Genomic DNA, 72089 nt, shown 5'->3' with positions numbered 1-72089 from the left:
GGGTGACGAATGAAATTATGTTACGTTTTGCTTTAATAGCTTAGGCATCAGTTTGGTACTGTACTAATAGTAAGTAATATAGTCAATATGCAATCGAGAGCTTATATACATGAAGAAGTTAAACGTCAGTGGTAACGAAAAGAGACGGCAAGGGACACAAAATCGCTTAATTCAACGATATTTAGTTGAAATTACATTGATACACCGATTTCGTTAAAATTCAATACATTACAATGTGCTTTACGATGAATTATCTTCATGTGACATGCACTTTTGATTAGAGCAAATACGCGGTAAGGGTGACGAAATCACATACGGCAGTTGAAAATAAAGGGTGACGAAGTCAAGTTATAATACGTTTTGCTTAGCTTTAGGCATCACTTTTGAGAAATAGTAATATAAAAAGAAATCAAACTCAATTAATGCCACTCTCTTGCCTTTAAATGCATCAATATCAACAACTTTCATTCCTTGAGAAGTGTGCTTTGTGTTTGAGGGCTCAAATACTTGAAGCATAAAGGGTGATAAAAAAAAGTCGGAAAGGGTGATGAAATTGATGGAGTCGACAATATGCTTATATCCCCAGTTATCCAACTTTCGTTTTGAGTTGAAGGTTTATCACTCCTCCGGTAAGGGTGACGAAATCGCTTTATTCCACAAAATGCATATCTTATAAAGTACAATGATACAGAAATTTCTTTATAATTGAAAACAGCTCAATGTTGTTTATGATGAATTATCCTCAAGTGACTTGCACTTTTGATAAGATAGCTCAAATCTATTAGACAGTTGTAAATAAAAGTTGACGCAAAAGCGCGGCAAGGGTTAAGAAATCACATACGTGTTTTGAATATAAAGGGTGATGAATTCAAATGTGATACGTTTTGCTTGCTTAGGCATCACTTTGGTGAAATAGTGAAAGTAAATAGTATATGAAACGCTGTTACCACTTCGCTATGCTTTCTAGCTCCCATACCTTTCAATGTGTCCATACCAAAGTCTTTCTCAACTTGAGACATATTCTTTGCATAAAAGGTGATGAAAAAAGACGGGAAGGGTGACGAAATTGATGCAGTCAACAATATGCTAATATCCCGAAAACACTTATCCAACTTTGGTCTGGAGTTGAATGCTTGTCAATGCTCCATAACGCACGCGTTCTCTCTTCCGGAGAGATGAAATATGCAATCGAGAGGGTTACATACATAAAGAGTTAAACGTCAGTGGTAACGAAAAGAGGCGCTAAGGGTGACGAAATCGCTTAATTCCATGATGTGCCTTTTTTTTAATAAATTAAACAGATACACGAATTTCTTTACAATTTAATGCATGTCAATATGGTTTACTATGAATTATCTTCAAGTGACTTGCACTTTTGATTAGGGACCTCAAATATATTAAACAGTTGTAAATGAAGATTAACACAAAAGTGCGGCAAGGGTGAGGAAATCACAAACGGCAGTTGAAGATAACAAGTCAAATTATGATATGTTTTGATTTGCTTAGGTATCACTTTAAAAAAAAAATAATAGTAACTATACAATTCGCTGTTGATACCACTTTGCTGTACTTTCAAGTTCCATGCCTTTCAATGTGTCCAAACCAAAGACTTTCTCAACTTGAGACATGTGAGGGCTCAAATACCAAAGACAGAAAGGGTGATGAAAAAAGTTTGGAAGGGTAACGAAATTGAGGCAGTCAACGATATGATAATATCCTAAGAACAGCTATCCAACTTTTATCTGGAGTTAAATACTTATCAATGCTCCATAACACAGGCGTTCGCTCCCGGAGAGAATCAAAATGCAATCGAGAGCTTACATACATAAAGGAGTTAGACGTCAATGGTGACAAAAAGAGGCGGTAAGGGTGACGAACTCGCTTAATTCCACGATATGCTTTCCTTAAAGATTACATTGATGCACCAATTTCTTTACAATTGAAAGCATCTCAATGTTATTTATCTTGAAGTGACTTCTACTTTTGATTAGAGAGCTGAAATCTTTTAGACATTTGAAAATAAACGTTGACTCAAAGCGCAGCAAGCGTGACCGAAATCACATACGGCAGTTGAACATTAAAGGTGACGAGTGAAATTATGTTACGTTTTGCTTTAATAGCTTAGGCATCAGTTTGGTACTGTACTGTAATATAGTCAATATGCAATCGAGAGCTTATATACATGAAGAAGTTAAACGTCAGTGGTAACGAAAAGAGACGGCAAGGGAGACAAAATCGCTTAATTCAACGATATGATTTCCTTAGAAATTACATTGATACACCGATTTCGTTAAAATTCAATACATTACAATGTGCTTTACGATGAATTATCTTCATGTGACATGCACTTTTGATTAGAGCAAAAACGCGGTAAGGGTGACGAAATCACATACGGCAGTTGAAAATAAAGGGTGACGAAGTCAAGTTATAATACGTTTTGCTTAGCTTTAGGCATCACTTTTGAGAAATAGTAATATAAAAAGAAATCAAACTCAATTAATGCCACTCTCTTGCCTTTAAATGCATCAATATCAACAACTTTCATTCCTTGAGAAGTGTGCTTTGTGTTTGAGGGCTCAAATACTTGAAGCATAAAGGGTGATGAAAAAAAGTCGGAAAGGGTGATGAAATTGATGGAGTCGACAATATGCTTATATCCCCAGTTATCCAACTTTCGTTTTGAGTTGAAGGTTTATCACTCCTCCGGTAAGGGTGACGATATCGCTTTATTCCACAAAATGTATATCTTATAAATTACATTGATACAGAAATTTCTTTATAATTGAAAACAGCTCAATGTTGTTTATGATGAATTATAATCAAGTGACTTGCACTTTTGATAAGATAGCTCAAATCTATTAGACAGTTGTAAATAAAAGTTGACGCAAAAGCGCGGCAAGGGTTAAGAAATCACATACTTGTTTTGAATATAAAGGGTGATGAATTCAAATGTGATACGTTTTGCTTGCTTAGGCATCACTTTGGTGAAATAGTGAAAGTAAATAGTATAAGAAACGCTGTTACCACTTCGCTATGCTTTCTAGCTCCCATACCTTTCAATGTGTCCATACCAAAGTCTTTCTCAACTTGAGACATATTCTTTGCATAAAAGGTGATGAAAAAAGACGGGAAGGGTGACGAAATTGATGCAGTCAACAATATTCTAATATCCCGAAAACACTTATCCAACTTTGGTCTGGAGTTGAATGCTTTTCAATGTTCCATAACGCACGCGTTCTCTCTTCCGGAGAGATGAAATATGCAATCGAGAGGGTTACATACATAAAGAGTTAAACGTCAGTGGTGACGAAAAGAGGCGCTAAGGGTGACGAAATCGCTTAATTCCATGACGTGCCTTTTTTTTATAAATTAAACAGATACACGAATTTCTTTACAATTTAATGCATGTCAACATGGTTTACGATGAATTATCTTCAAGTGACTTGCACTTTTGATTAGGGACCTCAAATATATTAAACAGTTGTAAATGAAGATTAACACAAAAGTGCGGCAAGGGTGAGGAAATCACAAACGGCAGTTGAACATAACAGGTCAAATTATGATATGTTTTGATTTGCTTAGGTATCACTTAAAAAAAAAATAATAGTAACTATACAATTCGCTGTTGATACCACTTTGCTGTACTTTCAAGTTCCATGCCTTTCAATGTGTCCAAACCAAAGACTTTCTCAACTTGAAACATGTGAGGGCTCAAATACCAAAGACAGAAAGGGTGATGAAAAGAGTTTGGAAGGGTAACGAAATTGAGGCAGTCAACGATATGATAATATCCCAAAAACAGCTATCCAACTTTCATCTGGAGTTAAATACTTATCAAAGCTCCATAACACAGGCGTTCGCTCCCGGAGAGAATCAATATGCAATCGAGCGCTTAACTTGAGAGTTAGACGTCAATGGTGACAAAAAGAGTCGGTAAGGGTGACGAACTCGCTTAATTCCACGATATGCTTTCCTTATAAATTACATTGATACACCAATTTCTTTACAATTGAAAGTATCTCAATGTTATTTATCTTGAAGTGACTTCTACTTTTGACTAGAGAGCTGAAATCTTTTAGACATTTGAAAATAAACGTTGACGCAAAGCGCAGCAAGCGTGACCGAAATCAAATACGGCAGTTGGACATAAAGGGTTAAGAGTGAAATTATGTTACGTTTTGCTTTAATAGCTTAGGCATCAGTTTGGTACTGTACTAATAGTAAGTGATATAGTCAATATGCAATCGAGAGCTTATATACATGAAGAAGTTAAACGTCAGTGGTAACGAAAAGAGACGGCAAGGGAGACAAAATCGCTTAATTCAACGATATGATTTACTTAGAAATACACCGATTTCGTTAAAATTTAATACATTACAATATGCTTTACGATGAATTATCTTCATGTGACTTGCACTTTTGATTAGAGCAAAAACGCAGTAAGGGTGACGAAGTCATAATACGTTTTGCTTAGCTTTAGCCATCACTTTCGAGAAATAGTAATACAAAAAGAAATTAAACTGAATTAATGCCACTTTCTTGTGCTTTGAAGTTCCATGCCTTTCAACGCATCGATATCAACAACTTTCATTCCTTGAGAAGTGTGCTTTGTGTTTGAGGGCTCAAATACTTGAAGCATAAAGGGTGATGAAAAAAAGTCGGAAAGGGTGACGAAATTGATGGAGTCGACAATATGCTTATATCCCCAGTTATCCAACTTTCGTTTTGAGTTGAAGGTTTATCACTCCTCCGGTAAGGGTGACGAAATCGCTTTATTCCACAAAATGTATATCTTATAAATTACATTGATACAGAAATTTCTTTATAATTGAAAACAGCTCAATGTTGTTTATGATGAATTATAATCAAGTGACTTGCACTTTTGATAAGATAGCTCAAATCTATTAGACAGTTGTAAATAAAAGTTGACGCAAAAGCGCGGAAAGGGTTAAGAAATCACATACGTGTTTTGAATATAAAGGGTGATGAATTCAAATGTGATACGTTTTGCTTGCTTAGGCATCACTTTGGTGAAATAGTGAAAGTAAATAGTATAAGAAACGCTGTTACCACTTCGCTATGCTTTCTAGCTCCCATACCTTTCAATGTGTCCATACCAAAGTCTTTCTCAACTTGAGACATATTCTTTGCATAAAAGGTGATGAAAAAAGACGGGAAGGGTGATGAAATTGATGCAGTCAACAATATTCTAATATCCCGAAAACACTTATCCAACTTTGGTCTGGAGTTGAATGCTTTTCAATGTTCCATAACGCACGCGTTCTCTCTTCCGGAGAGATGAAATATGCAATCGAGAGGGTTACATACATAAAGAGTTAAACGTCAGTGGTGACGAAAAGAGGCGCTAAGGGTGACGAAATCGCTTAATTCCATGATGTGCCTTTTTTTTATAAATTAAACAGATACACGAATTTCTTTACAATTTAATGCATGTCAACATGGTTTACGATGAATTATCTTCAAGTGACTTGCACTTTTGATTAGGGACCTCAAATATATTAAACAGTTGTAAATGAAGATTAACACAAAAGTGCTACAAGGGTGAGGAAATCACAAACGGCAGTTGAACATAACAGGTCAAATTATGATATGTTTTGATTTGCTTAGGTATCACTTAAAAAAAAAAATAATAGTAACTATACAATTCGCTGTTGATACCACTTTGCTGTACTTTCAAGTTCCATGCCTTTCAATGTGTCCAAACCAAAGACTTTTTCAACTTGAGACATGTGAGGGCTCAAATACCAAAGACAGAAAGGGTGATGAAAAAAGTTTGGAAGAGTAACGAAATTGAGGCAGTCAATGATATGATAATATCCTAAGAACAGCTATCCAACTTTTATCTGGAGTTAAATACTTATCAATGCTCCATAGCACAGGCGTTCGCTCCCGGAGAGAATCAAAATGCAATCGAGAGCTTACATACATAAAGGAGTTAGACGTCAATGGTGACAAAAAGATGCGGTAAGGGTGACGAACTCGCTTAATTCCACGATATGCTTTCCTTAAAGATTACATTGATGCACCAATTTCTTTACAATCGAAAGCATCTCAATGTTATTTATCTTGAAGTGACTTTCTACTCTTGATTTAGAGAGCTGAAATCTTTTAGACATTTGAAAATAAACGTTGACGCAAAGCGCAGCAAGCGTGACCGAAATCAAATACGGCAGTTGGACATAAAGGGTTAAGAGTGAAATTATGTTACGTTTTGCTTTAATAGCTTAGGCATCAGTTTGGTACTGTACTAATAGTAAGTGATATAGTCAATATGCAATCGAGAGCTTATATACATGAAGAAGTTAAACGTCAGTGGTAACGAAAAGAGACGGCAAGGGAGACAAAATCGCTTAATTCAACGATATGATTTACTTAGAAATACACCGATTTCGTTAAAATTTAATACATTACAATATGCTTTACGATGAATTATCTTCATGTGACTTGCACTTTTGATTAGAGCAAAAACGCAGTAAGGGTGACGAAATCACATACGGCAGTATGGGTGACGAAGGGTGACGAAGGGTGACGAAGTCAAGTCATAATACGTTTTGCTTAGCTTTAGGCATCACTTTCGAGAAATAGTACAACCTTGTAATACAAAAAGAAATTAAACTGAATTAATGCCACTTTCTTGTGCTTTGAAGTTCCATGCCTTTCAACGCATCGATATCAACAACTTTCATTCCTTGAGAAGTGTGCTTTGTGTTTGAGGGCTCAAATACTTGAAGCATAAAGGGTGATGAAAAAAAGTCGGAAAGGGTGACGAAATTGATGGAGTCGACAATATGCTCATATCCCCAGTTATCCAACTTTCGTCTTGAGTTGAAGGTTGATCACTCCTCCGGAAAGGGTGACGAAATCGCTTTATTCTACAAAATGCATATCTTATAAATTACATTGATACAGAAATTTCTTTATAATTGAAAACAGCTCAATGTTGTTTATGATGTATTATAATGAAGTGACTTGCACTTTTGATAAGATAGCTCAAATCTATTAGACAGTTGTAAATAAAAGTTGACGCAAAAGCGCGGAAAGGGTTAAGAAATCACATACGTGTTTTGAATATAAAGGGTGATGACTTCAAATGTGATACGTTTTGCTTGCTTAGGCATCACTTTGGTGAAATAGTGAAAGTAAATAGTATATGAAACGCTGTTACCACTTCGCTATGCTTTCTAGCTAACATACCTTTCAATGTGTCCATACCAAAGTCTTTCTCAACTTGAGACATATTCTTTGCATAAAAGGTGATGAAAAAAGACGGGAAGGGTGACGAAATTGATGCAGTCAACAATATGCTAATATCCCGAAAACACTTATCCAACTTTGGTCTGGAGTTGAATGCTTGTCAATGCTCCATAACGCACGCGTTCTCTCTTCCGGAGAGATGAAATATGCAATCGAGAGGGTTACATACATAAAGAGTTAAACGTCAGTGGTGACGAAAAGAGGCGCTAAGCGTGACGAAATCGCTTAATTCCATGATGTGCCTTTTTTTAAATAAATTAAACAGATACACGAATTTCTTTACAATTTAATGCATGTCAATATAGTTTACGATGAATTATCTTCAAGTGGCTTGCACTTTTGATTAGAGACCTCAAATATATTAAACAGTTGTAAATGAAGATTAACACAAAAGTGCGGCAAGGGTGAGGAAATCACAAACGGCAGTTGAACATAACAAGTCAAATTATGATATGTTTTGCTTTGCTTAGGCATCACTTAAAAAAAAAAAAAGTAATAGTAACTATACAATTCGCTGTGGATACCACTTTGCTGTACTTTCAAGTTCCATGCCTTTCAATGTGTCCAAACCAAAGACTTTCTCAACTTGAAACATGTGAGGGCTCAAATACCAAAGACAGAAAGGGTGATGAAAAGAGTTTGGAAGGGTAACGAAATTGAGGCAGTCAACGATATGATAATATCGCAAAAACAGCTATCCAACTTTCATCTGGAGTTAAATACTTATCAATGCTCCATAACACAGGCGTTCGCTCCCGGAGAGAATCAATATGCAATCGAGCGCTTAACTTGAGAGTTAGACGTCAATGGTGACAAAAAGAGTCGGTAAGGGTGACGAACTCGCTTAATTCCACGATATGCTTTCCTTATAAATTACATTGATACACGAATTTCTTTACAATTGAAAGTATCTCAATGTTATTTATCTCGAAATGACTTCTACTTCTAGAGAGCTGAAATCTTTTAGACATTTGAAAATAAACGTTGACGCAAAGCGCAGCAAGCGTGACCGAAATCAAATACGGCAGTTGGACATAAAGGGTGAAGAGTGAAATTATGTCACGTTTTGCTTTAATAGCTTAGGCATCAGTTTGGTACTGTACTAATAGCAAGTGATATAGTCAATATGCAATCGAGAGCTTATATACATGAAGAAGTTAAACGCCAGTGGTAACGAAAAGAGACGGCAAGGGAGACAAAATCGCTTAATTCAACGATATGATTTACTTAGAAATACACCGATTTCGTTAAAATTTAATACATTACAATATGCTTTACGATGAATTATCTTCATGTGACTTGCACTTTTGATTAGAGCAAAAACGCAGTAAGGGTGACGAAATCACATACGGCAGTTGAAAATAAAGGGTGACGAAGTCAAGTCATAATACATTTTGCTTAGCTTTAGGCATCACTTTCGAGAAATAGTAATATAAAAAGAAATTAAACTGAATTAATGCCACTTTCTTGTGCTTTGAAGTTCCATGCCTTTCAACGCATCGATATCAACAACTTTCATTCCTTGAGAAGTGTGCTTTGTGTTTGAGGGCTCAAATACTTGAAGCATAAAGGGTGATGAAAAAAAGTCGGAAAGGGTGACGAAATTGATGGAGTCGACAATATGCTTATATCCCCAGTTATCCAACTTTCGTTTTGAGTTGAAGGTTTATCACTCCTCCGGTAAGGGTGACGAAATCGCTTTATTCCACAAAATGTATATCTTATAAATTACATTGATACAGAAATTTCTTTATAATTGAAAACAGCTCAATGTTGTTTATGATTAATTATAATCAAGTGACTTGCACTTTTGATAAGATAGCTCAAATCTATTAGACAGTTGTAAATAAAAGTTGACGCAAAAGCGTGGAAAGGGTTAAGAAATCACATACGTGTTTTGAATATAAAGGGTGATGACTTCAAATGTGATACGTTTTGCTTCCTTAGGCATCACTTTGGTGAAATAGTGAAAGTAAATAGTATATGAAACGCTGTTACCACTTCGCTATGCTTTCTAGCTAACATACCTTTCAATGTGTCCATACCAAAGTCTTTGCATAAAAGGTGATGAAAAAAGACGGGAAGGGTGAAGAAATTGATGCAGTCAACAATATGCTAATATCCCGAAAACACTTATCCAACTTTTGTCTGGAGTTGAATGCTTGTCAATGCTCCATACCGCACGCGTTCTCTCTTCCGGAGAGATGAAATATGCAATCGAGAGGGTTACATACATAAAGAGTTAAACGTCAGTGGTGACGAAAGGAGGCGCTAAGGGTGACGAAATCGCTTAATTCCATGACGTGCCTTTTTTTATAAATTAAACAGATACACGAATTTCTTTACAATTTAATGCATGTCAACATGGTTTACGATGAATTATCTTCAAGTGACTTGCACTTTTGATTAGGGACCTCAAATATATTAAACAGTTGTAAATGAAGATTAACACAAAAGTGCGGCAAGGGTGAAGAAATCACAAACGGCAATTGAACATAACAAGTCAAATTATGATATGTTTTGATTTGCTTAGGTATCACTTTAAAAAAAAAATAATAGTAACTATACATTTCGCTGTTGATACCACTTTGCTGTACTTTCAAGTTCCATGCCTTTCAATCTGTCCAAACCAAAGACCAACTTGAGACATGTGAGGGCTCAAATACCAAAGACAGAAAGGGTGATGAAAAAAGTTTGGAAGGGTAACGAGATTGAGGCAGTCAACGATATGATAATATCCTAAGAACAGCTCTGCAACTTTCATCTGGAGTTAAATACTTATCAATGCTCCATAACACAGGCGTTCGCTCCCGGAGAGAATCAAAATGCAATCGAGAGCTTATATACGTGAAGAAGTTAAACGTCAGTGGTAACGAAAAGAGACGGCAAGGGAGACAAAATCGCTTAATTCAACGATATGATTTCCTTAGAAATTACATTGATACACGGATTTCGTTAAAATTCAATACATTACAATGTGCTTTACGATGAATTATCTTCATGTGACATGCACTTTTGATTAGAGCAAATACGCGGTAAGGGTGACGAAATCACATACGGCAGTTGAAAATAAAGGGTGACGAAGTCAAGTTATAATACGTTTTGCTTAGCTTTAGGCATCACTTTTGAGAAATAGTAATATAAAAAGAAATCAAACTCAATTAATGCCACTCTCTTGCCTTTAAATGCATCAATGTCAACAACTTTCATTCCTTGAGAAGTGTGCTTTGTGTTTAGGGCTCAAATACTTGAAGCATAAAGGGTGATGAAAAAAAGTCGGAAAGGGTGACGAAATTGATGGAGTCGACAATATGCTTATATCCCCAGTTATCCAACTTTCGTTTTGAGTTGAAGGTTTATCACTCCTCCGGTAAGGGTGACGAAATCGCTTTATTCCACAAAATGTATATCTTATAAATTACATTGATACAGAAATTTCTTTATAATTGAAAACAGCTCAATGTTGTTTATGATTAATTATAATCAAGTGACTTGCACTTTTGATAAGATAGCTCAAATCTATTAGACAGTTGTAAATAAAAGTTGACGCAAAAGCGCGGAAAGGGTTAAGAAATCACATACGTGTTTTGAATATAAAGGGTGATGACTTCAAATGTGATACGTTTTGCTTCCTTAGGCATCACTTTGGTGAAATAGTGAAAGTAAATAGTATATGAAACGCTGTTACCACTTCGCTATGCTTTCTAGCTAACATACCTTTCAATGTGTCCATACCAAAGTCTTTGCATAAAAGGTGATGAAAAAAGACGGGAAGGGTGAAGAAATTGATGCAGTCAACAATATGCTAATATCCCGAAAACACTTATCCAACTTTGGTCTGGAGTTGAATGCTTGTCAATGCTCCATAACGCACGCGTTCTCCCTTCTTCCGGAGAGATGAAATATGCAATCGAGAGGGTTACATACATAAAGAGTTAAACGTCAGCGGTGACGAAAAGAGGCGCTAGGGGTGACGAAATCGCTTAATTCCATGATGTGCCTTTTTTTTAATAAATTAAACAGATACACGAATTTCTTTACAATTTAATGCATGTCAATATGGTTTACTATGAATTATCTTCAAGTGACTTGCACTTTTGATTAGGGACCTCAAATATATTAAACAGTTGTAAATGAAGATTAACACAAAAGTGCGGCAAGGGTGAGGAAATCACAAACGGCAGTTGAACATAACAAGTCAAATTATGATATGTTTTGATTTGCTTAGGTATCACTTTAAAAAAAAAATAATAGTAACTATACAATTCGCTGTTGATACCACTTTTCTGTACTTTCAAGTTCCATGCCTTTCAATGTGTCCAAACCAAAGACTTTCTCAACTTGAGACATGTGAGGGCTCAAATACCAAAGACAGAAATTGTGATGAAAAAAGTTTGGAAGGGTAACGAAATTGAGGCAGTCAACGATATGATAATATCCTAAGAACAGCTATCCAACTTTTATCTGGAGTTAAATACTTATCAATGCTCCATAACACAGGCGTTCGCTCCCGGAGAGAATCAAAATGCAATCGAGAGCTTACATACATAAAGGAGTTAGACGTCAATGGTGACAAAAAGAGGCGGTAAGTTTGACGAACTCGCTTAATTCCACGATATGCTTTCCTTAAAGATTACATTGATGCACCAATTTCTTTACAATTGAAAGCATCTCAATGTTATTTATCTTGAAGTGACTTCTACTTTTGATTAGAGAGCTGAAATCTTTTAGACATTTGAAAATAAACGTTGACGCAAAGCGCAGCAAGCGTGATCGAAATCACATACGGCAGTTGGACATTAAGGGTGACGAGTGAAATTATGTTACGTTTTGCTTTAATAGCTTAGGCATCAGTTTGGTACTGTACTAATAGTAAGTAATATAGTCAATATGCAATCGAGAGCTTATATACATGAAGAAGTTAAACGTCAGTGGTAACGAAAAGAGACGGCAAGGGAGACAAAATCGCTTAATTCAACGATATTTAGTTGAAATTACATTGATACACCGATTTCGTTAAAATTCAATACATTACAATGTGCTTTACGATGAATTATCTTCATGTGACATGCACTTTTGATTAGAGCAAATACGCGGTAAGGGTGACGAAATCACATACGGCAGTTGAAAATAAAGGGTGACGAAGTCAAGTTATAATACGTTTTGCTTAGCTTTAGGCATCACTTTTGAGAAATAGTAATATAAAAAGAAATCAAACTCAATTAATGCCACTCTCTTGCCTTTAAATGCATCAATGTCAACAACTTTCATTCCTTGAGAAGTGTGCTTTGTGTTTAGGGCTCAAATACTTGAAGCATAAAGGGTGATAAAAAAATGTCGGAAAGGGTGATGAAATTGGTGGAGTCGACAATATGCTTATATCCCCAGTTATCCAACTTTCGTTTTGAGTTGAAGGTTTATCACTCCTCCGGTAAGGGTGACGAAATCGCTTTATTCCACAAAATGCATATCTTATAAAGTACATTGATACAGAAATTTCTTTATAATTGAAAACAGCTCAATGTTGTTTATGATGAATTATCCTCAAGTGACTTGCACTTTTGATAAGATAGCTCAAATCTCTTAGACAGTTGTAAATAAAAGTTGACGCAAAAGCGCGGCAAGGGTTAAGAAATCACATACGTGTTTTGAATATAAAGGGTGATGAATTCAAATGTGATACGTTTTGCTTGCTTAGGCATCACTTTGGTGAAATAGTGAAAGTAAATAGTATATGAAACGCTGTTACCACTTCGCTATGCTTTCTAGCTCCCATACCTTTCAATGTGTCCATACCAAAGTCTTTCTCAACTTGAGACATATTCTTTGCATAAAAGGTGATGAAAAAAGACGGGAAGGGTGACGAAATTGATGCAGTCAACAATATGCTAATATCCCGAAAACACTTATCCAACTTTGGTCTGGAGTTGAATGCTTGTCAATGCTCCATAACGCACGCGTTCTCCCTTCTTCCGGAGAGATGAAATATGCAATCGAGAGGGTTACATACATAAAGAGTTTAAACGTCAGCGGTGACGAAAAGAGGCGCTAAGGGTGACGAAATCGCTTAATTCCATGATGTGCCTTTTTTTTAATAAATTAAACAGATACACGAATTTCTTTACAATTTAATGCATGTCAATATGGTTTACTATGAATTATCTTCAAGTGACTTGCACTTTTGATTAGGGACCTCAAATATATTAAACAGTTGTAAATGAAGATTAACACAAAAGTGCGGCAAGGGTGAGGAAATCACAAACGGCAGTTGAACATAACAAGTCAAATTATGATATGTTTTGATTTGCTTAGGTATCACTTTAAAAAAAAAATAATAGTAACTATACAATTCGCTGTTGATACCACTTTGCTGTACTTTCAAGTTCCATGCCTTTCAATGTGTCCAAACCAAAGACTTTCTCAACTTGAGACATGTGAGGGCTCAAATACCAAAGACAGAAATTGTGATGAAAAAAGTTTGGAAGGGTAACGAAATTGAGGCAGTCAACGATATGATAATATCCTAAGAACAGCTATCCAACTTTTATCTGGAGTTAAATACTTATCAATGCTCCATAACACAGGCGTTCGCTCCCGGAGAGAATCAAAATGCAATCGAGAGCTTACATACATAAAGGGGTTAGACGTCAATGGTGACAAAAAGAGGCGGTAAGGGTGACGAACTCGCTTAATTCCACGATATGCTTTCCTTAAAGATTACATTGATGCACCAATTTCTTTACAATTGAAAGCATCTCAATGTTATTTATCTTGAAGTGACTTCTACTTTTGATTAGAGAGCTGAAATCTTTTAGACATTTGAAAATAAACGTTGACGTAAAGCGCAGCAAGCGTGACCGAAATCACATACGGCAGTTGGACATTAAAGGTGACGAGTGAAATTATGTTACGTTTTGCTTTAATAGCTTAGGCATCAGTTTGGTACTGTACTAATAGTAAGTAATATAGTCAATATGCAATCGAGAGCTTATATACATGAAGAAGTTAAACGTCAGTGGTAATGAAAAGAGACGGCAAGGGAGACAAAATCGCTTAATTCAACGATATGATTTCCTTAAAAATTACATTGATACACCGATTTCGTTAAAGTTCAGTACATTATAATGTGCTTTACAATGAATTATCTTCATGTGACATGCACTTTTGATTAGAGCAAAAACGCGGTAAGGGTGACGAAATCACATACGGCAGTTGAAAATAAAGGGTGACGAAGTCAAGTTATAATACGTTTTGCTTAGCTTTAGGCATCACTTTTGAGAAATAGTAATATAAAAAGAAATCAAACTCAATTAATGCCACTCTCTTGTGCTTTGAAGTTCCATGCCTTTAAATGCATCGATATCAACAACTTTCATTCCTTGAGAAGTGTGCTTTGTGTTTGAGGGCTCGAATACTTGAAGCATAAAGGGTGATGAAAAAATGTCGGAAAGGGTGATGAAATTGATGGAGTCGACAATATGCTTATATCCCCAGTTATCCAACTTTCGTTTTGAGTTGAAGGTTTATCACTCCTCCGCTAAGGGTGACGAAATCGCTTTATTCCACAAAATGCATATCTTATAAAGTACATTGATACAGAAATTTCTTTATAATTGAAAACAGCTCAATGTTGTTTATGATGAATTATCCTCAAGTGACTTGCACTTTTGATAAGATAGCTCAAATCTCTTAGACAGTTGTAAATAAAAGTTGACGCAAAAGCGCGGCAAGGGTTAAGAAATCACATACGTGTTTTGAATATAAAGGGTGATGAATTCAAATGTGATACGTTTTGCTTGCTTAGGCATCACTTTGGTGAAATAGTGAAAGTAAATAGTATATGAAACGCTGTTACCACTTCGCTATGCTTTCTAGCTCCCATACCTTTCAATGTGTCCATACCAAAGTCTTTCTCAACTTGAGACATATTCTTTGCATAAAAGGTGATGAAAAAAGACGGGAAGGGTGACGAAATTGATGCAGTCAACAATATGCTAATATCCCGAAAACACTTATCCAACTTTGGTCTGGAGTTGAATGCTTGTCAATGCTCCATAACGCACGCGTTCTCCCTTCCGGAGAGATGAAATATGTAATCGAGAGGGTTACATACATAAAGAGTTAAACGTCAGTGGTGACGAAAAGAGGCGCTAAGGGTGACGAAATCGCTTAATTCCATAATGTGCCTTTTTTTTAATAAATTAAACAGATACACGAATTTCTTTACAATTTAATGCATGTCAATATGGTTTACTATGAATTATCTTCAAGTGACTTGCACTTTTGATTAGGGACCTCAAATATATTAAACAGTTGTAAATGAAGATTAACACAAAAGTGCGGCAAGGGTGAGGAAATCACAAACGGCAGTTGAACATAACAAGTCAAATTATGATATGTTTTGATTTGCTTAGGTATCACTTTAAAAAAAAAATAATAGTAACTATACAGTTCGCTGTTGATACCACTTTGCTGTACTTTCAAGTTCCATGCCTTTCAATGTGTCCAAACCGAAGACTTTCTCAACTTGAGACATGTGAGGGCTCAAATACCAAAGACAGAAATTGTGATGAAAAAAGTTTGGAAGGGTAACGAAATTGAGGCAGTCAACGATATGATAATATCCTAAGAACAGCTATCCAACTTTTATCTGGAGTTAAATACTTATCAATGCTCCATAACACAGGCGTTCGCTCCCGGAGAGAATCAAAATGCAATCGAGAGCTTACATACATAAAGGAGTTAGACGTCAATGGTGACAAAAAGAGGCGGTAAGTTTGACGAACTCGCTTAATTCCACGATATGCTTTCCTTAAAGATTACATTGATGCACCAATTTCTTTACAATTGAAAGCATCTCAATGTTATTTATCTTGAAGTGACTTCTACTTTTGATTAGAGAGCTGAAATCTTTTAGACATTTGAAAATAAACGTTGACGCAAAGCGCAGCAAGCGTGATCGAAATCACATACGGCAGTTGGACATTAAGGGTGACGAGTGAAATTATGTTACGTTTTGCTTTAATAGCTTAGGCATCAGTTTGGTACTGTACTAATAGTAAGTAATATAGTCAATATGCAATCGAGAGCTTATATACATGAAGAAGTTAAACGTCAGTGGTAACGAAAAGAGACGGCAAGGGAGACAAAATCGCTTAATTCAACGATATTTAGTTGAAATTACATTGATACACCGATTTCGTTAAAATTCAATACATTACAATGTGCTTTACGATGAATTATCTTCATGTGACATGCACTTTTGATTAGAGCAAATACGCGGTAAGGGTGACGAAATCACATACGGCAGTTGAAAATAAAGGGTGACGAAGTCAAGTTATAATACGTTTTGCTTAGCTTTAGGCATCACTTTTGAGAAATAGTAATATAAAAAGAAATCAAACTCAATTAATGCCACTCTCTTGCCTTTAAATGCATCAATATCAACAAGTTTCATTCCTTGAGAAGTGTGCTTTGTGTTTAGGGCTCAAATACTTGAAGCATAAAGGGTGATAAAAAAATGTCGGAAAGGGTGATGAAATTGATGGAGTCGACAATATGCTTATATCCCCAGTTATCCAACTTTCGTTTTGAGTTGAAGGTTTATCACTCCTCCGGTAAGGGTGACGAAATCGCTTTATTCCACAAAATGCATATCTTATAAAGTACATTGATACAGAAATTTCTTTATAATTGAAAACAGCTCAATGTTGTTTATGATGAATTATCCTCAAGTGACTTGCACTTTTGATAAGATAGCTCAAATCTCTTAGACAGTTGTAAATAAAAGTTGACGCAAAAGCGCGGCAAGGGTTAAGAAATCACATACGTGTTTTGAATATAAAGGGTGATGAATTCAAATGTGATACGTTTTGCTTGCTTAGGCATCACTTTGGTGAAATAGTGAAAGTAAATAGTATATGAAACGCTGTTACCACTTCGCTATGCTTTCTAGCTCCCATACCTTTCAATGTGTCCATACCAAAGTCTTTCTCAACTTGAGACATATTCTTTGCATAAAAGGTGATGAAAAAAGACGGGAAGGGTGACGAAATTGATGCAGTCAACAATATGCTAATATCCCGAAAACACTTATCCAACTTTGGTCTGGAGTTGAATGCTTGTCAATGCTCCATAACGCACGCGTTCTCCCTTCCGGAGAGATGAAATATGTAATCGAGAGGGTTACATACATAAAGAGTTAAACGTCAGTGGTGACGAAAAGAGGCGCTAAGGGTGACGAAATCGCTTAATTCCATAATGTGCCTTTTTTTTAATAAATTAAACAGATACACGAATTTCTTTACAATTTAATGCATGTCAATATGGTTTACTATGAATTATCTTCAAGTGACTTGCACTTTTGATTAGGGACCTCAAATATATTAAACAGTTGTAAATGAAGATTAACACAAAAGTGCGGCAAGGGTGAGGAAATCACAAACGGCAGTTGAACATAACAAGTCAAATTATGATATGTTTTGATTTGCTTAGGTATCACTTTAAAAAAAAAATAATAGTAACTATACAATTCGCTGTTGATACCACTTTGCTGTACTTCCATGCCTTTCAATGTGTCCAAACCGAAGACTTTCTCAACTTGAGACATGTGAGGGCTCAAATACCAAAGACAGAAATTGTGATGACAAAAGTTTGGAAGGGTAACGAAATTGAGGCAGTCAACGATATGATAATATCCTAAGAACAGCTATCCAACTTTTATCTGGAGTTAAATACTTATCAATGCTCCATAACACAGGCGTTCGCTCCCGGAGAGAATCAAAATGCAATCGAGAGCTTACATACATAAAGGAGTTAGACGTCAATGGTGACAAAAAGAGGCGGTAAGTTTGACGAACTCGCTTAATTCCACGATATGCTTTCCTTAAAGATTACATTGATGCACCAATTTCTTTACAATTGAAAGCATCTCAATGTTATTTATCTTGAAGTGACTTCTACTTTTGATTAGAGAGCTGAAATCTTTTAGACATTTGAAAATAAACGTTGACGCAAAGCGCAGCAAGCGTGATCGAAATCACATACGGCAGTTGGACATTAAGGGTGACGAGTGAAATTATGTTACGTTTTGCTTTAATAGCTTAGGCATCAGTTTGGTACTGTACTAATAGTAAGTAATATAGTCAATATGCAATCGAGAGCTTATATACATGAAGAAGTTAAACGTCAGTGGTAACGAAAAGAGACGGCAAGGGAGACAAAATCGCTTAATTCAACGATATTTAGTTGAAATTACATTGATACACCGATTTCGTTAAAATTCAATACATTACAATGTGCTTTACGATGAATTATCTTCATGTGACATGCACTTTTGATTAGAGCAAATACGCGGTAAGGGTGACGAAATCACATACGGCAGTTGAAAATAAAGGGTGACGAAGTCAAGTTATAATACGTTTTGCTTAGCTTTAGGCATCACTTTTGAGAAATAGTAATATAAAAAGAAATCAAACTCAATTAATGCCACTCTCTTGCCTTTAAATGCATCAATATCAACAACTTTCATTCCTTGAGAAGTGTGCTTTGTGTTTAGGGCTCAAATACTTGAAGCATAAAGGGTGATAAAAAAATGTCGGAAAGGGTGATGAAATTGATGGAGTCGACAATATGCTTATATCCCCAGTTATCCAACTTTCGTTTTGAGTTGAAGGTTTATCACTCCTCCGGTAAGGGTGACGAAATCGCTTTATTCCACAAAATGCATATCTTATAAAGTACATTGATACAGAAATTTCTTTATAATTGAAAACAGCTCAATGTTGTTTATGATGAATTATCCTCAAGTGACTTGCACTTTTGATAAGATAGCTCAAATCTCTTAGACAGTTGTAAATAAAAGTTGACGCAAAAGCGCGGCAAGGGTTAAGAAATCACATACGTGTTTTGAATATAAAGGGTGATGAATTCAAATGTGATACGTTTTGCTTGCTTAGGCATCACTTTGGTGAAATAGTGAAAGTAAATAGTATATGAAACGCTGTTACCACTTCGCTATGCTTTCTAGCTCCCATACCTTTCAATGTGTCCATACCAAAGTCTTTCTCAACTTGAGACATATTCTTTGCATAAAAGGTGATGAAAAAAGACGGGAAGGGTGACGAAATTGATGCAGTCAACAATATGCTAATATCCCGAAAACACTTATCCAACTTTGGTCTGGAGTTGAATGCTTGTCAATGCTCCATAACGCACGCGTTCTCCCTTCTTCCGGAGAGATGAAATATGCAATCGAGAGGGTTACATACATAAAGAGTTAAACGTCAGCGGTGACGAAAAGAGGCGCTAAGGGTGACGAAATCGCTTAATTCCATGATGTGCCTTTTTTTTAATAAATTAAACAGATACACGAATTTCTTTACAATTTAATGCATGTCAATATGGTTTACTATGAATTATCTTCAAGTGACTTGCACTTTTGATTAGGGACCTCAAATATATTAAACAGTTGTAAATGAAGATTAACACAAAAGTGCGGCAAGGGTGAGGAAATCACAAACGGCAGTTGAACATAACAAGTCAAATTATGATATGTTTTGATTTGCTTAGGTATCACTTAAAAAAAAAAATAATAGTAACTATACAATTCGCTGTTGATACCACTTTGCTGTACTTTCAAGTTCCATGCCTTTCAATGTGTCCAAACCAAAGACTTTCTCAACTTGAGACATGTGAGGGCTCAAATACCAAAGACAGAAATTGTGATGAAAAAAGTTTGGAAGGGTAACGAAATTGAGGCAGTCAACGATATGATAATATCCTAAGAACAGCTATCCAACTTTTATCTGGAGTTAAATACTTATCAATGCTCCATAACACAGGCGTTCGCTCCCGGAGAGAATCAAAATGCAATCGAGAGCTTACATACATAAAGGGGTTAGACGTCAATGGTGACAAAAAGAGGCGGTAAGGGTGACGAACTCGCTTAATTCCACGATATGCTTTCCTTAAAGATTACATTGATGCACCAATTTCTTTACAATTGAAAGCATCTCAATGTTATTTATCTTGAAGTGACTTCTACTTTTGATTAGAGAGCTGAAATCTTTTAGACATTTGAAAATAAACGTTGACGTAAAGCGCAGCAAGCGTGACCGAAATCACATACGGCAGTTGGACATTAAAGGTGACGAGTGAAATTATGTTACGTTTTGCTTTAATAGCTTAGGCATCAGTTTGGTACTGTACTAATAGTAAGTAATATAGTCAATATGCAATCGAGAGCTTATATACATGAAGAAGTTAAACGTCAGTGGTAATGAAAAGAGACGGCAAGGGAGACAAAATCGCTTAATTCAACGATATGATTTCCTTAAAAATTACATTGATACACCGATTTCGTTAAAGTTCAATACATTATAATGTGCTTTACAATGAATTATCTTCATGTGACATGCACTTTTGATTAGAGCAAAAACGCGGTAAGGGTGACGAAATCACATACGGCAGTTGAAAATAAAGGGTGACGAAGTCAAGTTATAATACGTTTTGCTTAGCTTTAGGCATCACTTTTGAGAAATAGTAATATAAAAAGAAATCAAACTCAATTAATGCCACTCTCTTGTGCTTTGAAGTTCCATGCCTTTAAATGCATCGATATCAACAACTTTCATTCCTTGAGAAGTGTGCTTTGTGTTTGAGGGCTCGAATACTTGAAGCATAAAGGGTGATGAAAAAAAGTCGGAAAGGGTGATGAAATTGATGGAGTCGACAATATGCTTATATCCCCAGTTATCCAACTTTCGTTTTGAGTTGAAGGTTTATCACTCCTCCGCTAAGGGTGACGAAATCGCTTTATTCCACAAAATGCATATCTTATAAAGTACATTGATACAGAAATTTCTTTATAATTGAAAACAGCTCAATGTTGTTTATGATGAATTATCCTCAAGTGACTTGCACTTTTGATAAGATAGCTCAAATCTCTTAGACAGTTGTAAATAAAAGTTGACGCAAAAGCGCGGCAAGGGTTAAGAAATCACATACGTGTTTTGAATATAAAGGGTGATGAATTCAAATGTGATACGTTTTGCTTGCTTAGGCATCACTTTGGTGAAATAGTGAAAGTAAATAGTATATGAAACGCTGTTACCACTTCGCTATGCTTTCTAGCTCCCATACCTTTCAATGTGTCCATACCAAAGTCTTTCTCAACTTGAGACATATTCTTTGCATAAAAGGTGATGAAAAAAGACGGGAAGGGTGACGAAATTGATGCAGTCAACAATATGCTAATATCCCGAAAACACTTATCCAACTTTGGTCTGGAGTTGAATGCTTGTCAATGCTCCATAACGCACGCGTTCTCCCTTCCGGAGAGATGAAATATGTAATCGAGAGGGTTACATACATAAAGAGTTAAACGTCAGTGGTGACGAAAAGAGGCGCTAAGGGTGACGAAATCGCTTAATTCCATAATGTGCCTTTTTTTTAATAAATTAAACAGATACACGAATTTCTTTACAATTTAATGCATGTCAATATGGTTTACTATGAATTATCTTCAAGTGACTTGCACTTTTGATTAGGGACCTCAAATATATTAAACAGTTGTAAATGAAGATTAACACAAAAGTGCGGCAAGGGTGAGGAAATCACAAACGGCAGTTGAACATAACAAGTCAAATTATGATATGTTTTGATTTGCTTAGGTATCACTTTAAAAAAAAAATAATAGTAACTATACAATTCGCTGTTGATACCACTTTGCTGTACTTTCAAGTTCCATGCCTTTCAATGTGTCCAAACCGAAGACTTTCTCAACTTGAGACATGTGAGGGCTCAAATACCAAAGACAGAAATTGTGATGACAAAAGTTTGGAAGGGTAACGAAATTGAGGCAGTCAACGATATGATAATATCCTAAGAACAGCTATCCAACTTTTATCTGGAGTTAAATACTTATCAATGCTCCATAACACAGGCGTTCGCTCCCGGAGAGAATCAAAATGCAATCGAGAGCTTACATACATAAAGGAGTTAGACGTCAATGGTGACAAAAAGAGGCGGTAAGTTTGACGAACTCGCTTAATTCCACGATATGCTTTCCTTAAAGATTACATTGATGCACCAATTTCTTTACAATTGAAAGCATCTCAATGTTATTTATCTTGAAGTGACTTCTACTTTTGATTAGAGAGCTGAAATCTTTTAGACATTTGAAAATAAACGTTGACGCAAAGCGCAGCAAGCGTGATCGAAATCACATACGGCAGTTGGACATTAAGGGTGACGAGTGAAATTATGTTACGTTTTGCTTTAATAGCTTAGGCATCAGTTTGGTACTGTACTAATAGTAAGTAATATAGTCAATATGCAATCGAGAGCTTATATACATGAAGAAGTTAAACGTCAGTGGTAACGAAAAGAGACGGCAAGGGAGACAAAATCGCTTAATTCAACGATATTTAGTTGAAATTACATTGATACACCGATTTCGTTAAAATTCAATACATTACAATGTGCTTTACGATGAATTATCTTCATGTGACATGCACTTTTGATTAGAGCAAATACGCGGTAAGGGTGACGAAATCACATACGGCAGTTGAAAATAAAGGGTGACGAAGTCAAGTTATAATACGTTTTGCTTAGCTTTAGGCATCACTTTTGAGAAATAGTAATATAAAAAGAAATCAAACTCAATTAATGCCACTCTCTTGCCTTTAAATGCATCAATATCAACAACTTTCATTCCTTGAGAAGTGTGCTTTGTGTTTAGGGCTCAAATACTTGAAGCATAAAGGGTGATAAAAAAATGTCGGAAAGGGTGATGAAATTGATGGAGTCGACAATATGCTTATATCCCCAGTTATCCAACTTTCGTTTTGAGTTGAAGGTTTATCACTCCTCCGGTAAGGGTGACGAAATCGCTTTATTCCACAAAATGCATATCTTATAAAGTACATTGATACAGAAATTTCTTTATAATTGAAAACAGCTCAATGTTGTTTATGATGAATTATCCTCAAGTGACTTGCACTTTTGATAAGATAGCTCAAATCTCTTAGACAGTTGTAAATAAAAGTTGACGCAAAAGCGCGGCAAGGGTTAAGAAATCACATACGTGTTTTGAATATAAAGGGTGATGAATTCAAATGTGATACGTTTTGCTTGCTTAGGCATCACTTTGGTGAAATAGTGAAAGTAAATAGTATATGAAACGCTGTTACCACTTCGCTATGCTTTCTAGCTCCCATACCTTTCAATGTGTCCATACCAAAGTCTTTCTCAACTTGAGACATATTCTTTGCATAAAAGGTGATGAAAAAAGACGGGAAGGGTGACGAAATTGATGCAGTCAACAATATGCTAATATCCCGAAAACACTTATCCAACTTTGGTCTGGAGTTGAATGCTTGTCAATGCTCCATAACGCACGCGTTCTCCCTTCCGGAGAGATGAAATATGCAATCGAGAGGGTTACATACATAAAGAGTTAAACGTCAGTGGTGACGAAAAGAGGCGCTAAGGGTGACGAAATCGCTTAATTCCATGATGTGCCTTTTTTTTAATAAATTAAACAGATACACGAATTTCTTTACAATTTAATGCATGTCAATATGGTTTACTATGAATTATCTTCAAGTGACTTGCACTTTTGATTAGGGACCTCAAATATATTAAACAGTTGTAAATGAAGATTAACACAAAAGTGCGGCAAGGGTGAGGAAATCACAAACGGCAGTTGAACATAACAAGTCAAATTATGATATGTTTTGATTTGCTTAGGTATCACTTTAAAAAAAAAAAATAATAGTAACTATACAATTCGCTGTTGATACCACTTTGCTGTACTTTCAAGTTCCATGCCTTTCAATGTGTCCAAACCGAAGACTTTCTCAACTTGAGACATGTGAGGGCTCAAATACCAAAGACAGAAATTGTGATGACAAAAGTTTGGAAGGGTAACGAAATTGAGGCAGTCAACGATATGATAATATCCTAAGAACAGCTATCCAACTTTTATCTGGAGTTAAATACTTATCAATGCTCCATAACACAGGCGTTCGCTCCCGGAGAGAATCAAAATGCAATCGAGAGCTTACATACATAAAGGAGTTAGACGTCAATGGTGACAAAAAGAGGCGGTAAGTTTGACGAACTCGCTTAATTCCACGATATGCTTTCCTTAAAGATTACATTGATGCACCAATTTCTTTACAATTGAAAGCATCTCAATGTTATTTATCTTGAAGTGACTTGTACTTTTGATTAGAGAGCTGAAATCTTTTAGACATTTGAAAATAAACGTTGACGCAAAGCGCAGCAAGCGTGATCGAAATCACATACGGCAGTTGGACATTAAGGGTGACGAGTGAAATTATGTTACGTTTTGCTTTAATAGCTTAGGCATCAGTTTGGTACTGTACTAATAGTAAGTAATATAGTCAATATGCAATCGAGAGCTTATATACATGAAGAAGTTAAACGTCAGTGGTAACGAAAAGAGACGGCAAGGGAGACAAAATCGCTTAATTCAACGATATTTAGTTGAAATTACATTGATACACCGATTTCGTTAAAATTCAATACATTACAATGTGCTTTACGATGAATTATCTTCATGTGACATGCACTTTTGATTAGAGCAAATACGCGGTAAGGGTGACGAAATCACATACGGCAGTTGAAAATAAAGGGTAACGAAGTCAAGTTATAATACGTTTTGCTTAGCTTTAGGCATCACTTTTGAGAAATAGTAATATAAAAAGAAATCAAACTCAATTAATGCCACTCTCTTGCCTTTAAATGCATCAATATCAACAACTTTCATTCCTTGAGAAGTGTGCTTTGTGTTTAGGGCTCAAATACTTGAAGCATAAAGGGTGATAAAAAAATGTCGGAAAGGGTGATGAAATTGATGGAGTCGACAATATGCTTATATCCCCAGTTATCCAACTTTCGTTTTGAGTTGAAGGTTTATCACTCCTCCGGTAAGGGTGACGAAATCGCTTTATTCCACAAAATGCATATCTTATAAAGTACATTGATACAGAAATTTCTTTATAATTGAAAACAGCTCAATGTTGTTTATGATGAATTATCCTCAAGTGACTTGCACTTTTGATAAGATAGCTCAAATCTCTTAGACAGTTGTAAATAAAAGTTGACGCAAAAGCGCGGCAAGGGTTAAGAAATCACATACGTGTTTTGAATATAAAGGGTGATGAATTCAAATGTGATACGTTTTGCTTGCTTAGGCATCACTTTGGTGAAATAGTGAAAGTAAATAGTATATGAAACGCTGTTACCACTTCGCTATGCTTTCTAGCTCCCATACCTTTCAATGTGTCCATACCAAAGTCTTTCTCAACTTGAGACATATTCTTTGCATAAAAGGTGATGAAAAAAGACGGGAAGGGTGACGAAATTGATGCAGTCAACAATATGCTAATATCCCGAAAACACTTATCCAACTTTGGTCTGGAGTTGAATGCTTGTCAATGCTCCATAACGCACGCGTTCTCCCTTCCGGAGAGATGAAATATGCAATCGAGAGGGTTACATACATAAAGAGTTAAACGTCAGTGGTGACGAAAAGAGGCGCTAAGGGTGACGAAATCGCTTAATTCCATGATGTGCCTTTTTTTTAATAAATTAAACAGATACACGAATTTCTTTACAATTTAATGCATGTCAATATGGTTTACTATGAATTATCTTCAAGTGACTTGCACTTTTGATTAGGGACCTCAAATATATTAAACAGTTGTAAATGAAGATTAACACAAAAGTGCGGCAAGGGTGAGGAAATCACAAACGGCAGTTGAACATAACAAGTCAAATTATGATATGTTTTGATTTGCTTAGGTATCACTTTAAAAAAAAAAAATAATAGTAACTATACAATTCGCTGTTGATACCACTTTGCTGTACTTTCAAGTTCCATGCCTTTCAATGTGTCCAAACCGAAGACTTTCTCAACTTGAGACATGTGAGGGCTCAAATACCAAAGACAGAAATTGTGATGAAAAAAGTTTGGAAGGGTAACGAAATTGAGGCAGTCAACGATATGATAATATCCTAAGAACAGCTATCCAACTTTTATCTGGAGTTAAATACTTATCAATGCTCCATAACACAGGCGTTCGCTCCCGGAGAGAATCAAAATGCAATCGAGAGCTTACATACATAAAGGAGTTAGACGTCAATGGTGACAAAAAGAGGCGGTAAGTTTGACGAACTCGCTTAATTCCACGATATGCTTTCCTTAAAGATTACATTGATGCACCAATTTCTTTACAATTGAAAGCATATCAATGTTATTTATCTTGAAGTGACTTCTACTTTTGATTAGAGAGCTGAAATCTTTTAGACATTTGAAAATAAACGTTGACGCAAAGCGCAGCAAGCGTGATCGAAATCACATACGGCAGTTGGACATTAAGGGTGACGAGTGAAATTATGTTACGTTTTGCTTTAATAGCTTAGGCATCAGTTTGGTACTGTACTAATAGTAAGTAATATAGTCAATATGCAATCGAGAGCTTATATACATGAAGAAGTTAAACGTCAGTGGTAACGAAAAGAGACGGCAAGGGAGACAAAATCGCTTAATTCAACGATATTTAGTTGAAATTACATTGATACACCGATTTCGTTAAAATTCAATACATTACAATGTGCTTTACGATGAATTATCTTCATGTGACATGCACTTTTGATTAGAGCAAATACGCGGTAAGGGTGACGAAATCACATACGGCAATTGAAAATAAAGGGTGACGAAGTCAAGTTATAATACGTTTTGCTTAGCTTTGGGCATCACTTTTGAGAAATAGTAATATAAAAAGAAATCCAACTCAATTAATGCCACTCTCTTGCCTTTAAATGCATCGATATCAACAAGTTTCATTCCTTGAGAAGTGTGCTTTGTGTTTGAGGGCTCAAATACTTGAAGCATAAAGGGTGATGAAAAAAAGTCGGAAAGGGTGATGAAATTGATATAGTCGACAATATGCTTATATCCCCAGTTATCCAACTTTCCTTTTGAGTTGAAGGTTTATCACTCCTCCGGTAAGGGTGACGAAATCGCTTTATTCCACAAAATGCATATCTTATAAAGTACATTAATACAGAAATATGTTTATAATTGAAAACAGCCCAATGTTGTTTATGATAAATTATCCTCAAGTGACTTGCACTTTTGATAAGATAGCTCAAATCTATTAGACAGTTGTAAATAAAAGTTGACGCAAAAGCGCGGCAAGGGTTAAGAAATCACATACGTGTTTTGAATATAAAGGGTGATGAATTCAAATATGATACGTTTTGCTTGCTTAGGCATCACTTTGGTGAAATAGTGAAAGTAAATAGTATATGAAACGCTGTTACCACTTCGCTATGCTTTCTAGCTCCGATACCTTTCAATGTGTCCATACCAAAGTCTTTCTCAACTTGAGACATATTCTTTGCATAAAAGGTGATGAAAAAAGACGGGAAGGGTGACGAAATTGATGCAGTCAACAATATGCTAATATCCCGAAAACTTTGGTCTGGAGTTGAATGCTTGTCAATGCTCCATAACGCACGCGTTCTCTCTTCCGGAGAGATGAAATATGCAATCGAGAGGGTTACATACATAAAGATTTAAACGTCAGTGGTAACGAAAAGAGGCGCTAAGGGTGACGAAATCGCTTAATTCCATGATGTGCCTTTTTTTTAATAAATTAAACAGATACACGAATTTCTTTACAATTTAATGCATGTCAATATAGTTTACGATGAATTATCTTCAAGTGACTTGCACTTTTGATTAGAGACCTCAAATATATTAAACAGTTGTAAATGAAGATTTACACAAAAGTGCGGCAAGGGTGAGGAAATCACAAACGGCAGTTGAACATAACAAGTCAAATTATGATATGTTTTGCTTTGCTTAGGCATCACTTTAAAAAAAAGTAATAGTAACTATACAATTCGCTGTTGATACCACTTTGCTGTACTTTCAAGTTCCATGCCTTTCAATGTGTCCAAACCGAAGACTTTCTCAACTTGAGACATGTGAGGGCTCAAATACCAAAGACAGAAATTGTGATGAAAAAAGTTTGGAAGGGTAACGAAATTGAGGCAGTCAACGATATGATATCTTAAGAACAGCTATCCAACTTTTATCTGGAGTTAAATACTTATCAATGCTCCATAACACAGGCGTTCGCTCCCGGAGAGAATCAAAATGCAATCGAGAGCTTACATACATAAAGGAGTTAGACGTCAATGGTGACAAAAAGAGGCGGTAAGTTTGACGAACTCGCTTAATTCCACGATATGCTTTCCTTAAAGATTACATTGATGCACCAATTTCTTTACAATTGAAAGCATCTCAATGTTATTTATCTTGAAGTGACTTCTACTTTTGATTAGAGAGCTGAAATCTTTTAGACATTTGAAAATAAACGTTGACGCAAAGCGCAGCAAGCGTGATCGAAATCACATACGGCAGTTGGACATTAAGGGTGACGAGTGAAATTATGTTACGTTTTGCTTTAATAGCTTAGGCATCAGTTTGGTACTGTACTAATAGTAAGTAATATAGTCAATATGCAATCGAGAGCTTATATACATGAAGAAGTTAAACGTCAGTGGTAACGAAAAGAGACGGCAAGGGAGACAAAATCGCTTAATTCAACGATATTTAGTTGAAATTACATTGATACACCGATTTCGTTAAAATTCAATACATTACAATGTGCTTTACGATGAATTATCTTCATGTGACATGCACTTTTGATTAGAGCAAATACGCGGTAAGGGTGACGAAATCACATACGGCAATTGAAAATAAAGGGTGACGAAGTCAAGTTACAATACGTTTTGCTTAGCTTTGTGCATCACTTTTGAGAAATAGTAATATAAAAAGAAATCCAACTCAATTAATGCCACTCTCTTGCCTTTAAATGCATCGATATCAACAAGTTTCATTCCTTGAGAAGTGTGCTTTGTGTTTGAGGGCTCAAATACTTGAAGCATAAAGGGTGATGAAAAAAAGTCGGAAAGGGTGATGAAATTGATATAGTCGACAATATGCTTATATCCCCAGTTATCCAACTTTCCTTTTGAGTTGAAGGTTTATCACTCCTCCGGTAAGGGTGACGAAATCGCTTGATTTCACAAAATGCATATCTTATAAAGTACATTAATACAGAAATTTGTTTATAATTGAAAACAGCCCAATGTTGTTTATGATGAATTATCCTCAAGTGACTTGCACTTTTGATAAGATAGCTCAAATCTATTAGACAGTTGTAAATAAAAGTTGACGCAAAAACGTTTTGCTTAGCTTTGGGCATCACTTTTGAGAAATAGTAATATAAAAAGAAATCAAACTCAATTAATGCCAATCTCTTGCCTTTAAATGCATCGATATCAACAACTTTCATTCCTTGAGAAGTGTGCTTTGTGTTTGAGGGCTCAAATACTTGAAACATAAAGGGTGATGAAAAAAAGTCGGAAAGGTTGATGAAATTGATGGAGTCGACAATATGCTTATATCCCCAGTTATCCAACTTTCGTTTTGAGTTGAAGGTTTATCACTCCTCCGGTAAGGGTGACGAAATCGCTTTATTCCACAAAATGCATATCTTATAAAGTACATTAATACAGAAATATGTTTATAATTGAAAACAGCCCAATGTTGTTTATGATAAATTATCCTCAAGTGACTTGCACTTTTGATAAGATAGCTCAAATCTATTAGACAGTTGTAAATAAAAGTTGACGCAAAAGCGCGGCAAGGGTTAAGAAATCACATACGTGTTTTGAATATAAAGGGTGATGAATTCAAATGTGATACGTTTTGCTTGCTTAGGCATCACTTTGGTGAAATAGTGAAAGTAAATAGTATATGAAACGCTGTTACCACTTCGCTATGCTTTCTAGCTCCGATACCTTTCAATGTGTCCATACCAAAGTCTTTCTCAACTTGAGACATATTCTTTGCATAAAAGGTGATGAAAAAAGACGGGAAGGGTGACGAAATTGATGCAGTCAACAATATGCTAATATCCCGAAAACTTTGGTCTGGAGTTGAATGCTTGTCAATGCTCCATAACGCACGCGTTCTCTCTTCCGGAGAGATGAAATATGCAATCGAGAGGGTTACATACATAAAGATTTAAACGTCAGTGGTAACGAAAAGAGGCGCTAAGGGTGACGAAATCGCTTAATTCCATGATGTGCCTTTTTTTTAATAAATTAAACAGATACACGAATTTCTTTACAATTTAATGCATGTCAATATAGTTTACGATGAATTATCTTCAAGTGACTTGCACTTTTGATTAGAGACCTCAAATATATTAAACAGTTGTAAATGAAGATTTACACAAAAGTGCGGCAAGGGTGACGAAATCACAAACGGCAGTTGAACATAACAAGTCAAATTATGATATGTTTTGCTTTGCTTAGGCATCACTTTAAAAAAAAAGTAATAGTAACTATACAATTCGCTGTTGATACCACTTTGCTGTACTTTCAAGTTCCATGCCTTTCAATGTGTCCAAACCGAAGACTTTCTCAACTTGAGACATGTGAGGGCTCAAATACCAAAGACAGAAATTGTGATGAAAAAAGTTTGGAAGGGTAACGAAATTGAGGCAGTCAACGATATGATATCTTAAGAACAGCTATCCAACTTTTATCTGGAGTTAAATACTTATCAATGCTCCATAACACAGGCGTTCGCTCCCGGAGAGAATCAAAATGCAATCGAGAGCTTACATACATAAAGGAGTTAGACGTCAATGGTGACAAAAAGAGGCGGTAAGTTTGACGAACTCGCTTAATTCCACGATATGCTTTCCTTAAAGATTACATTGATGCACCAATTTCTTTACAATTGAAAGCATATCAATGTTATTTATCTTGAAGTGACTTCTACTTTTGATTAGAGAGCTGAAATCTTTTAGACATTTGAAAATAAACGTTGACGCAAAGCGCAGCAAGCGTGATCGAAATCACATACGGCAGTTGGACATTAAGGGTGACGAGTGAAATTATGTTACGTTTTGCTTTAATAGCTTAGGCATCAGTTTGGTACTGTACTAATAGTAAGTAATATAGTCAATATGCAATCGAGAGCTTATATACATGAAGAAGTTAAACGTCAGTGGTAACGAAAAGAGACGGCAAGGGAGACAAAATCGCTTAATTCAACGATATTTAGTTGAAATTACATTGATACACCGATTTCGTTAAAATTCAATACATTACAATGTGCTTTACGATGAATTATCTTCATGTGACATGCACTTTTGATTAGAGCAAATACGCGGTAAGGGTGACGAAATCACATACGGCAATTGAAAATAAAGGGTGACGAAGTCAAGTTACAATACGTTTTGCTTAGCTTTGTGCATCACTTTTGAGAAATAGTAATATAAAAAGAAATCCAACTCAATTAATGCCACTCTCTTGCCTTTAAATGCATCGATATCAACAAGTTTCATTCCTTGAGAAGTGTGCTTTGTGTTTGAGGGCTCAAATACTTGAAGCATAAAGGGTGATGAAAAAAAGTCGGAAAGGGTGATGAAATTGATATAGTCGACAATATGCTTATATCCCCAGTTATCCAACTTTCCTTTTGAGTTGAAGGTTTATCACTCCTCCGGTAAGGGTGACGAAATCGCTTGATTTCACAAAATGCATATCTTATAAAGTACATTAATACAGAAATTTGTTTATAATTGAAAACAGCCCAATGTTGTTTATGATGAATTATCCTCAAGTGACTTGCACTTTTGATAAGATAGCTCAAATCTATTAGACAGTTGTAAATAAAAGTTGACGCAAAAACGCGGCAGGGGTTAAGAAATCACATACGTGTTTTGAATATAAAGGGTGATGAATTCAAATGTGATACGTTTTGCTTGCTTAGGCATCACTTTGGTGAAATAGTGAAAGTAAATAGTATATGAAACGCTGTTACCACTTCGCTATGCTTTCTAGCTCCCATACCTTTCAATGTGTCCATACCAAAGTCTTTCTCAACTTGAGACATATTCTTTGCATAAAAGGTGATGAAAAAAGACGGGAAGGGTGACGAAATTGATGCAGTCAACAATATGCTAATATCCCGAAAACACTTATCCAACTTTGGTCTGGAGTTGAATGCTTGTCAATGCTCCATAACGCACGCGTTCTCTCTTCCGGAGAGATGAAATATGCAATCGAGAGGGTTACATACATAAAGAGTTAAACGTTAGTGCTGAAAAGAGGCGCTAAGGGTGACGAAATCGCTTAATTCCATGATGTACCTTTTTTTTAATCAATTAAACAGATACACGAATTTCTTTACAATTTAATGCATGTCAATATAGTTTGCGCTGAATTATCTTCAAGTGACTTGCATTTTGATTAGAGACCTCAAATATATTAAACAGTTGTAAATGAAGATTAACACAAAAGTGCGGCAAGGGTGAGGAAATCACAAACGGCAGTTGAACATAACAAGTCAAATTATGATATGTTTTGCTTTGCTTAGGCATCACTTTAAAAAAAAAAGTAATAGTAACTATACAATTCGCTGTGGATACCACTTTGCTGTACTTTCAAGTTCCATGCCTTTCAATGTGTCCAAACCAAAGACTTTCTCAACTTGAAACATGTGAGGACTCAAATACCAAAGACAGAAAGGGTGATGAAAAGAGTTTGGAAGGGTAACGAAATTGAGGCAGTCAACGATATGATAATATATAAAGAACAGCTATCCAACTTTTATCTGGAGTTAAATACCTATCAATGCTCCATAACACAGGCGTTCGCTCCCGGAGAGAATCAATATGCAATCGAGAGCTTAACTTGAGAGTTAGACGTCAATGGTGACAAAAAGAGTCGGTAAGGGTGACGAACTCGCTTAATTCCACGATATGCTTTCCTTATAAATTACATTGATACACCAATTTCTTTACAATTGAAAGTATCTCAATGTTATTTATCTTGAATTGACTTCTACTTTTGACTAGAGAGCTGAAATCTTTTAGACATTTGAAAATAAACGTTGACGCAAAGCGCAGCAAGCGTGACCGAAATCACATACGGCAGTTGGACATTAAAGGTGACGAGTGAAATTATGTTACGTTTTGCTTTAATAGCTTAGGCATCAGTTTGGTACTGTACTAATAGTAAGTAATATAGTCAATATGCAATCGAGAGCTTATATACATGAAGAAGTTAAACGTCAGTGGTAACGAAAAGAGACGGCAAGGGACACAAAATCGCTTAATTCAACGATATTTAGTTGAAATTATATTGATACACCGATTTCGTTAAAATTCAATACATTACAATGTGCTTTACGATGAATTATCTTCATGTGACATGCACTTTTGATTAGAGCAAATACGCGGTAAGGGTGACGAAATCACATACGGCAGTTGAAAATAAAGGGTGACGAAGTCAAGTTATAATACGTTTTGCTTAGCTTTGGGCATCACTTTTGAGAAATAGTAATATAAAAAGAAATCAAATTCAATTAATGCCAATCTCTTGCCTTTAAATGCATCGATATCAACAACTTTCATTCCTTGAGAAGTGTGCTTTGTGTTTGAGGGCTCAAATACTTGAAGCATAAAGGGTGATGAAAAAAAGTCGGAAAGGTTGATGAAATTGATGGAGTCGACAATATGCTTATATCCCCAGTTATCCAACTTTCGTTTTGAGTTGAAGGTTTATCACTCCTCCGGTAAGGGTGACGAAATCGCTTTATTCCACAAAATGCATATCTTATAAAGTACATTAATACAGAAATATGTTTATAATTGAAAACAGCCCAATGTTGTTTATGATAAATTATCCTCAAGTGACTTGCACTTTTGATAAGATAGCTCAAATCTATTAGACAGTTGTAAATAAAAGTTGACGCAAAAGCGCGGCAAGGGTTAAGAAATCACATACGTGTTTTGAATATAAAGGGTGATGAATTCAAATGTGATACGTTTTGCTTGCTTAGGCATCACTTTGGTGAAATAGTGAAAGTAAATAGTATATGAAACGCTGTTACCACTTCGCTATGCTTTCTAGCTCCGATACCTTTCAATGTGTCCATACCAAAGTCTTTCTCAACTTGAGACATATTCTTTGCATAAAAGGTGATGAAAAAAGACGGGAAGGGTGACGAAATTGATGCAGTCAACAATGTGCTAATATCCCGAAAACTTTGGTCTGGAGTTGAATGCTTGTCAATGCTCCATAACGCACGCGTTCTCTCTTCCGGAGAGATGAAATATGCAATCGAGAGGGTTACATACATAAAGATTTAAACGTCAGTGGTAACGAAAAGAGGCGCTAAGGGTGACGAAATCGCTTAATTCCATGATGTGCCTTTTTTTTAATAAATTAAACAGATACACGAATTTCTTTACAATTTAATGCATGTCAATATAGTTTACGATGAATTATCTTCAAGTGACTTGCACTTTTGATTAGAGACCTCAAATATATTAAACAGTTGTAAATGAAGATTTACACAAAAGTGCGGCAAGGGTGAGGAAATCACAAACGGCAGTTGAACATAACAAGTCAAATTATGATATGTTTTGCTTTGCTTAGGCATCACTTTAAAAAAAAAGTAATAGTAACTATACAATTCGTTGTTGATACCACTTTGCTGTACTTTCAAGTTCCATGCCTTTCAATGTGTCCAAACCGAAGACTTTCTCAACTTGAGACATGTGAGGGCTCAAATACCAAAGACAGAAATTGTGATGAAAAAAGTTTGGAAGGGTAACGAAATTGAGGCAGTCAACGATATGATAATATCTTAAGAACAGCTATCCAACTTTTATCTGGAGTTAAATACTTATCAATGCTCCATAACACAGGCGTTCGCTCCCGGAGAGAATCAAAATGCAATGGAGAGCTTACATACATAAAGGAGTTAGACGTCAATGGTGACAAAAAGAGGCGGTAAGTTTGACGAACTCGCTTAATTCCACGATATGCTTTCCTTAAAGATTACATTGATGCACCAATTTCTTTACAATTGAAAGCATATCAATGTTATTTATCTTGAAGTGACTTCTACTTTTGATTAGAGAGCTGAAATCTTTTAGACATTTGAAAATAAACGTTGACGCAAAGCGCAGCAAGCGTGATCGAAATCACATACGGCAGTTGGACATTAAGGGTGACGAGTGAAATTATGTTACGTTTTGCTTTACACTCACTGCACTTCCGACATAAATACAAACCGAGAATGGCGTGGAGTATGCATGTTCGTGGATTTATTGGAGAGTACAAGTTTACCAAAACAAAAAGTGCTTACCACATTACATAACATAGTTACTCATGATAACATGATAGGGTTGTACACTTTATAGACGAGAAAGTAAAAACATGATCATACCAATGCTTGTTATACACAATTATACTTTCCGGTTTCAGGATTCGGTAATTTTACACCGACAAACAGAAATATTATCCAAGTAGTAAATGCTTTCAAACACGCCACTGCTATGTCTAACTCTGGAAGGACCCGGGTTTTCTCTCCGCAAATTTGTATTCATCTCATGACGAGCATCTGCACCGTGGAATACAACAACATATATACATGGCAGTGCTCTCTGCGTACGGGCCACCTACAGACAAGCACCCCGGATCCCGCCTTGCCTCTTAGGCCCTTGTCGGAGGACTCCCTGCATGGTAATCCGAGAAGTATCCCCATCGAGTATAACTACAATGGACTTCTCTGATTGACAGGCGAGCCCACTCAACTCGGAACCCACAAGCGCGTACAGACCCATATACAAAAGCCCCCTGCATCAGAAAAGTGCTCGGCACTAGTCACAGGCGGGCGCGTCCGTGACCCGCCGGCTTTCCTCACGGTGCCTCTTGATGCATAAATGGCCACAATAACAATTGTTAATAAAACAAACATTCCGAAATACACCCTTCCCTACGAGTTTGACATAACAAGTGGAAAACATTTCATGTACTGTATAAACTCCATCTGCGCAGAGGCCCAGAAATGAACAATTTCCGCCTCTACCAATCCCCACCAGAAAAGACGCGCAGCATCGCACCAGTCCTGAACACGAAGCGACGCCACCCAGATTGCGTCACCCCACGGGCCCATGCACCGTACCGTGAGGAACACAACCCCAGCGCCGCCGCGCGTCCACGGCGCGAAGCCGCGCGCGTCCCCGGAGGGAAGGAGACCCCAGGATTGGGTGAAAAACTGCCAAAAAAAAACCTTTGAGGAAAAAATGGCAGAAAAGCCCCAACCTGCCAAGCTAGACTTCGACAACAAGATAGTCTTGTCTGGGATTCCTTAGACGATCACACATTGCGATTCCCTCATCACTCGGACCTATAATCCGCCTTTAGCGCGATATCCGTCCACACTTGTTTAAGGACAACGATCTCAAACTATAAGATACAAAAAAATAAATTCCTATTAATTCAATAATTAGTTTTGGCTGTACAGCACGACTTTCCTCAATGTCTATTACCTGCCACATCGATAGGTCAATAGGCATTTAATTATAATACGAGTAATTCCAAATTTACTTGTGTATCGACGACTTTCACAAATAATCAATGCATTTTTAATAGGAAAAAGTGTAGGGGGTGGGTATGGGGTGGGTAATTTAAGCGAGGGCCCAAAATTGATGCTCTCTCCGTGAAATCCACGCACAGAATGATCCCTTCTCACATTAACTGCTAAACTTTCCCACGCTAAATGTTCAGCTTTCCCACGCGCACTGCTAAACGTACTAATGCGGTTGCGCCATCGGGAACCATCAAAGGAGATCACTCCTTCATGTTTTCGGCGACGCTCTTTGCGTATGCCGCCTGCTCTCAGGCTCCGACTAGCGCCGAACGCCCTCAAAGGCAGAAAACAAGTCAGTGAGCGAGTGTAAACCCCTTTTAACGACTAGCGCCGTTAAAGGAATTACACTCACTGCACTTCCGACATAAATACAAACCGAGAATGGCGTGGAGTATGCATGTTCGTGGATTTATTGGAGAGTACAAGTTTACCAAAACAAAAAGTGCTTACCACATTACATAACATAGTTACTCATGATAACATGATAGGGTTGTACACTTTATAGACGAGAAAGTAAAAACATGATCATACCAATGCTTGTTATACACAATTATACTTTCCGGTTTCAGGATTCGGTAATTTTACACCGACAAACAGAAATATTATCCAAGTAGTAAATGCTTTCAAACACGCCACTGCTATGTCTAACTCTGGAAGGACCCGGGTTTTCTCTCCGCAAATTTGTATTCATCTCATGACGAGCATCTGCACCGTGGAATACAACAACATATATACATGGCAGTGCTCTCTGCGTACGGGCCACCTACAGACAAGCACCCCGGATCCCGCCTTGCCTCTTAGGCCCTTGTCGGAGGACTCCCTGCATGGTAATCCGAGAAGTATCCCCATCGAGTATAACTACAATGGACTTCTCTGATTGACAGGCGAGCCCACTCAACTCGGAACCCACAAGCGCGTACAGACCCATATACAAAAGCCCCCTGCATCAGAAAAGTGCTCGGCACTAGTCACAGGCGGGCGCGTCCGTGACCCGCCGGCTTTCCTCACGGTGCCTCTTGATGCATAAATGGCCACAATAACAATTGTTAATAAAACAAACATTCCGAAATACACCCTTCCCTACGAGTTTGACATAACAAGTGGAAAACATTTCATGTACTGTATAAACTCCATCTGCGCAGAGGCCCAGAAATGAACAATTTCCGCCATACGGGCACAGCCCGCCGCCAATGCGCAGGAGAGCGGTACAGCGGTAAAAGGGGGGACGCAATAAAGATCCACGTTACACATATTTTGTTGTTGTTTTGCTATACACAACGTTAATCTAGAAAGCACACATCGGAACAAGAGCTAGTTTACATCCATAGTAAAGGCATTTTATGACTATCTCTAGCCCCAGAAAACATTACAAAACATTTACTACCAAACATTGGAGTTATCGAACTCAAAACGATCTCATAGACTCCCTTATCAATCTAATGAACACCTTTCATTACCAACCTCACTACCCGTGTCTATTTCAATTTGATTACTCATTACATGTATTTGATATTTGTATGTCTTTGTCTCCTTCACTTTCTCTTCCTTCCGCGCCTAGAGCACTCTGCAGAGTGGATTTGGCGCTATATAAGTCATATCAATTATTAATTATTATCATATCAATTATCATGTCGGCTATCCCGCTTCTGAGGTCTTTTCGAAATAGTGCTATGCCAACATCGGATAAATTTTAGTGTATGCCGTCCTGTTTGTAAAGAGTGGCGTCATGATGTCGGATGGCTTGATGCGTAATAACAGGAGCCCCTGCTTGCGGACAACATGCGCGTGTTCGCTTGTTCATAGCAAGGCGAATCCTATCAGCCCGATTCTGGTGGGAATCCGCAAAACGGGCGTATTTCCTCCTTGGCAGGATTTCCGACTAAACAATTATTGCTTCTGGAAGAAGTTGCTGCAATTTATTTTAAACATTGTCTCTGAGACCAGCTCCATCCGTGCTTTCTTCGGAAAAAACCCAATGTCGTTTGTACCCGCGTGGATGATGACGTGTGACAGGTTGCAGAAGTGCTGAGACGAAAGAATCGATTCCAGCCTGCTATGAACCTGGCCGAGTCGAAGCCCCCTATATCCTCTCCATTGGACTGGAGCCCGCTGCCTCATTGCTTGGACTCCCTCTCGACTTGCGAATCTCCCGGCCCAGTACGCTACGAGTCCCCAACTACCAGGATCGTACGCCGGCCTCGCCTGCCTGCAAAACAAAGAAAACTATCACCCGGCAGCGTCTAGCTCAACCAAATATTTGCTCTATGTGCCCAAGCCTTTGTATATAGTAAAATTGTCCATACTTTTCGACATAATTCACAATTTCCAAGCTGGGTTAGCCCTGCTAAACTGGGTTAATCATACTTGAACTGCTCTATAATCTAACATGTTAATTTACAAAAGTTTATGTGCTCAAACTGAATGTTATAGCGAGCAAGACCCTCATTCCTCAGCATACCACAGTATATACCAACATAACAAAAACATATCCACTATTTTGGTAATTATACCAACATGAAGCTACGAACATAACTGTCCCCAACATGACGTAAGGGCATATTCTGCCCCTACCAAATTTATACGAATGTAACGTTTATGTGTATTTGTCACCCAGCGCCCCATCTGCTGGATTACCTGCGAGTCAAAACCCGCTACTGCCGCCGCCGTGGCAGCACATATTCGGAATGAGTGGGAGGTGAAACGCGTCTCTAGTGCGCCAGCCATAGCCGGGAAAACGGGCAGCAGATCTAACGACGTCCATATACTTGAACAACTCTCTCGCCCGGGAACCCTGTCTCTCGGTATACACTGATGCGCGCATATACAGTGAAGGCACTAGTTCACTGCTCTATGGTGGTAATTCGTGGGACTTTGCGCTGCGGCTGTAGTTGTAGTGCAGCACTAGCCCCGGAGACCGCGCCGCAAGGCGCGGTCCTGGCGGCTTCCTCGCAGCTGAGCGGGAGCAAAAATCACGAATAACTCCATTGCCACATTCACGGCGACTTCACAAATAAAGCACGGCTAAATTTCTATCATAAACACAGTGGTAATAAAAAATGAAATATGCATTACATTTTCGATTTGGTTCTTCTCAACCATTTATCTAGAAACTGCAAAATTTTCCACATTTTAGGAGTAATAAGCGGCCTGACCTAGTGCAACAGTGGAAAGACTTGCTGCTATATCCATTAGTACGCATGTACGCATGCGTGAACAATGACGTCAACGTTACGGACGCTCGAGGATATGAATGATGCACCATCGCACGGTGCATATAAGGTGAAATGAATATGCATCATGTAGCCAGCAATACAGCTGTCAATGCACTGCACTGCATGCATGCTGTGCGCATGTGCAAGTGGTTGTGAGTTTTAGTGAGCATCGGTGAGCTGAAGATATTCGCCTTGTAAGACAACATTTTCTGCATCATAAGCAATGAAAAGCATCAGTCACCGAAATGAATCATTTAGGTTTAATCGACCCATGTAAGTAATCCTAGTAGTTTTTGTTGAAAAATTAAGAAAATATAGCGCCGAAACGGCACCGTTTTGTACAACTCCTCGATCTGAATGCGAAAAACGGCGCAGCCCCAACGCTGCACGTTGGGGCTGGTCGCAGTTAGTGCAGCACCTGAGTATAGGGGTTTGATCACTTTGAATCGGGGCATTCTTGAATAAACAACCCAAATCTACAAACTCTCCCTTCCATATCTTTTCTTTGGTCGATATGGGAACCGTTGAACCTAGCTCTTCCCTAGGTGTCGACATCAGGGGAGGCTTCGGGAATCCAGTGTCTGACGACTGACCCTGTTCATCGTCCTCGACCACAGGCATTTCATTAACCTTATGTACGGTCACCGTAGGCCAAGGCACTTAGAAGCCCTTCATTACTTGGGTACTCACCGTTATCGCCGACCGCGCCACCCATGTCCTGCTCAGGCTGGGCCGTCACATGAGCTCTCCCGGCCGCCTGCCCCGTAGCACGGTCCTCCGTCTGCACCCTGTAGTCCAGCTGCCCAACAGCGGAACTTGCGCCGGGGCCCCGGCTGGTATTATGTTCGTCTGCTGGGCTTCGGGCCGCCGACCCCGCGGATCGCGAGGACACTGGAGGGGGAGTAGTCGTTCCTTCCCGGCGTGTACTGGGTGCGGGAGCATTTCGAGCAATCCTCCTTGCTCTTGTCGGTACCGGAGGAGCGCTGGCCGATGCTGCAGCCCGTGAAGCTTTCCGCTGCGAATGTTTTGGCATCTTGGAAATTTCACTGCCTCTGATCGTAGCAAGAGTTGACGATTTTGTATCCGAATGAATAGCTCTATACAATAATTTAAGCGAGGGCCCAAAATTGATGCTCTCTCCGTGAAATCCACGCACAGAATGATCCCTTCTCACATTAACTGCTAAACTTTCCCACGCTAAATGTTCAGCTTTCCCACGCGCACTGCTAAACGTACTAATGCGGTTGCGCCATCGGGAACCATCAAAGGAGATCACTCCTTCATGTTTTCGGCGACGCTCTTTGCGTATGCCGCCTGCTCTCAGGCTCCGACTAGCGCCGAACGCCCTCAAAGGCAGAAAACAAGTCAGTGAGCGAGTGTAAACCCCTTTTAACGACTAGCGCCGTTAAAGGAATTAATAGCTTAGGCATCAGTTTGGTACTGTACTAATAGTAAGTAATATAGTCAATATGCAATCGAGAGCTTATATACATGAAGAAGTTAAACGTCAGTGGTAACGAAAAGAGACGGCAAGGGAGACAAAATCGCTTAATTCAACGATATTTAGTTGAAATTACATTGATACACCGATTTCGTTAAAATTCAATACATTACAATGTGCTTTACGATGAATTATCTTCATGTGACATGCACTTTTGATTAGAGCAAATACGCGGTAAGGGTGACGAAATCACATACGGCAATTGAAAATAAAGGGTGACGAAGTCAAGTTACAATACGTTTTGCTTAGCTTTGGGCATCACTTTTGAGAAATAGTAATATAAAAAGAAATCCAACTCAATTAATGCCACTCTCTTGCCTTTAAATGCATCGATATCAACAAGTTTCATTCCTTGAGAAGTGTGCTTTGTGTTTGAGGGCTCAAATACTTGAAGCATAAAGGGTGATGAAAAAAAGTCGGAAAGGGTGATGAAATTGATATAGTCGACAATATGCTTATATCCCCAGTTATCCAACTTTCCTTTTGAGTTGAAGGTTTATCACTCCTCCGGTAAGGGTGACGAAATCGCTTGATTTCACAAAATGCATATCTTATAAAGTACATTAATACAGAAATTTGTTTATAATTGAAAACAGCCCAATGTTGTTTATGATGAATTATCCTCAAGTGACTTGCACTTTTGATAAGATAGCTCAAATCTATTAGACAGTTGTAAATAAAAGTTGACGCAAAAACGCGGCAGGGGTTAAGAAATCACATACGTGTTTTGAATATAAAGGGTGATGAATTCAAATGTGATACGTTTTGCTTGCTTAGGCATCACTTTGGTGAAATAGTGAAAGTAAATAGTATATGAAACGCTGTTACCACTTCGCTATGCTTTCTAGCTCCCATACCTTTCAATGTGTCCATACCAAAGTCTTTCTCAACTTGAGACATATTCTTTGCATAAAAGGTGATGAAAAAAGACGGGAAGGGTGACGAAATTGATGCAGTCAACAATATGCTAATATCCCGAAAACACTTATCCAACTTTGGTCTGGAGTTGAATGCTTGTCAATGCTCCATAACGCACGCGTTCTCTCTTCCGGAGAGATGAAATATGCAATCGAGAGGGTTACATACATAAAGAGTTAAACGTTAGTGGTAAAAAGAGGCGCTAAGGGTGACGAAATCGCTTAATTCCATGATGTACCTTTTTTTTAATCAATTAAACAGATACACGAATTTCTTTACAATTTAATGCATGTCAATATAGTTTGCGCTGAATTATCTTCAAGTGACTTGCATTTTGATTAGAGACCTCAAATATATTAAACAGTTGTAAATGAAGATTAACACAAAAGTGCGGCAAGGGTGAGGAAATCACAAACGGCAGTTGAACATAACAAGTCAAATTATGATATGTTTTGCTTTGCTTAGGCATCACTTTAAAAAAAAAAGTAATAGTAACTATACAATTCGCTGTGGATACCACTTTGCTGTACTTTCAAGTTCCATGCCTTTCAATGTGTCCAAACCAAAGACTTTCTCAACTTGAAACATGTGAGGACTCAAATACCAAAGACAGAAAGGGTGATGAAAAGAGTTTGGAAGGGTAACGAAATTGAGGCAGTCAACGATATGATAATATATAAAGAACAGCTATCCAACTTTTATCTGGAGTTAAATACCTATCAATGCTCCATAACACAGGCGTTCGCTCCCGGAGAGAATCAATATGCAATCGAGAGCTTAACTTGAGAGTTAGACGTCAATGGTGACAAAAAGAGTCGGTAAGGGTGACGAACTCGCTTAATTCCACGATATGCTTTCCTTATAAATTACATTGATACACCAATTTCTTTACAATTGAAAGTATCTCAATGTTATTTATCTTGAATTGACTTCTACTTTTGACTAGAGAGCTGAAATCTTTTAGACATTTGAAAATAAACGTTGACGCAAAGCGCAGCAAGCGTGACCGAAATCACATACGGCAGTTGGACATTAAAGGTGACGAGTGAAATTATGTTACGTTTTGCTTTAATAGCTTAGGCATCAGTTTGGTACTGTACTAATAGTAAGTAATATAGTCAATATGCAATCGAGAGCTTATATACATGAAGAAGTTAAACGTCAGTGGTAACGAAAAGAGACGGCAAGGGACACAAAATCGCTTAATTCAACGATATTTAGTTGAAATTATATTGATACACCGATTTCGTTAAAATTCAATACATTACAATGTGCTTTACGATGAATTATCTTCATGTGACATGCACTTTTGATTAGAGCAAATACGCGGTAAGGGTGACGAAATCACATACGGCAGTTGAAAATAAAGGGTGACGAAGTCAAGTTATAATACGTTTTGCTTAGCTTTGGGCATCACTTTTGAGAAATAGTAATATAAAAAGAAATCAAATTCAATTAATGCCAATCTCTTGCCTTTAAATGCATCGATATCAACAACTTTCATTCCTTGAGAAGTGTGCTTTGTGTTTGAGGGCTCAAATACTTGAAGCATAAAGGGTGATGAAAAAAAGTCGGAAAGGTTGATGAAATTGATGGAGTCGACAATATGCTTATATCCCCAGTTATCCAACTTTCGTTTTGAGTTGAAGGTTTATCACTCCTCCGGTAAGGGTGACGAAATCGCTTTATTCCACAAAATGCATATCTTATAAAGTACATTAATACAGAAATATGTTTATAATTGAAAACAGCCCAATGTTGTTTATGATAAATTATCCTCAAGTGACTTGCACTTTTGATAAGATAGCTCAAATCTATTAGACAGTTGTAAATAAAAGTTGACGCAAAAGCGCGGCAAGGGTTAAGAAATCACATACGTGTTTTGAATATAAAGGGTGATGAATTCAAATGTGATACGTTTTGCTTGCTTAGGCATCACTTTGGTGAAATAGTGAAAGTAAATAGTATATGAAACGCTGTTACCACTTCGCTATGCTTTCTAGCTCCGATACCTTTCAATGTGTCCATACCAAAGTCTTTCTCAACTTGAGACATATTCTTTGCATAAAAGGTGATGAAAAAAGACGGGAAGGGTGACGAAATTGATGCAGTCAACAATGTGCTAATATCCCGAAAACTTTGGTCTGGAGTTGAATGCTTGTCAATGCTCCATAACGCACGCGTTCTCTCTTCCGGAGAGATGAAATATGCAATCGAGAGGGTTACATACATAAAGATTTAAACGTCAGTGGTAACGAAAAGAGGCGCTAAGGGTGACGAAATCGCTTAATTCCATGATGTGCCTTTTTTTTAATAAATTAAACAGATACACGAATTTCTTTACAATTTAATGCATGTCAATATAGTTTACGATGAATTATCTTCAAGTGACTTGCACTTTTGATTAGAGACCTCAAATATATTAAACAGTTGTAAATGAAGATTTACACAAAAGTGCGGCAAGGGTGAGGAAATCACAAACGGCAGTTGAACATAACAAGTCAAATTATGACATGTTTTGCTTTGCTTAGGCATCACTTTAAAAAAAAAAGTAATAGTAACTATACAATTCGCTGTGGATACCACTTTGCTGTACTTTCAAGTTCCATGCCTTTCAATGTGTCCAAACCAAAGACTTTCTCAACTTGAAACATGTGAGGACTCAAATACCAAAGACAGAAAGGGTGATGAAAAGAGTTTGGAAGGGTAACGAAATTGAGGCAGTCAACGATATGATAATATATAAAGAACAGCTATCCAACTTTTATCTGGAGTTAAATACCTATCAATGCTCCATAACACAGGCGTTCGCTCCCGGAGAGAATCAATATGCAATCGAGAGCTTAACTTGAGAGTTAGACGTCAATGGTGACAAAAAGAGTCGGTAAGGGTGACGAACTCGCTTAATTCCACGATATGCTTTCCTTATAAATTACATTGATACACCAATTTCTTTACAATTGAAAGTATCTCAATGTTATTTATCTTGAATTGACTTCTACTTTTGACTAGAGAGCTGAAATCTTTTAGACATTTGAAAATAAACGTTGACGCAAAGCGCAGCAAGCGTGACCGAAATCACATACGGCAGTTGGACATTAAAGGTGACGAGTGAAATTATGTTACGTTTTGCTTTAATAGCTTAGGCATCAGTTTGGTACTGTACTAATAGTAAGTAATATAGTCAATATGCAATCGAGAGCTTATATACATGAAGAAGTTAAACGTCAGTGGTAACGAAAAGAGACGGCAAGGGACACAAAATCGCTTAATTCAACGATATTTAGTTGAAATTATATTGATACACCGATTTCGTTAAAATTCAATACATTACAATGTGCTTTACGATGAATTATCTTCATGTGACATGCACTTTTGATTAGAGCAAATACGCGGTAAGGGTGACGAAATCACATACGGCAGTTGAAAATAAAGGGTGACGAAGTCAAGTTATAATACGTTTTGCTTAGCTTTGGGCATCACTTTTGAGAAATAGTAATATAAAAAGAAATCAAATTCAATTAATGCCAATCTCTTGCCTTTAAATGCATCGATATCAACAACTTTCATTCCTTGAGAAGTGTGCTTTGTGTTTGAGGGCTCAAATACTTGAAGCATAAAGGGTGATGAAAAAAAGTCGGAAAGGTTGATGAAATTGATGGAGTCGACAATATGCTTATATCCCCAGTTATCCAACTTTCGTTTTGAGTTGAAGGTTTATCACTCCTCCGGTAAGGGTGACGAAATCGCTTTATTCCACAAAATGCATATCTTGCCTATAAAGTACATTAATACAGAAATATGTTTATAATTGAAAACAGCCCAATGTTGTTTATGATAAATTATCCTCAAGTGACTTGCACTTTTGATAAGATAGCTCAAATCTATTAGACAGTTGTAAATAAAAGTTGACGCAAAAGCGCGGCAAGGGTTAAGAAATCACATACGTGTTTTGAATATAAAGGGTGATGAATTCAAATGTGATACGTTTTGCTTGCTTAGGCATCACTTTGGTGAAATAGTGAAAGTAAATAGTATATGAAACGCTGTTACCACTTCGCTATGCTTTCTAGCTCCGATACCTTTCAATGTGTCCATACCAAAGTCTTTCTCAACTTGAGACATATTCTTTGCATAAAAGGTGATGAAAAAAGACGGGAAGGGTGACGAAATTGATGCAGTCAACAATGTGCTAATATCCCGAAAACTTTGGTCTGGAGTTGAATGCTTGTCAATGCTCCATAACGCACGCGTTCTCTCTTCCGGAGAGATGAAATATGCAATCGAGAGGGTTACATACATAAAGATTTAAACGTCAGTGGTAACGAAAAGAGGCGCTAAGGGTGACGAAATCGCTTAATTCCATGATGTGCCTTTTTTTTAATAAATTAAACAGATACACGAATTTCTTTACAATTTAATGCATGTCAATATAGTTTACGATGAATTATCTTCAAGTGACTTGCACTTTTGATTAGAGACGTCAAATATATTAAACAGTTGTAAATGAAGATTTACACAAAAGTGCGGCAAGGGTGAGGAAATCACAAACGGCAGTTGAACATAACAAGTCAAATTATGACATGTTTTGCTTTGCTTAGGCATCACTTTAAAAAAAAAGTAATAGTAACTATACAATTCGCTGTGGATACCGCTTTGCTGTACTTTCAAGTTCCATGCCTTTCAATGTGTCCAAACCAAAGACTTTCTCAACTTGAAACATGTGAGGGCTCAAATACCAAAGACAGAAAGGGTGATGAAAAGAGTTTGGAAGGGTAACGAAATTGAGGCAGTCAACGATATGATAATATCCCAAAAACAGCTATCCAACTTTCATCTGGAGTTAAATACTTATCAATGCTCCATAACACAGGCGTTCGCTCCCGGAGAGAATCAATATGCAATCGAGAGCTTAGCTTAGCTTAGTTAGACGTCAATGGTGACAAAAAGAGTCGGTAAGGGTGACGAACTCGCTTAATTCCACGATATGCTTTCCTTATAAATTACATTGATGCACCAATTTCTTTACAATTGAAAGCATCTCAATGTTATTTATCTTGAAGTGACTTCTACTTTTGACTAGAGAGCTGAAATCTTTTAGACATTTGAAAATAAACGTTGACGCAAAGCGCAGCAAGCGTGACCGAAATCACATACGGCAGTTGGACATTAAGGGTGACGAATGAAATTATGTTACGTTTTGCTTTAATAGCTTAGGCATCAGTTTGGTACTGTACTAATAGTAAGTAATATAGTCAATATGCAATCGAGAGCTTATATACATGAAGAAGTTAAACGTCAGTGGTAACGAAAAGAGACGGCAAGGGAGACAAAATCGCTTAATTCAACGATATGATTTCCTTAGAAATTACATTGATACACCGATTTCGTTAAAATTTAGTACATTACAATGTGCTTTACGATGAATTATCTTCATGTGACTTGCACTTTTGATCAGAGCAAATACGCGGTAAGGGTGACGAAATCACATACGGCAGTTGAAAATAAAGGGTGACGAAGTCAAGTTATAATACGTTTTGCTTAGCTTTAGGCATCACTTTTGAGAAATAGTAATATAAAAAGAAATCAAACTCAATTAATGCCACTTTCTTGCCTTTAAATGCATCAATATCAACAACTTTCATTCCTTGAGAAGTGTGCTTTGTGTTTGAGGGCTCAAATACTTGAAGCATAAAGGGTGATGAAAAAAAGTCGGAAAGGGTGATGAAATTGATGGAGTCGACAATATGCTTATATCCCCAGTTATCCAACTTTCGTTTTGAGTTGAAGGTTTATCACTCCTCCGGTAAGGGTGACGAAATCGCTTTATTCCACAAAATGCATATCTTATAAAGTACATTGATACAGAAATTTCTTTATAATTGAAAACAGCTCAATGTTGTTTATGATGAATTATCCTCAAGTGACTTGCACTTTTGATAAGATAGCTCAAATCTATTAGACAGTTGTAAATAAAAGTTGACGCAAAAGCGCGGCAAGGGTTAAGAAATCACATACGTGTTTTGAATATAAAGGGTGATGAATTCAAATGTGATACGTTTTGCTTGCTTAGGCATCACTTTGGTGAAATAGTGAAAGTAAATAGTATATGAAACGCTGTTACCACTTCGCTATGCTTTCTAGCTCCCATACCTTTCAATGTGTCCATACCAAAGTCTTTCTCAACTTGAGACATATTCTTTGCATAAAAGGTGATGAAAAAAGACGGGAAGGGTGACGAAATTGATGCAGTCAACAATATGCTAATATCCCGAAAACACTTATCCAACTTTGGTCTGGAGTTGAATGCTTGTCAATGCTCCATAACGCACGCGTTCTCCCTTCTTCCGGAGAGATGAAATATGCAATCGAGAGGGTTACATACATAAAGAGTTAAACGTCAGCGGTGACGAAAAGAGGCGCTAAGGGTGACGAAATCGCTTAATTCCATGATGTGCCTTTTTTTTAATAAATTAAACAGATACACGAATTTCTTTACAATTTAATGCATGTCAATATGGTTTAGTATGAATTATCTTCAAGTGACTTGCACTTTTGATTAGGGACCTCAAATATATTAAACAGTTGTAAATGAAGATTAACACAAAAGTGCGGCAAGGGTGAGGAAATCACAAACGGCAGTTGAACATAACAAGTCAAATTATGATATGTTTTGCTTTGCTTAGGCATCACTTTAAAAAATAAAGTAATAGTAACTATACAATTCGCTGTGGATACCACTTTGCTGTACTTTCAAGTTCCATGCCTTTCAATGTGTCCAAACCAAAGACTTTCTCAACTTGAAACATGTGAGGACTCAAATACCAAAGACAGAAAGGGTGATGAAAAGAGTTTGGAAGGGTAACGAAATTGAGGCAGTCAACGATATGATAATATATAAAGAACAGCTATCCAACTTTTATCTGGAGTTAAATACCTATCAATGCTCCATAACACAGGCGTTCGCTCCCGGAGAGAATCAATATGCAATCGAGAGCTTAACTTGAGAGTTAGACGTCAATGGTGACAAAAAGAGTCGGTAAGGGTGACGAACTCGCTTAATTCCACGATATGCTTTCCTTATAAATTACATTGATACACCAATTTCTTTACAATTGAAAGTATCTCAATGTTATTTATCTTGAAGTGACTTCTACTTTTGACTAGAGAGCTGAAATCTTTTAGACATTTGAAAATAAACGTTGACGCAAAGCGCAGCAAGCGTGACCGAAATCAAATACGGCAGTTGGACATAAAGGGTTAAGAGTGAAATTATGTTACGTTTTGCTTTAATAGCTTAGGCATCAGTTTGGTACTGTACTAATAGTAAGTGATATAGTCAATATGCAATCGAGAGCTTATATACATGAAGAAGTTAAACGTCAGTGGTAACGAAAAGAGACGGCAAGGGAGACAAAATCGCTTAATTCAACGATATGATTTACTTAGAAATACACCGATTTCGTTAAAATTTAATACATTACAATATGCTTTACGATGAATTATCTTCATGTGACTTGCACTTTTGATTAGAGCAAAAACGCAGTAAGGGTGACGAAGTCATAATACGTTTTGCTTAGCTTTAGCCATCACTTTCGAGAAATAGTAATACAAAAAGAAATTAAACTGAATTAATGCCACTTTCTTGTGCTTTGAAGTTCCATGCCTTTCAACGCATCGATATCAACAACTTTCATTCCTTGAGAAGTGTGCTTTGTGTTTGAGGGCTCAAATACTTGAAGCATAAAGGGTGATGAAAAAAAGTCGGAAAGGGTGACGAAATTGATGGAGTCGACAATATGCTTATATCCCCAGTTATCCAACTTTCGTTTTGAGTTGAAGGTTTATCACTCCTCCGGTAAGGGTGACGAAATCGCTTTATTCCACAAAATGTATATCTTATAAATTACATTGATACAGAAATTTCTTTATAATTGAAAACAGCTCAATGTTGTTTATGATGAATTATAATCAAGTGACTTGCACTTTTGATAAGATAGCTCAAATCTATTAGACAGTTGTAAATAAAAGTTGACGCAAAAGCGCGGAAAGGGTTAAGAAATCACATACGTGTTTTGAATATAAAGGGTGATGAATTCAAATGTGATACGTTTTGCTTGCTTAGGCATCACTTTGGTGAAATAGTTAAAGTAAATAGTATATGAAACGCTGTTACCACTTCGCTATGCTTTCTAGCTCCCATACCTTTCAATGTGTCCATACCAAAGTCTTTGCATAAAAGGTGATGAAAAAAGACGGGAAGGGTGACGAAATTGATGCAGTCAACAATATGCTAATATTCCGAAAACACTTATCCAACTTTGGTCTGGAGTTGAATGCTTGTCAATGCTCCATAACGCACGCGTTCTCTCTTCCGGAGAGATGAAATATGCAATCGAGAGGGTTATATATATAAAGAGTTAAACGTCAGTGGTGACGAAAAGGGGCGATAAGGGTGACGAAATCGCTTAATTCCATGATGTGCCTTTTTTTTAATAAATTAAACAGATACACGAATTTCTTTACAATTTAATGCATGTCAATATAGTTTACGATGAATTATCTTCAAGTGACTTGCACTTTTGATTAGAGACCTCAAATATATTAAACAGTTGTAAATGAAGATTAACACAAAAGTGCGGCAAGGGTGAGGAAATCACAAACGGCAGTTGAACATAACAAGTCAAATTATGATATGTTTTGCTTTGCTTAGGCATCACTTAAAAAAAAAAAGTAATAGTAACTATACAATTCGCTGTGGATACCACTTTGCTGTACTTTCAAGTTCCATGCCTTTCAATGTGTCCAAACCAAAGACTTTCTCAACTTGAAACATGTGAGGGCTCAAATACCAAAGACAGAAAGGATGATGAAAAGAGTTTGGAAGGGTAACGAAATTGAGGCAGTCAACGATATGATAATATATTAAGAACAGCTATCCAACTTTTATCTGGAGTTAAATACTTATCAATGCTCCATAACACAGGCGTTCGCTCCCGGAGAGAATCAATATCAATCGAGAGCTTACATACATAAAGGAGTTAAACGTCAATGGTGACAAAAAGAGACGGTAAGGGTGACGAACTCGCTTAATTCCAGGATATGCTTTCCTTAAAGATTACATTGATGCACCAATTTCTTTACAATTGAAAGCATCTCAATGTTATTTATCTTGAAGTGACTTCTACTTTTGATTAGAGAGCTGAAATCTTTTAGACATTTGAAAATAAACGTTGACGCAAAGCGCAGCAAGCGTGACCGAAATCACATACGGCAGTTGGACATTAAGGGTGACGAGTGAAATTATGTTACGTTTTGCTTTAATAGCTTAGGCATCAGTTTGGTACTGTACTAATAGTAAGTAATATAGTCAATATGCAATCCAGAGCTTATATACATGAAGAAGTTAAACGTCAGTGGTAACGAAAAGAGACGGCAAGGGACACAAAATCGCTTAATTCAACGATATTTAGTTGAAATTACATTGATACACCGATTTCGTTAAAATTCAATACATTACAATGTGCTTTACGATGAATTATCTTCATGTGACATGCACTTTTGATTAGAGCAAATACGCGGTAAGGGTGACGAAATCACATACGGCAGTTGAAAATAAAGGGTGACGAAGTCAAGTTATAATACGTTTTGCTTAGCTTTGGGCATCACTTTTGAGAAATAGTAATATAAAAAGAAATCAAACTCAATTAATGCCAATCTCTTGCCTTTAAATGCATCGATATCAACAACTTTCATTCCTTGAGAAGTGTGCTTTGTGTTTGAGGGCTCAAATACTTGAAACATAAAGGGTGATGAAAAAAAGTCGGAAAGGTTGATGAAATTGATGGAGTCGACAATATGCTTATATCCCCAGTTATCCAACTTTCGTTTTGAGTTGAAGGTTTATCACTCCTCCGGTAAGGGTGACGAAATCGCTTTATTCCACAAAATGCATATCTTATAAAGTACATTAATACAGAAATATGTTTATAATTGAAAACAGCCCAATATTGTTTATGATAAATTATCCTCAAGTGACTTGCACTTTTGATAAGATAGCTCAAATCTATTAGACAGTTGTAAATAAAAGTTGACGCAAAAGCGCGGCAAGGGTTAAGAAATCACATACGTGTTTTGAATATAAAGGGTGATGAATTCAAATGTGATACGTTTTGCTTGCTTAGGCATCACTTTGGTGAAATAGTGAAAGTAAATAGTATATGAAACGCTGTTACCACTTCGCTATGCTTTCTAGCTCCGATACCTTTCAATGTGTCCATACCAAAGTCTTTCTCAACTTGAGACATATTCTTTGCATAAAAGGTGATGAAAAAAGACGGGAAGGGTGACGAAATTGATGCAGTCAACAATATGCTAATATCCCGAAAACTTTGGTCTGGAGTTGAATGCTTGTCAATGCTCCATAACGCACGCGTTCTCTCTTCCGGAGAGATGAAATATGCAATCGAGAGGGTTACATACATAAAGATTTAAACGTCAGTGGTAACGAAAAGAGGCGCTAAGGGTGACGAAATCGCTTAATTCCATGATGTGCCTTTTTTTTAATAAATTAAACAGATACACGAATTTCTTTACAATTTAATGCATGTCAATATAGTTTACGATGAATTATCTTCAAGTGACTTGCACTTTTGATTAGAGACCTCAAATATATTAAACAGTTGTAAATGAAGATTTACACAAAAGTGCGGCAAGGGTGAGGAAATCACAAACGGCAGTTGAACATAACAAGTCAAATTATGATATGTTTTGCTTTGCTTAGGCATCACTTTAAAAAAAAAAGTAATAGTAACTATACAATTCGCTGTGGATACCACTTTGCTGTACTTTCAAGTTCCATGCCTTTCAATGTGTCCAAACCAAAGACTTTCTCAACTTGAAACATGTGAGGGCTCAAATACCAAAGACAGAAAGGGTGATGAAAAGAGTTTGGAAGGGTAACGAAATTGAGGCAGTCAACGATATGATAATATCCCAAAAACAGCTATCCAACTTTCATCTGGAGTTAAATACTTATCAATGCTCCATAACACAGGCGTTCGCTCCCGGAGAGAATCAATATGCAATCGAGAGCTTAGCTTAGCTTAGTTAGACGTCAATGGTGACAAAAAGAGTCGGTAAGGGTGACGAACTCGCTTAATTCCACGATATGCTTTCCTTATAAATTACATTGATGCACCAATTTCTTTACAATTGAAAGCATCTCAATGTTATTTATCTTGAAGTGACTTCTACTTTTGACTAGAGAGCTGAAATCTTTTAGAAATTTGAAAATAAACGTTGACGCAAAGCGCAGCAAGCGTGACCGAAATCACATACGGCAGTTGGACATTAAGGGTGACGAATGAAATTATGTTACGTTTTGCTTTAATAGCTTAGGCATCAGTTTGGTACTGTACTAATAGTAAGTAATATAGTCAATATGCAATCGAGAGCTTATATACATGAAGAAGTTAAACGTCAGTGGTAACGAAAAGAGACGGCAAGGGAGACAAAATCGCTTAATTCAACGATATGATTTCCTTAGAAATTACATTGATACACCGATTTCGTTAAAATTTAGTACATTACAATGTGCTTTACGATGAATTATCTTCATGTGACTTGCACTTTTGATTAGAGCAAATACGCGGTAAGGGTGACGAAATCACATACGGCAGTTGAAAATAAAGGGTGACGAAGTCAAGTTATAATACGTTTTGCTTAGCTTTAGGCATCACTTTTGAGAAATAGTAATATAAAAAGAAATCAAACTCAATTAATGCCACTCTCTTGCCTTTAAATGCATCAATATCAACAACTTTCATTCCTTGAGAAGTGTGCTTTGTGTTTGAGGGCTCAAATACTTGAAGCATAAAGGGTGATGAAAAAAAGTCGGAAAGGGTGATGAAATTGATGGAGTCGACAATATGCTTATATCCCCAGTTATCCAACTTTCGTTTTGAGTTGAAGGTTTATCACTCCTCCGGTAAGGGTGACGAAATCGCTTTATTCCACAAAATGCATATCTTATAAAGTACATTGATACAGAAATTTCTTTATAATTGAAAACAGCTCAATGTTGTTTATGATGAATTATCCTCAAGTGACTTGCACTTTTGATAAGATAGCTCAAATCTATTAGACAGTTGTAAATAAAAGTTGACGCAAAAGCGCGGCAAGGGTTAAGAAATCACATACGTGTTTTGAATATAAAGGGTGATGAATTCAAATGTGATACGTTTTGCTTGCTTAGGCATCACTTTGGTGAAATAGTGAAAGTAAATAGTATATGAAACGCTGTTACCACTTCGCTATGCTTTCTAGCTCCCATACCTTTCAATGTGTCCATACCAAAGTCTTTCTCAACTTGAGACATATTCTTTGCATAAAAGGTGATGAAAAAAGACGGGAAGGATGACGAAATTGATGCAGTCAACAATATGCTAATATCCCGAAAACACTTATCCAACTTTGGTCTGGAGTTGAATTCTTGTCAATGCTCCATAACGCACGCGTTCTCCCTTCTTCCGGAGAGATGAAATATGCAATCGAGAGGGTTACATACATAAAGAGTTAAACGTCAGCGGTGACGAAAAGAGGCGCTAAGGGTGACGAAATCGCTTAATTCCATGATGTGCCTTTTTTTTAATAAATTAAACAGATACACGAATTTCTTTACAATTTAATGCATGTCAATATGGTTTAGTATGAATTATCTTCAAGTGACTTGCACTTTTGATTAGGGACCTCAAATATATTAAACAGTTGTAAATGAAGATTAACACAAAAGTGCGGCAAGGGTGAGGAAATCACAAACGGCAGTTGAACATAACAAGTCAAATTATGATATGTTTTGCTTTGCTTAGGCATCACTTTAAAAAATAAAGTAACAGTAACTATACAATTCGCTGTGGATACCACTTTGCTGTACTTTCAAGTTCCATGCCTTTCAATGTGTCCAAACCAAAGACTTTCTCAACTTGAAACATGTGAGGACTCAAATACCAAAGACAGAAAGGGTGATGAAAAGAGTTTGGAAGGGTAACGAAATTGAGGCAGTCAACGATATGATAATATATAAAGAACAGCTATCCAACTTTTATCTGGAGTTAAATACCTATCAATGCTCCATAACACAGGCGTTCGCTCCCGGAGAGAATCAATATGCAATCGAGAGCTTAACTTGAGAGTTAGACGTCAATGGTGACAAAAAGAGTCGGTAAGGGTGACGAACTCGCTTAATTCCACGATATGCTTTCCTTATAAATTACATTGATACACCAATTTCTTTACAATTGAAAGTATCTCAATGTTATTTATCTTGAAGTGACTTCTACTTTTGACTAGAGAGCTGAAATCTTTTAGACATTTGAAAATAAACGTTGACGCAAAGCGCAGCAAGCGTGACCGAAATCAAATACGGCAGTTGGACATAAAGGGTTAAGAGTGAAATTATGTTACGTTTTGCTTTAATAGCTTAGGCATCAGTTTGGTACTGTACTAATAGTAAGTGATATAGTCAATATGCAATCGAGAGCTTATATACATGAAGAAGTTAAACGTCAGTGGTAACGAAAAGAGACGGCAAGGGAGACAAAATCGCTTAATTCAACGATATGATTTACTTAGAAATACACCGATTTCGTTAAAATTTAATACATTACAATATGCTTTACGATGAATTATCTTCATGTGACTTGCACTTTTGATTAGAGCAAAAACGCAGTAAGGGTGACGAAGTCATAATACGTTTTGCTTAGCTTTAGCCATCACTTTCGAGAAATAGTAATACAAAAAGAAATTAAACTGAATTAATGCCACTTTCTTGTGCTTTGAAGTTCCATGCCTTTCAACGCATCGATATCAACAACTTTCATTCCTTGAGAAGTGTGCTTTGTGTTTGAGGGCTCAAATACTTGAAGCATAAAGGGTGATGAAAAAAAGTCGGAAAGGGTGACGAAATTGATGGAGTCGACAATATGCTTATATCCCCAGTTATCCAACTTTCGTTTTGAGTTGAAGGTTTATCACTCCTCCGGTAAGGGTGACGAAATCGCTTTATTCCACAAAATGTATATCTTATAAATTACATTGATACAGAAATTTCTTTATAATTGAAAACAGCTCAATGTTGTTTATGATGAATTATAATCAAGTGACTTGCACTTTTGATAAGATAGCTCAAATCTATTAGACAGTTGTAAATAAAAGTTGACGCAAAAGCGCGGAAAGGGTTAAGAAATCACATACGTGTTTTGAATATAAAGGGTGATGAATTCAAATGTGATACGTTTTGCTTGCTTAGGCATCACTTTGGTGAAATAGTTAAAGTAAATAGTATATGAAACGCTGTTACCACTTCGCTATGCTTTCTAGCTCCCATACCTTTCAATGTGTCCATACCAAAGTCTTTGCATAAAAGGTGATGAAAAAAGACGGGAAAGGTGACGAAATTGATGCAGTCAACAATATGCTAATATTCCGAAAACACTTATCCAACTTTGGTCTGGAGTTGAATGCTTGTCAATGCTCCATAACGCACGCGTTCTCTCTTCCGGAGAGATGAAATATGCAATCGAGAGGGTTATATAAGAGTTAAACGTCAGTGGTGACGAAAAGGGGCGCTAAGGGTGACGAAATCGCTTAATTCCATGATGTGCCTTTTTTTTAATAAATTAAACAGATACACGAATTTCTTTACAATTTAATGCATGTCAATATAGTTTACGATGAATTATCTTCAAGTGACTTGCACTTTTGATTAGAGACCTCAAATATATTAAACAGTTGTAAATGAAGATTAACACAAAAGTGCGGCAAGGGTGAGGAAATCACAAACGGCAGTTGAACATAACAAGTCAAATTATGATATGTTTTGCTTTGCTTAGGCATCACTTAAAAAAAAAAAGTAATAGTAACTATACAATTCGCTGTGGATACCACTTTGCTGTACTTTCAAGTTCCATGCCTTTCAATGTGTCCAAACCAAAGACTTTCTCAACTTGAAACATGTGAGGGCTCAAATACCAAAGACAGAAAGGATGATGAAAAGAGTTTGGAAGGGTAACGAAATTGAGGCAGTCAACGATATGATAATATATTAAGAACAGCTATCCAACTTTTATCTGGAGTTAAATACTTATCAATGCTCCATAACACAGGCGTTCGCTCCCGGAGAGAATCAATATCAATCGAGAGCTTACATACATAAAGGAGTTAGACGTCAATGGTGACAAAAAGAGACGGTAAGGGTGACGAACTCGCTTAATTCCAGGATATGCTTTCCTTAAAGATTACATTGATGCACCAATTTCTTTACAATTGAAAGCATCTCAATGTTATTTATCTTGAAGTGACTTCTACTTTTGATTAGAGAGCTGAAATCTTTTAGACATTTGAAAATAAACGTTGACGCAAAGCGCAGCAAGCGTGACCGAAATCACATACGGCAGTTGGACATTAAAGGTGACGAGTGAAATTATGTTACGTTTTGCTTTAATAGCTTAGGCATCAGTTTGGTACTGTACTAATAGTAAGTAATATAGTCAATATGCAATCGAGAGCTTATATACATGAAGAAGTTAAACGTCAGTGGTAACGAAAAGAGACGGCAAGGGACACAAAATCGCTTAATTCAACGATATTTAGTTGAAATTATATTGATACACCGATTTCGTTAAAATTCAATACATTACAATGTGCTTTACGATGAATTATCTTCATGTGACATGCACTTTTGATTAGAGCAAATACGCGGTAAGGGTGACGAAATCACATACGGCAGTTGAAAATAAAGGGTGACGAAGTCAAGTTATAATACGTTTTGCTTAGCTTTGGGCATCACTTTTGAGAAATAGTAATATAAAAAGAAATCAAATTCAATTAATGCCAATCTCTTGCCTTTAAATGCATCGATATCAACAACTTTCATTCCTTGAGAAGTGTGCTTTGTGTTTGAGGGCTCAAATACTTGAAGCATAAAGGGTGATGAAAAAAAGTCGGAAAGGTTGATGAAATTGATGGAGTCGACAATATGCTTATATCCCCAGTTATCCAACTTTCGTTTTGAGTTGAAGGTTTATCACTCCTCCGGTAAGGGTGACGAAATCGCTTTATTCCACAAAATGCATATCTTATAAAGTACATTAATACAGAAATATGTTTATAATTGAAAACAGCCCAATGTTGTTTATGATAAATTATCCTCAAGTGACTTGCACTTTTGATAAGATAGCTCAAATCTATTAGACAGTTGTAAATAAAAGTTGACGCAAAAGCGCGGCAAGGGTTAAGAAATCACATACGTGTTTTGAATATAAAGGGTGATGAATTCAAATGTGATACGTTTTGCTTGCTTAGGCATCACTTTGGTGAAATAGTGAAAGTAAATAGTATATGAAACGCTGTTACCACTTCGCTATGCTTTCTAGCTCCGATACCTTTCAATGTGTCCATACCAAAGTCTTTCTCAACTTGAGACATATTCTTTGCATAAAAGGTGATGAAAAAAGACGGGAAGGGTGACGAAATTGATGCAGTCAACAATGTGCTAATATCCCGAAAACTTTGGTCTGGAGTTGAATGCTTGTCAATGCTCCATAACGCACGCGTTCTCTCTTCCGGAGAGATGAAATATGCAATCGAGAGGGTTACATACATAAAGATTTAAACGTCAGTGGTAACGAAAAGAGGCGCTAAGGGTGACGAAATCGCTTAATTCCATGATGTGCCTTTTTTTTAATAAATTAAACAGATACACGAATTTCTTTACAATTTAATGCATGTCAATATAGTTTACGATGAATTATCTTCAAGTGACTTGCACTTTTGATTAGAGACCTCAAATATATTAAACAGTTGTAAATGAAGATTTACACAAAAGTGCGGCAAGGGTGAGGAAATCACAAACGGCAGTTGAACATAACAAGTCAAATTATGATATGTTTTGCTTTGCTTAGGCATCACTTTAAAAAAAAAGTAATAGTAACTATACAATTCGTTGTTGATACCACTTTGCTGTACTTTCAAGTTCCATGCCTTTCAATGTGTCCAAACCGAAGACTTTCTCAACTTGAGACATGTGAGGGCTCAAATACCAAAGACAGAAATTGTGATGAAAAAAGTTTGGAAGGGTAACGAAATTGAGGCAGTCAACGATATGATAATATCTTAAGAACAGCTATCCAACTTTTATCTGGAGTTAAATACTTATCAATGCTCCATAACACAGGCGTTCGCTCCCGGAGAGAATCAAAATGCAATCGAGAGCTTACATACATAAAGGAGTTAGACGTCAATGGTGACAAAAAGAGGCGGTAAGTTTGACGAACTCGCTTAATTCCACGATATGCTTTCCTTAAAGATTACATTGATGCACCAATTTCTTTACAATTGAAAGCATATCAATGTTATTTATCTTGAAGTGACTTCTACTTTTGATTAGAGAGCTGAAATCTTTTAGACATTTGAAAATAAACGTTGACGCAAAGCGCAGCAAGCGTGATCGAAATCACATACGGCAGTTGGACATTAAGGGTGACGAGTGAAATTATGTTACGTTTTGCTTTAATAGCTTAGGCATCAGTTTGGTACTGTACTAATAGTAAGTAATATAGTCAATATGCAATCGAGAGCTTATATACATGAAGAAGTTAAACGTCAGTGGTAACGAAAAGAGACGGCAAGGGAGACAAAATCGCTTAATTCAACGATATTTAGTTGAAATTACATTGATACACCGATTTCGTTAAAATTCAATACATTACAATGTGCTTTACGATGAATTATCTTCATGTGACATGCACTTTTGATTAGAGCAAATACGCGGTAAGGGTGACGAAATCACATACGGCAATTGAAAATAAAGGGTGACGAAGTCAAGTTACAATACGTTTTGCTTAGCTTTGGGCATCACTTTTGAGAAATAGTAATATAAAAAGAAATCCAACTCAATTAATGCCACTCTCTTGCCTTTAAATGCATCGATATCAACAAGTTTCATTCCTTGAGAAGTGTGCTTTGTGTTTGAGGGCTCAAATACTTGAAGCATAAAGGGTGATGAAAAAAAGTCGGAAAGGGTGATGAAATTGATATAGTCGACAATATGCTTATATCCCCAGTTATCCAACTTTCCTTTTGAGTTGAAGGTTTATCACTCCTCCGGTAAGGGTGACGAAATCGCTTGATTTCACAAAATGCATATCTTATAAAGTACATTAATACAGAAATTTGTTTATAATTGAAAACAGCCCAATGTTGTTTATGATGAATTATCCTCAAGTGACTTGCACTTTTGATAAGATAGCTCAAATCTATTAGACAGTTGTAAATAAAAGTTGACGCAAAAACGCGGCAGGGGTTAAGAAATCACATACGTGTTTTGAATATAAAGGGTGATGAATTCAAATGTGATACGTTTTGCTTGCTTAGGCATCACTTTGGTGAAATAGTGAAAGTAAATAGTATATGAAACGCTGTTACCACTTCGCTATGCTTTCTAGCTCCCATACCTTTCAATGTGTCCATACCAAAGTCTTTCTCAACTTGAGACATATTCTTTGCATAAAAGGTGATGAAAAAAGACGGGAAGGGTGACGAAATTGATGCAGTCAACAATATGCTAATATCCCGAAAACACTTATCCAACTTTGGTCTGGAGTTGAATGCTTGTCAATGCTCCATAACGCACGCGTTCTCTCTTCCGGAGAGATGAAATATGCAATCGAGAGGGTTACATACATAAAGAGTTAAACGTTAGTGGTAAAAAGAGGCGCTAAGGGTGACGAAATCGCTTAATTCCATGATGTACCTTTTTTTTAATCAATTAAACAGATACACGAATTTCTTTACAATTTAATGCATGTCAATATAGTTTGCGCTGAATTATCTTCAAGTGACTTGCATTTTGATTAGAGACCTCAAATATATTAAACAGTTGTAAATGAAGATTAACACAAAAGTGCGGCAAGGGTGAGGAAATCACAAACGGCAGTTGAACATAACAAGTCAAATTATGACATGTTTTGCTTTGCTTAGGCATCACTTTAAAAAAAAAGTAATAGTAACTATACAATTCGCTGTGGATACCACTTTACTGTACTTTCAAGTTCCATGCCTTTCAATGTGTCCAAACCAAAGACTTTCTCAACTTGAAACATGTGAGGGCTCAAATACCAAAGACAGAAAGGGTGATGAAAAGAGTTTGGAAGGGTAACGAAATTGAGGCAGTCAACGATATGATAATATCCCAAAAACAGCTATCCAACTTTCATCTGGAGTTAAATACTTATCAATGCTCCATAACACAGGCGTTCGCTCCCGGAGAGAATCAATATGCAATCGAGAGCTTAGCTTAGCTTAGTTAGACGTCAATGGTGACAAAAAGAGTCGGTAAGGGTGACGAACTCGCTTAATTCCACGATATGCTTTCCTTATAAATTACATTGATGCACCAATTTCTTTACAATTGAAAGCATCTCAATGTTATTTATCTTGAAGTGACTTCTACTTTTGACTAGAGAGCTGAAATCTTTTAGACATTTGAAAATAAACGTTGACGCAAAGCGCAGCAAGCGTGACCGAAATCACATACGGCAGTTGGACATTAAGGGTGACGAATGAAATTATGTTACGTTTTGCTTTAATAGCTTAGGCATCAGTTTGGTACTGTACTAATAGTAAGTAATATAGTCAATATGCAATCGAGAGCTTATATACATGAAGAAGTTAAACGTCAGTGGTAACGAAAAGAGACGGCAAGGGAGACAAAATCGCTTAATTCAACGATATGATTTCCTTAGAAATTACATTGATACACCGATTTCGTTAAAATTTAGTACATTACAATGTGCTTTACGATGAATTATCTTCATGTGACTTGCACTTTTGATCAGAGCAAATACGCGGTAAGGGTGACGAAATCACATACGGCAGTTGAAAATAAAGGGTGACGAAGTCAAGTTATAATACGTTTTGCTTAGCTTTAGGCATCACTTTTGAGAAATAGTAATATAAAAAGAAATCAAACTCAATTAATGCCACTTTCTTGCCTTTAAATGCATCAATATCAACAACTTTCATTCCTTGAGAAGTGTGCTTTGTGTTTGAGGGCTCAAATACTTGAAGCATAAAGGGTGATGAAAAAAAGTCGGAAAGGGTGATGAAATTGATGGAGTCGACAATATGCTTATATCCCCAGTTATCCAACTTTCGTTTTGAGTTGAAGGTTTATCACTCCTCCGGTAAGGGTGACGAAATCGCTTTATTCCACAAAATGCATATCTTATAAAGTACATTGATACAGAAATTTCTTTATAATTGAAAACAGCTCAATGTTGTTTATGATGAATTATCCTCAAGTGACTTGCACTTTTGATAAGATAGCTCAAATCTATTAGACAGTTGTAAATAAAAGTTGACGCAAAAGCGCGGCAAGGGTTAAGAAATCACATACGTGTTTTGAATATAAAGGGTGATGAATTCAAATGTGATACGTTTTGCTTGCTTAGGCATCACTTTGGTGAAATAGTGAAAGTAAATAGTATATGAAACGCTGTTACCACTTCGCTATGCTTTCTAGCTCCCATACCTTTCAATGTGTCCATACCAAAGTCTTTCTCAACTTGAGACATATTCTTTGCATAAAAGGTGATGAAAAAAGACGGGAAGGGTGACGAAATTGATGCAGTCAACAATATGCTAATATCCCGAAAACACTTATCCAACTTTGGTCTGGAGTTGAATGCTTGTCAATGCTCCATAACGCACGCGTTCTCCCTTCTTCCGGAGAGATGAAATATGCAATCGAGAGGGTTACATACATAAAGAGTTAAACGTCAGCGGTGACGAAAAGAGGCGCTAAGGGTGACGAAATCGCTTAATTCCATGATGTGCCTTTTTTTTAATAAATTAAACAGATACACGAATTTCTTTACAATTTAATGCATGTCAATATGGTTTAGTATGAATTATCTTCAAGTGACTTGCACTTTTGATTAGGGACCTCAAATATATTAAACAGTTGTAAATGAAGATTAACACAAAAGTGCGGCAAGGGTGAGGAAATCACAAACGGCAGTTGAACATAACAAGTCAAATTATGATATGTTTTGCTTTGCTTAGGCATCACTTTAAAAAATAAAGTAATAGTAACTATACAATTCGCTGTGGATACCACTTTGCTGTACTTTCAAGTTCCATGCCTTTCAATGTGTCCAAACCAAAGACTTTCTCAACTTGAAACATGTGAGGACTCAAATACCAAAGACAGAAAGGGTGATGAAAAGAGTTTGGAAGGGTAACGAAATTGAGGCAGTCAACGATATGATAATATATAAAGAACAGCTATCCAACTTTTATCTGGAGTTAAATACCTATCAATGCTCCATAACACAGGCGTTCGCTCCCGGAGAGAATCAATATGCAATCGAGAGCTTAACTTGAGAGTTAGACGTCAATGGTGACAAAAAGAGTCGGTAAGGGTGACGAACTCGCTTAATTCCACGATATGCTTTCCTTATAAATTACATTGATACACCAATTTCTTTACAATTGAAAGTATCTCAATGTTATTTATCTTGAAGTGACTTCTACTTTTGACTAGAGAGCTGAAATCTTTTAGACATTTGAAAATAAACGTTGACGCAAAGCGCAGCAAGCGTGACCGAAATCAAATACGGCAGTTGGACATAAAGGGTTAAGAGTGAAATTATGTTACGTTTTGCTTTAATAGCTTAGGCATCAGTTTGGTACTGTACTAATAGTAAGTGATATAGTCAATATGCAATCGAGAGCTTATATACATGAAGAAGTTAAACGTCAGTGGTAACGAAAAGAGACGGCAAGGGAGACAAAATCGCTTAATTCAACGATATGATTTACTTAGAAATACACCGATTTCGTTAAAATTTAATACATTACAATATGCTTTACGATGAATTATCTTCATGTGACTTGCACTTTTGATTAGAGCAAAAACGCAGTAAGGGTGACGAAGTCATAATACGTTTTGCTTAGCTTTAGCCATCACTTTCGAGAAATAGTAATACAAAAAGAAATTAAACTGAATTAATGCCACTTTCTTGTGCTTTGAAGTTCCATGCCTTTCAACGCATCGATATCAACAACTTTCATTCCTTGAGAAGTGTGCTTTGTGTTTGAGGGCTCAAATACTTGAAGCATAAAGGGTGATGAAAAAAAGTCGGAAAGGGTGACGAAATTGATGGAGTCGACAATATGCTTATATCCCCAGTTATCCAACTTTCGTTTTGAGTTGAAGGTTTATCACTCCTCCGGTAAGGGTGACGAAATCGCTTTATTCCACAAAATGTATATCTTATAAATTACATTGATACAGAAATTTCTTTATAATTGAAAACAGCTCAATGTTGTTTATGATGAATTATAATCAAGTGACTTGCACTTTTGATAAGATAGCTCAAATCTATTAGACAGTTGTAAATAAAAGTTGACGCAAAAGCGCGGAAAGGGTTAAGAAATCACATACGTGTTTTGAATATAAAGGGTGATGAATTCAAATGTGATACGTTTTGCTTGCTTAGGCATCACTTTGGTGAAATAGTTAAAGTAAATAGTATATGAAACGCTGTTACCACTTCGCTATGCTTTCTAGCTCCCATACCTTTCAATGTGTCCATACCAAAGTCTTTGCATAAAAGGTGATGAAAAAAGACGGGAAGGGTGACGAAATTGATGCAGTCAACAATATGCTAATATTCCGAAAACACTTATCCAACTTTGGTCTGGAGTTGAATGCTTGTCAATGCTCCATAACGCACGCGTTCTCTCTTCCGGAGAGATGAAATATGCAATCGAGAGGGTTATATATATAAAGAGTTAAACGTCAGTGGTGACGAAAAGGGGCGATAAGGGTGACGAAATCGCTTAATTCCATGATGTGCCTTTTTTTTAATAAATTAAACAGATACACGAATTTCTTTACAATTTAATGCATGTCAATATAGTTTACGATGAATTATCTTCAAGTGACTTGCACTTTTGATTAGAGACCTCAAATATATTAAACAGTTGTAAATGAAGATTAACACAAAAGTGCGGCAAGGGTGAGGAAATCACAAACGGCAGTTGAACATAACAAGTCAAATTATGATATGTTTTGCTTTGCTTAGGCATCACTTAAAAAAAAAAAGTAATAGTAACTATACAATTCGCTGTGGATACCACTTTGCTGTACTTTCAAGTTCCATGCCTTTCAATGTGTCCAAACCAAAGACTTTCTCAACTTGAAACATGTGAGGGCTCAAATACCAAAGACAGAAAGGATGATGAAAAGAGTTTGGAAGGGTAACGAAATTGAGGCAGTCAACGATATGATAATATATTAAGAACAGCTATCCAACTTTTATCTGGAGTTAAATACTTATCAATGCTCCATAACACAGGCGTTCGCTCCCGGAGAGAATCAATATCAATCGAGAGCTTACATACATAAAGGAGTTAAACGTCAATGGTGACAAAAAGAGACGGTAAGGGTGACGAACTCGCTTAATTCCAGGATATGCTTTCCTTAAAGATTACATTGATGCACCAATTTCTTTACAATTGAAAGCATCTCAATGTTATTTATCTTGAAGTGACTTCTACTTTTGATTAGAGAGCTGAAATCTTTTAGACATTTGAAAATAAACGTTGACGCAAAGCGCAGCAAGCGTGACCGAAATCACATACGGCAGTTGGACATTAAGGGTGACGAGTGAAATTATGTTACGTTTTGCTTTAATAGCTTAGGCATCAGTTTGGTACTGTACTAATAGTAAGTAATATAGTCAATATGCAATCCAGAGCTTATATACATGAAGAAGTTAAACGTCAGTGGTAACGAAAAGAGACGGCAAGGGACACAAAATCGCTTAATTCAACGATATTTAGTTGAAATTACATTGATACACCGATTTCGTTAAAATTCAATACATTACAATGTGCTTTACGATGAATTATCTTCATGTGACATGCACTTTTGATTAGAGCAAATACGCGGTAAGGGTGACGAAATCACATACGGCAGTTGAAAATAAAGGGTGACGAAGTCAAGTTATAATACGTTTTGCTTAGCTTTGGGCATCACTTTTGAGAAATAGTAATATAAAAAGAAATCAAACTCAATTAATGCCAATCTCTTGCCTTTAAATGCATCGATATCAACAACTTTCATTCCTTGAGAAGTGTGCTTTGTGTTTGAGGGCTCAAATACTTGAAACATAAAGGGTGATGAAAAAAAGTCGGAAAGGTTGATGAAATTGATGGAGTCGACAATATGCTTATATCCCCAGTTATCCAACTTTCGTTTTGAGTTGAAGGTTTATCACTCCTCCGGTAAGGGTGACGAAATCGCTTTATTCCACAAAATGCATATCTTATAAAGTACATTAATACAGAAATATGTTTATAATTGAAAACAGCCCAATATTGTTTATGATAAATTATCCTCAAGTGACTTGCACTTTTGATAAGATAGCTCAAATCTATTAGACAGTTGTAAATAAAAGTTGACGCAAAAGCGCGGCAAGGGTTAAGAAATCACATACGTGTTTTGAATATAAAGGGTGATGAATTCAAATGTGATACGTTTTGCTTGCTTAGGCATCACTTTGGTGAAATAGTGAAAGTAAATAGTATATGAAACGCTGTTACCACTTCGCTATGCTTTCTAGCTCCGATACCTTTCAATGTGTCCATACCAAAGTCTTTCTCAACTTGAGACATATTCTTTGCATAAAAGGTGATGAAAAAAGACGGGAAGGGTGACGAAATTGATGCAGTCAACAATATGCTAATATCCCGAAAACTTTGGTCTGGAGTTGAATGCTTGTCAATGCTCCATAACGCACGCGTTCTCTCTTCCGGAGAGATGAAATATGCAATCGAGAGGGTTACATACATAAAGATTTAAACGTCAGTGGTAACGAAAAGAGGCGCTAAGGGTGACGAAATCGCTTAATTCCATGATGTGCCTTTTTTTTAATAAATTAAACAGATACACGAATTTCTTTACAATTTAATGCATGTCAATATAGTTTACGATGAATTATCTTCAAGTGACTTGCACTTTTGATTAGAGACCTCAAATATATTAAACAGTTGTAAATGAAGATTTACACAAAAGTGCGGCAAGGGTGAGGAAATCACAAACGGCAGTTGAACATAACAAGTCAAATTATGATATGTTTTGCTTTGCTTAGGCATCACTTTAAAAAAAAAAGTAATAGTAACTATACAATTCGCTGTGGATACCACTTTGCTGTACTTTCAAGTTCCATGCCTTTCAATGTGTCCAAACCAAAGACTTTCTCAACTTGAAACATGTGAGGGCTCAAATACCAAAGACAGAAAGGGTGATGAAAAGAGTTTGGAAGGGTAACGAAATTGAGGCAGTCAACGATATGATAATATCCCAAAAACAGCTATCCAACTTTCATCTGGAGTTAAATACTTATCAATGCTCCATAACACAGGCGTTCGCTCCCGGAGAGAATCAATATGCAATCGAGAGCTTAGCTTAGCTTAGTTAGACGTCAATGGTGACAAAAAGAGTCGGTAAGGGTGACGAACTCGCTTAATTCCACGATATGCTTTCCTTATAAATTACATTGATGCACCAATTTCTTTACAATTGAAAGCATCTCAATGTTATTTATCTTGAAGTGACTTCTACTTTTGACTAGAGAGCTGAAATCTTTTAGAAATTTGAAAATAAACGTTGACGCAAAGCGCAGCAAGCGTGACCGAAATCACATACGGCAGTTGGACATTAAGGGTGACGAATGAAATTATGTTACGTTTTGCTTTAATAGCTTAGGCATCAGTTTGGTACTGTACTAATAGTAAGTAATATAGTCAATATGCAATCGAGAGCTTATATACATGAAGAAGTTAAACGTCAGTGGTAACGAAAAGAGACGGCAAGGGAGACAAAATCGCTTAATTCAACGATATGATTTCCTTAGAAATTACATTGATACACCGATTTCGTTAAAATTTAGTACATTACAATGTGCTTTACGATGAATTATCTTCATGTGACTTGCACTTTTGATTAGAGCAAATACGCGGTAAGGGTGACGAAATCACATACGGCAGTTGAAAATAAAGGGTGACGAAGTCAAGTTATAATACGTTTTGCTTAGCTTTAGGCATCACTTTTGAGAAATAGTAATATAAAAAGAAATCAAACTCAATTAATGCCACTCTCTTGCCTTTAAATGCATCAATATCAACAACTTTCATTCCTTGAGAAGTGTGCTTTGTGTTTGAGGGCTCAAATACTTGAAGCATAAAGGGTGATGAAAAAAAGTCGGAAAGGGTGATGAAATTGATGGAGTCGACAATATGCTTATATCCCCAGTTATCCAACTTTCGTTTTGAGTTGAAGGTTTATCACTCCTCCGGTAAGGGTGACGAAATCGCTTTATTCCACAAAATGCATATCTTATAAAGTACATTGATACAGAAATTTCTTTATAATTGAAAACAGCTCAATGTTGTTTATGATGAATTATCCTCAAGTGACTTGCACTTTTGATAAGATAGCTCAAATCTATTAGACAGTTGTAAATAAAAGTTGACGCAAAAGCGCGGCAAGGGTTAAGAAATCACATACGTGTTTTGAATATAAAGGGTGATGAATTCAAATGTGATACGTTTTGCTTGCTTAGGCATCACTTTGGTGAAATAGTGAAAGTAAATAGTATATGAAACGCTGTTACCACTTCGCTATGCTTTCTAGCTCCCATACCTTTCAATGTGTCCATACCAAAGTCTTTCTCAACTTGAGACATATTCTTTGCATAAAAGGTGATGAAAAAAGACGGGAAGGATGACGAAATTGATGCAGTCAACAATATGCTAATATCCCGAAAACACTTATCCAACTTTGGTCTGGAGTTGAATTCTTGTCAATGCTCCATAACGCACGCGTTCTCCCTTCTTCCGGAGAGATGAAATATGCAATCGAGAGGGTTACATACATAAAGAGTTAAACGTCAGCGGTGACGAAAAGAGGCGCTAAGGGTGACGAAATCGCTTAATTCCATGATGTGCCTTTTTTTTAATAAATTAAACAGATACACGAATTTCTTTACAATTTAATGCATGTCAATATGGTTTAGTATGAATTATCTTCAAGTGACTTGCACTTTTGATTAGGGACCTCAAATATATTAAACAGTTGTAAATGAAGATTAACACAAAAGTGCGGCAAGGGTGAGGAAATCACAAACGGCAGTTGAACATAACAAGTCAAATTATGATATGTTTTGCTTTGCTTAGGCATCACTTTAAAAAATAAAGTAACAGTAACTATACAATTCGCTGTGGATACCACTTTGCTGTACTTTCAAGTTCCATGCCTTTCAATGTGTCCAAACCAAAGACTTTCTCAACTTGAAACATGTGAGGACTCAAATACCAAAGACAGAAAGGGTGATGAAAAGAGTTTGGAAGGGTAACGAAATTGAGGCAGTCAACGATATGATAATATATAAAGAACAGCTATCCAACTTTTATCTGGAGTTAAATACCTATCAATGCTCCATAACACAGGCGTTCGCTCCCGGAGAGAATCAATATGCAATCGAGAGCTTAACTTGAGAGTTAGACGTCAATGGTGACAAAAAGAGTCGGTAAGGGTGACGAACTCGCTTAATTCCACGATATGCTTTCCTTATAAATTACATTGATACACCAATTTCTTTACAATTGAAAGTATCTCAATGTTATTTATCTTGAAGTGACTTCTACTTTTGACTAGAGAGCTGAAATCTTTTAGACATTTGAAAATAAACGTTGACGCAAAGCGCAGCAAGCGTGACCGAAATCAAATACGGCAGTTGGACATAAAGGGTTAAGAGTGAAATTATGTTACGTTTTGCTTTAATAGCTTAGGCATCAGTTTGGTACTGTACTAATAGTAAGTGATATAGTCAATATGCAATCGAGAGCTTATATACATGAAGAAGTTAAACGTCAGTGGTAACGAAAAGAGACGGCAAGGGAGACAAAATCGCTTAATTCAACGATATGATTTACTTAGAAATACACCGATTTCGTTAAAATTTAATACATTACAATATGCTTTACGATGAATTATCTTCATGTGACTTGCACTTTTGATTAGAGCAAAAACGCAGTAAGGGTGACGAAGTCATAATACGTTTTGCTTAGCTTTAGCCATCACTTTCGAGAAATAGTAATACAAAAAGAAATTAAACTGAATTAATGCCACTTTCTTGTGCTTTGAAGTTCCATGCCTTTCAACGCATCGATATCAACAACTTTCATTCCTTGAGAAGTGTGCTTTGTGTTTGAGGGCTCAAATACTTGAAGCATAAAGGGTGATGAAAAAAAGTCGGAAAGGGTGACGAAATTGATGGAGTCGACAATATGCTTATATCCCCAGTTATCCAACTTTCGTTTTGAGTTGAAGGTTTATCACTCCTCCGGTAAGGGTGACGAAATCGCTTTATTCCACAAAATGTATATCTTATAAATTACATTGATACAGAAATTTCTTTATAATTGAAAACAGCTCAATGTTGTTTATGATGAATTATAATCAAGTGACTTGCACTTTTGATAAGATAGCTCAAATCTATTAGACAGTTGTAAATAAAAGTTGACGCAAAAGCGCGGAAAGGGTTAAGAAATCACATACGTGTTTTGAATATAAAGGGTGATGAATTCAAATGTGATACGTTTTGCTTGCTTAGGCATCACTTTGGTGAAATAGTTAAAGTAAATAGTATATGAAACGCTGTTACCACTTCGCTATGCTTTCTAGCTCCCATACCTTTCAATGTGTCCATACCAAAGTCTTTGCATAAAAGGTGATGAAAAAAGACGGGAAAGGTGACGAAATTGATGCAGTCAACAATATGCTAATATTCCGAAAACACTTATCCAACTTTGGTCTGGAGTTGAATGCTTGTCAATGCTCCATAACGCACGCGTTCTCTCTTCCGGAGAGATGAAATATGCAATCGAGAGGGTTATATAAGAGTTAAACGTCAGTGGTGACGAAAAGGGGCGCTAAGGGTGACGAAATCGCTTAATTCCATGATGTGCCTTTTTTTTAATAAATTAAACAGATACACGAATTTCTTTACAATTTAATGCATGTCAATATAGTTTACGATGAATTATCTTCAAGTGACTTGCACTTTTGATTAGAGACCTCAAATATATTAAACAGTTGTAAATGAAGATTAACACAAAAGTGCGGCAAGGGTGAGGAAATCACAAACGGCAGTTGAACATAACAAGTCAAATTATGATATGTTTTGCTTTGCTTAGGCATCACTTAAAAAAAAAAAGTAATAGTAACTATACAATTCGCTGTGGATACCACTTTGCTGTACTTTCAAGTTCCATGCCTTTCAATGTGTCCAAACCAAAGACTTTCTCAACTTGAAACATGTGAGGGCTCAAATACCAAAGACAGAAAGGATGATGAAAAGAGTTTGGAAGGGTAACGAAATTGAGGCAGTCAACGATATGATAATATATTAAGAACAGCTATCCAACTTTTATCTGGAGTTAAATACTTATCAATGCTCCATAACACAGGCGTTCGCTC

The sequence above is a fragment of the Diadema setosum genome, chromosome 15 (assembly GCF_964275005.1).
Source record: "Diadema setosum chromosome 15, eeDiaSeto1, whole genome shotgun sequence".
NCBI classification, from domain to species: Eukaryota; Metazoa; Echinodermata; class Echinoidea; order Diadematoida; family Diadematidae; genus Diadema; species Diadema setosum.
Note: the sequence above shows the minus strand (reverse complement) of the source record.